The sequence below is a fragment of the Zosterops lateralis genome (genome assembly GCF_965231275.1).
Source record: "Zosterops lateralis genome assembly, chromosome: Z".
NCBI classification, from domain to species: domain Eukaryota; kingdom Metazoa; phylum Chordata; class Aves; order Passeriformes; family Zosteropidae; genus Zosterops; species Zosterops lateralis.
In genome coordinates, this window is record NC_139800.1 from 39,594,828 (window position 1) to 39,655,775 (window position 60,948).

Sequence of the window (60,948 nt, forward strand, 5' to 3'; positions counted from 1 at the left end):
CCCAGCGCAGTGTAGCCGGCTCCGCCTGGCCCAAGCCTGGCACGGGGGAACCCACGCCCGCCACGTTCCACCTCCACCTCACAAACCCCGGCCAACCCCGCATGCAAATCAAAGACCCCGAGGTGCATCTCGGGACTCTTTTAACACCAGAAACCCCTTATAAAAATAAAACTAAGTAAAATTAAAACACACAGGAACCAATGCTAGGCCGTGTAGACCCTAAAGTATCGGGGGAACTGATTTTTCCAGTTTCTGTGACTGGCTGTGACTTAAGAGTGCCAAACCAGAAGTGAGACCCCTGAAGAAAACAAAAGCCATTCAGAACTCTGGAAACACTCCCAGCGAGGGATGGGTTCTCCAGCTCTGCTCAACTCCCTGCAGCACAGCTGAAAAGACCCTCCTCCTCCACGGCACACGGGCTGCCAAAAACCCCTTGAGCAACCATTATAAGACCTGATTAATAAAGGCATTTTAAGGAGATTAATATTATCTCCGCCCATTTATTCATAACACAACCACAGCTGCTACTGCTGTGTCTGATGCAGCCTGGGATGGGGTTTGCCCTCCTGGCTGCCCGGGCACACGCTGCTGACTCACCCTGAACTGCTGCCCACCAGCACCCCCAGACCCTTCTCTGCAGGGCTGCTCTACACACACTCCTCTGCCAGCTCTTACTTGTGCCCAGATTTACTGCATCCCAGGGGCAGAATATGTATTTATTTTTTCTTGTTAAATTTCATGCCACTGATAATTACCCAGTGCTCAATGTACCCACATCCCTCTGCAAGCATCCTGTCTTTGAAGAGAGTCAATAGCGTCTCCTATTTAAGTGTTGTCAGCAAATGGTGCGTTCAAGTCCTGCATCCAGATCATTGGTAAACTTGTTGGCCAGAATTGGTCCTAAAATGAACTCCTGAGGAACACCACTGATAATTGCTCACCAGGCAGATGCAGCCCCACACACTAAAACCCCTGATGTTCTGACATTCAGCCAGTTCTTCATCCGGTACCCTGTGAACCTGATCACAACAGCTTTTCCAGAAGAACACTTTGAAGGACAGCATCAAAAATCTTACTAAAATCTTACTAAATATTACTAAAATCAAGAAAAGCCTTACCCACCACCTTTCTTTCATTCACTAGGCAAGTAACCTTACTCTAGATGGGCATCAAATTAATTAGTCAGGACTTTCACTTTATGAACCCACAATGACTATGCCTGGTGATTGCATGGTCCTTGAAATACCTTTTAATAGCATCTGATTTGATTTCACAGGCATCCAGTCAAAACACTTGTCTTCTGTACTCATTCATCAGTGTAGAATTACTGTCTATGCTTTTCCTGTGTTGCTGCCTCTTACATCCCATATCGGATATTGCAGAGCCATTCACAGGCTCTGGAAAGAAGTACATTTTTTTATCATTGCAGACTTCTCAATGCCCATTGTATACTTTACATTCTGACAGATTTCTTCTTTTCTTCTTGCAAATTTACTTGGCTTTTCCAAAGAAACCAAAGACACAAAACACTCACTGAAAATACATGTGAATAAAAATACACTGTGAACAAGATGGAAATAAAGCTAATAATTTTATTAATAAACAGCAAATAAGCATAATTATTTGTGACCTTCACTATTATTTTAAAATGGTAATTTAATTTTCTTGAAGCCTATGTAAGGCCCACAAAACTTTCACTTCAGACTTTCAGTAACTACATTTCTTTTAGAGGAAAATGTTAATTCCTCTGCTTTCAGCAAATCTATTCCCTTTCTTATACTTGTATTTAATGATCATCATTAACAGCTGCTATGTATAAATGTTTACTCTATTTTGTTAGCATGGTATCCAAGGAAATGATGTCTCTGTGATAGTACATTCTAGGTTTATATCCTTCTTCTCCCCCATTAATTACTTTTGAAATTGCTGGCCAATTTCTGTGAAGGAGTAGAGGTCTTGGAAAATTCCTTAGCAAGGTCATGAAAACAGGCAACTGGAGAGAGGGTAAAGACTAACCAGACTTCAAACTGAGCTCAGCTCAAGGCTCATAGGCAGAGAAAACCATACTGTACTGTTACCACTACACTTTCTTTGTATATTCCTCTCCATATTTTACTGGTGGAATATTAGCTTTGACAACCCATTGTCTCTCCCTCGTTTGGTATCCAAAGTCTATGAAAACAGTGAAAGGAACAGGCTGAGGCTAGACAGACTTGGCTGAAGTATTTGGAAGTCATTTACATATAACTAAATTCAATCAGAATTTTATGGGTGAAACTCCCAAAATCTCATCTCCAAAGGTGATGTACTCCAGTGATTCACTAACAAACTCTTCTCCTTTGTAATAACACCAGAGGTTTGGTACTTTGTCATTGATACAGAAACACCATAAATAATCACTACATAAAATACAAAAAATTACAATAGTAACAACAGTGTAAAGCCATCTAATAGTTATATAAGGCACTCTGAGAATCCCACAGCATCTGACATATTTTAACGGATACTTGCAATTGATTATGGCACTGTGTGGAATAAGTGATAGTATTATGGTGAAATAAGGAAAAAAGCTGGATAAAGAGGGGAGACAGAACCTTGGCAGAGTCACCCAGGAGTTTACTGGGGACAGTTACGCAATATGGGCTTAGGCATCTCAAATATTCTTGAAGAATTTGCTAAAATGAAGGCTAATTACGCAAGATACAGCAAGACCTGTATGATAATTACCTTTGCCTTATACTCTGCTTGTAGTGGTTGTAGAAGTGCTTATAAAAGCCTAGAATATAACCAAACCAAATGAAACAAACCATTAGCATAGGAAACTAAGTGCTTTCACTATGCTCAGAAATAAGGGTGAACATGTCCTTGAAACAAATGGCTTAACATTGTACAATCTAAGGCCCAGTGCAGTGGTGGAAAACATAGAAATGAAGTTTTCAAGGTACAGTTTCTGCTGGTGCACCTGGGCCAGGCTTTTTCTCTGCAAAGATGGAACCTGGCACTGTCCTGAGCTAGACAGACAACAAGTATTACTGCAGACTGCACTGGAAGCTTTGACACTTATATGAAAAAAGTGAGACATACACTCCCAATTCCCACTTAATCTAGCTATTGTTTCATGTGGCTCTCTGCTCTGGATAACACCGACCATGCCAGTCAGACACTTTCACTTGTGTTTCTTTTGCAACAAAAAGCAAAGCAAAATAAAACCCGTGCTTTCAGTGTTTACCTAGTAAACCAACAGGTAAATGTTTCAAAATCAAGTATTTCTGAATTTGATGAAAAGTTTTGGCTTCAATCTTTTAGATTTATCTTTCTAAATTTTTCTCTGCACCTTGAAGAATATGCATATACTAACTTTATGCAAATGTTGAGTTTCTTTCAAGAGAGATTTTGGGAGTTATATCTTTGAGAAACAGTCATAAAATTGACAATGTTGAATTTCTCCTCCGTAATTAAAAATATAAAAGTCCTAGTAAGGAAAAAAGACTGTTTTTCAAACCCATCATTTGAAAGTCTTAAAATTTTAACACCAACACTGTCATGGTATTATGCTGACAACTAAAATAATTTCCCTCCTGGGGATTAAAAAATAATTGTTACAAACAAAGTAACCAAAACAGAAACCAAGACAAAAGGAAACAAATCCTGAAGTTAAAAGATATCTGAGAATGAAAAAAGACAACAGGACAACATAATAATACCAATGTACCATATCACTTTGAAATAATATTAAGTAAACATTTTTAAGGATCTAAAGCTGTCTAGTTTGAATGAAGTTCAAATTTTGAGCAATAAGGGATTTGTATAAAAAGAGAAAAAGTAAGTAGAAAACTATACTTTCTTACCAAGAATATAACTTCTTTATTTTTAACTAATCCAAACTTTAGCTACATTCAAGCAAACATCATTAGAATTTTTAATTTGAAGGAAACCTGAGCTGATCAAGTTTCTTTTGGAGTTTTACTCAAAATCATTCATTACTCATTTTTGTAAGTTCATGGATTTAAATTCAGGGCAAAAATTTAAGGTGAAATCTATGAAGTTAAGCAACTTGCCACTCACCTACCAGAAATTTTTTTCCTGGTTCCATAAGCAGAACCTAGCACTTTGTCATGGTTTGAAAGCAAAACGAGTGAGAGGCTCCAAGTCAGAAATACAATTTAATAAGAAGAAAGGTAAAAAGGTAAAAATAAAATTAAATAAATGCAATAACACAAAGGACCACTGACAGAGTCAGAATACAACCTGAGCAGGATGGTGGAAGCAGTCCAGGTAAGGTGGTCTTCCTCAAGCAGTGATCCTGTAGAAAGGTCTGGTAACTCTGCTCCTCTGGGAATTCAGTACGTGAGGGCTGCTTGCACTGTCCCACATACCAGCTTACATCCAGGTGAGAATGCTTGGCTCCTCCCCCTGGGCGGAGCATCTCACAATGGGATGATGAGTTGTGAAATGGGTCCTTGATGGCCCATTAAACAGAGATAACCCCTGGAGGGAGTTACCTGTGACTCATGGGCAAGGCATTGATGGGCCATTAGCAGAAGACAGCCCTACACTAGAGTACCGCCCCACTTGGTTTCAACAGTTCATGAAGATGGTGATAGAATAAATACTTTGTGTACATCCTTCACTACAACCCAGGACAACTGTTTTTCATCTACAGTTTTAAGTAAACTAGATAAGTAAGTCTAGCAAAATTCACCACTTCCCAGAATGAAGACAGATTGTGAACACTGCTATAATACTATTTAATCAAAGGCAAAAATATTCTAGGGATCAGACACACCCTGAGCTGGATTTCATTTACATAGTTTCACTGACTCTTAGTTCTCAGGTAGTGCTAATTTACATTTCTTCATTATTTCAGTGGAGCAACACTATTTATATACTGATCATTTGTTATACTGATACAATGCTAAGAAAACACTTAATGGGGATTTCTTCATAAAGCAATGTGGAAGATTTACCTTAGTAGCTGAGTGCATTGTATATAATGGACAAGATAAAGTGCTCAGACCAGAGGACAGATTCAGAATTAGACCTTTCTGATTGAAATTTAAAGAGTTATGTTCTGTTTGCACTTTATAGGATTATAGTAAAAGGGTGCATGAGCAGAAAACATTTTTTTCCCCAGAAGGCACAAATGTCCTGTTATACTGTCAATTACACTTTCAAAAGACACCCTTTTTACAGTTTGGTCTAAACCAGCCAGGAATAATGTCATAAGTGAAATTCAAACACCTACTGCAATCAGAACCATGGGAACATTGCAGATGTAATTGCACATCTAACAGAGAAAAAAAAGTCTGTCATTAGAGGAAAGTTTTTATTCTCCTAAGTAATTGGCAAATCCCCCTTTGCTCTTTAGCCAGCACATTCTTTATCCTGCTCCATGCTGTTGTTTTAGCTTCTTCATTCACAACTCCCTGTACACATCACTAAAACCCAACACATTTAGCAATGAGGAAAAAACAAAACAAAATGAAAATTAAACAGTAAGAGGTATTTTTTTCCAAAACTAAAAGCAGGTACTGCCTCAAAAACGCAGTATTTAACAATGTTTTCTAGAAAATCTATCTGAAGAGCCTAACTTCTAGTTTAAGGACCCCATGTCTAAAGTACACATAGTATTAAAAGGAGAACAGGTATCCTTAATAGCAGAGATTAATTGATATCGTTGATCAGTAATATGGGTGTTTCCAGAGCTTGAAAAGCATTATTCCAAGCCCAACTACTGCTCTTAGAAGAATAGATAATATATTCAAGTGGTATTACTTGCCCAATCAAGCCCATCACATCCTATTCTCTTTCTACTACACATTTTTAACTGGGGACAGATTTTTTTTTCCTGCTCTGTTCTACAATTACTTGACAATTTGTGGGAGTTCCTATACATATACTTATTTAGTACTAACAACAGTAGAAGATCTCTTACTGATTGATAGATTTTGGAGTCCAGAAGTTAATAATGAAAAAGCCTAACTACCACCAAAGACATTGGAGGCAGAAGCTAAAAGCAATTCAAAGTTATAGAAAAACTACCTTGGTTGCATCTGTTTCAAAATTATTTTTTCATCTATAAGACAAGTATTTTAAGAGTTTCCATTCCCCATCTTCCTGATAGTGTTTTTGAACTGATTTTATTTAATAACAAGTTTTTTCAGTTGATCAAGCTCACATAGCCAAAATATGGCACATTCAACATTTTGGAAAATATTTTATAAATTATAGTGGCCTGAAAAGCATCATGAATTGCCAAAAATATGCAAAAGCTAGCCTTCTAAGCAGTGAGAGTCTTATGTTTATCCAAAGATTTTCAACAGTTTCTGAATTTCATCATTCTTCAATATGGAATCATAACTGCAAGGAGAAAGAAAACTCATGTTCTTTTTGCATTTTTACTTCTGCCCGTAGCTGGATCAGAAATTCAGGAAAAGATAACTTTATTTTTCTGCTTCCAGAAAGAGCTCTAGGAATTTTTTTTTTGGTGCTAATTAATTATTTTTTCGTTCTTATTGTAGCAATAGATTTTGCAGAAAAATGCATCTGATTTTAAAGTGAAATGAAATGCATTTTTTCAGGTAAAAAATCAGCTTTTCTTTGTGCTTTTGAAGGGTATTACTGATAATAAGCCTAGGTACCAAGAAGTCATACTTACACTATGGATTATGTCAGGATAGTAGTGTAACCTAACTTGTAAAGGCAGTAGTGAAAATTAATGGCACAGTTTAATTTAATACGTGTTATTTCCTGATTTATTTTTTTTTTAGTAGGGTCATTGTGCTCAAGAGGATAGTAGGAGCAGTGTGGGGTTCACAAAGCCTTACAACATGTCAGCCACATCGCTTTGGGTGAAGAGGAGTTTCCCAATAAAGTGTAAAACATGCGAAAAAGGTCCTTCTTTTGCAGTGCTGAAAATCTCACTGACATCTGTGGGACTCAGGATACCTGGACCTCAGCATTACACTGCTAGAAATGGTGAACGAGATCTTAGTAGGAATGCAGACAGGGAGGGGAAAGGAAAATCCAAAAAGATTTAAAGATTATTTGGACCTAACCAGGAGGAATGCTGGTTAGGAGAATACTTTCTCCTCTGTAATTTGGAGGAAAGTGAATATTCATGAAAGACTGAAAAGGATGTGGTTGTAGCAGTGGGGAAAGCAATGCCTAGGGACTGCAAAAACAAAAGAGGTTGATTTTGAGATATATGTAAAGTGGGAAATGACAAAAAGAAAAACGTATTGTATCCAGACCAAGATGGTACAAAGTGGCATATATATATATGCATATAGCATTCAGATATTGCAGATATTTCTGCTCTTTTGACATATAAATGGAATAAATCCTAGGAGCAGAAATATCACTAAACTGCTTACAGAATTTGCTTCCATTGATTGCTATTTTGGGATTTATTACCTTAAGTCATTAAGCAGGAGTACAAATTTGAGATGTAAATTTTGAAAGCCAGAGAAAGACAAACATCTGCAGTTAATTTTCATGTCATTTTAAGAACCACATAAAAGCCATGAAAGCCAAGGTTGAGATCTTCTGCTTATGTTCATGTTAACATGCTGCTTGCAAACAGGAGAGCAATACAAATCTTAATCAGAGTTGAAAAGCATGAAATACTAAATGTTCTTGGAAGGAAAGTAGCCAATCAAAATTATCACCAAGGGGTAACAACACAGAATTAGGAGACAGTTACTGGAGTTTCTGTCCTGAATTGATACAAAAACATTTGGCAAAAATAATTGTGACAAAACCCACAAGTATAGTGCTAAAATTCAAACTGCAGAGTTATCTGTCTTGGAAACTTTAATTCTGAAGCAAATCTCCCTTCATACCAAAACAAAAATGATTTGAAAACTGTTTTAGGGTTTACAGCTGTTTCAGCTGTAGTGCAAGCATGTGTTTCAACTGAGAAAGTGTGTTAAAAATTTTCTCGTCAGCTCCGCTCAAAATATTTCACAGGCAACAGAAACAGGTGGGTTCCCTTAATTAACATTGACATTCCTGTTAAAAATTACTGTCTTCTGATGAATTAAATGATAATACACAGAAAAGCTAGTTGGTCACTCTAATGTAGGACTGACTTTTTTCCAATGAAGTGCATTACAACCCCAGAAGAGATGGGAATGTGTCACATACCTACCTGGAACAGAAATAATATTGCAGTTGACAAGGTCCTGCAGGAAGCAACAAAAGAGTAAATTCATCCTTAAATCAGAGTTTGAGGAAAGCAGCCTGCCTGAGATTCCTGACTTGGAAGAGATGATGACATAAAAACTGAATGAATCCTGAGAAGTGCTAGCAAGACATGCACTTAAAAATTCCAGCTTTTTCGTTGCAAGTGATACAGGGGTAAATAACAATTAGGCAATGGAGAACTTGATCACATCCTTAATCCTGTTGTTAAAAATGGGCAGGAGACAATGTTCTCTTTTTTAAATGCCTTTATTTATCAGCTCTCAAGGGGTAGCTCAAGGGATGGTCTGAGCTGTCACTGCTCTTCCTGGTCCAGCGATGAGGAGGAGGGGCAATTGGGCTTTGCAGCTTCTGTCCCTGCAGAGCCGGGAGCCCGCCCTCGCAGGTGTCCTGGAACTCACCCAGGCCACCCCAACCCAGGGGTATCCTCCTCTTTTTGGGCACCCTTTATGTTACAGCGAGATGCAAAAAAACTGTCTGCCAACACTTTAGGGCAGACTTTTGTGGGTCCAGATCTTGCGTCGGTTTGTCTCGGCTGGGGACTTTTGGTGCCAATTAGGTCTTGACTCACAGCGAGGCTTTATGGGAGTTCCACTGATTTCCATAGCAGACGCCAGCAGGGAATGCAGATGAGCGCACGCAGGCAGCCGTGCCGAGAATGCGGACTTGTCGCGGGGTTAAAGGGCGAAGAGCGAAGTGGCCACACCCTGGCCCCCTCCAGGGAGTGCAGGCGCGGAGAACAAGACCCCTCCCCTCCCCGAGGTGGCGGTCGTGACTCGGGCGGTGCTGCCGCCACTTCCCTCCCGCGGGGAGCAGCCGGCGGTGCCCAAAGAGCGAACGTGCCCTCCGCCTCTGCAGGGAGACCACAGGGGCGGCTCCCCACCGCCACACCACAGGGGCTTACAATTACAAACTATTGGTAACATTGGCACACTTACTACACCACAATCAAGAGGATACAATTATTTGTTCTTAACACTGCAAACTTTTAACATGTAACCAGGAGTCTTTTTAACTTTATTCACTTCAATCCCCCCTCTCTTTATTTGATTGGGTTTTGACCCGCATCAACTTTTTTACTCTTGGTAATATATTTTTTGTAACGTTTGATATTGGTTATAGATTTTTTTCTGCTTTATTGAGTTTTTTTTTTTGCACTAGAGGTTAGTTTTAGTATATTTGCAGGCTTTGGGGGTTGATTTCTGAAACTTGAAGGCTTGCCTGTACCGTGGAGGTTATGGTTCGAATCAGGCAAGGGAGTTATCTGGGGGTTTCTGTTTCACGACTCTCCACTGCAAGATATTTAGAGGGGTTAGGCTGATTTCCTTCCAGGGCCATACATTTGACATTTGGGCACTCCCACAAATCTAGCAATTATTAATGTTTCGCTCATAACTGATTCTTTTTATCAAATTAATAAACAAGTTCTTATTGAGGGGTTCACCTATTTCAGTTTTTCTTGTAGTTAGTGGTTTTTCTTTTATGAAGTCTATGACTTCTTCTAAATTATTTATTTCTTTCACACAAAACCCTTCTCTTATAGGGCACTCCCCAGTCAAGCACTGCTTAAGGCGGCAGTGTTTCTTGTGATCTTATATTGTTTTCTCTCTTCCTGACAGGTTGAGAGTTGGGAGTCAGCAAAGCAAGTGGGGTTCATGTTGGTATGAACTCTGATTAAGGACTGCAAGTTCTCCCCATCATAGATGGGGGAATAGCACTTTGAATAAGCTCCTTCTATAGGACTACTCATCATCAAGACCATCATCAGTCCTCCCAAGAGTCCGCTATGAACATTTTCCATTCTTTGGTCTCACCTGGTCTTGCCTCTTGGGTCTAGATGCTCCTCAGGTTCAGCCTCCAGAGTTCTTTCCTCTGTACAGTCCTACTTGGCTGTTAATTTTAGTTAGCTTTCTTGGGGTGTGCTCTATGAGAGATTTTTAATTTTTGATCTTCTATTAATAAGTATTTGGTGCTAGTAGTTGTTATAACTTTTCTAATAACTTATACTAACTGAAAAAAACCCCAGTATTATAATTTATACTAACCTAAGGCAACAAACTCTTAATAACAACTTCACAACTTCAATGACTGACATGAACTCTCAATAACAATATTACAACTTCAGCGACAAACTCTTAATAACGATGTTACAACTTCAGTGATTAATACAAACAGTAATACAAACAGTAAATGTCCTGTATGGGTATTTTACCCCATTGCACTACAAGACAGCAGGAAGTCAGAGGGTCTGCTAATCCCTGCTACAACTAGGTCAGCTGCATTCTCTATCATTGGGTGCCTTCTGCAGTTGAGCTGAAATCTACCATAATAAGTCCTTCAGTAATAAGTCCTTTGGTAAAAATTTAGAAATGAGCCACACAGGACTTCTTCCCCTTGTTATCATAGTATTTATCAATGAGCACTGTCAGCATACATTAGATCAAATGAATGTGGGTGCCAGATCCCCTACACAAACATAGCTTTGCAGAACAGTTTAAAAGAATCCTGATGGATAAGATAAGCATTTTAACAAGTGAAACTTATCTTTTTACACAAAAGGAGAGGTAACAAGGTTGGATGGGATGCAGCATTTTGTGCATTATTTTTTAAGAATTCCTTGCCTGTTTTGACATTTGCACTCTCATGTCTGAGACTCTCTCAGGATTTTGCAGCACTTAAAGGCATTTTAGAGAGACTACAGCTTAAATTTTACAAGGTCAATTAGAAGGGAGAGGGAAATGTGTGTGATTTTTCCAATGCCATTTCTATGCAGGAGGGGAGTCCAGATGTACATTGATGTTTTCCCCAGCCATTGATTTATTGCTGTTCATATTTTCAATGCAGTTTCATGAGGAAAAGAAGTAGAAACTCTTATTTACTCATTTTTAAAGGCAAGTCCCTCCTTTAAAGGAGCCCAATAAGGTCTCCTCTAACTAGATGTTCACATTGTAAATTTTTGCTACTAAACCTGCTTTCAAGTTTTATGGGCAACCTGAAATCCAGATGAAGTTTGCTGAAAAAATGACAGGCAAAGCTTGGAAATGTCAATAGAATATCAGATTGCAGGCTCTCTGCAAGTGGCAGGAATTCAGGTGCACACACATGGCAAAAAGTGCATATGCCTTTTGGGAAAATATCTCTTGCCAGTTTGTATTCTGATTTTATCATATGGAAGACAGAGAGTATTGCCTTGAATAGGAATCAGACTTGATGAATTATTACCCAGAAATTTTGTCTCATCCATTGGTGCTCATTCACTAAGAAGAGGCCTTGTGCCAACTACTGTGTGAGAGCAAGGATGCACAATGACAGCTTTCAGTCCAGCAGACCCAAACTGGAACCTCTGTCAGAGGAAGAGATAAAGTTGCTCCCTTCCAGTTGTTCCTCTTTACCCCTCAATGCTCTTCGCAAACTGCCAGTCTTGACCACCTTACACTACTCGAGTAATGCAGTTTGAGGAAACAGCAAGCACACTGACTGAAGACCTGAAATGCGGGTTGCATCTTGCTTGCAGTTTTAGAGGACATCTGTCTCCATGACAGAAGAAAGGAGGAAGGACTGCCCATTTTCTTTCCCTCTTCTAAGCTGCAGTTCTGTGTATGAAAGGGACAAAACATCCTTTGAACCTTCAACCTATAAAAGCAACTCTAGTGGCAAATGACCCTGTCATGATCTCAGGCTGGACAAATGGTGAAACTATAAATAAAAGGACATTGTGAGTGTAAATGCAGTGAGTGGGAAAGAACAGAGCAACAGCTGGAGCAGACACCTACAGTGGCCTCCTGATTGAAGAGCTCTATAAACAAAATGAGATGGTCTTTAAAAGTGTAGTGATGTGGTGACCATCTTTCTCGTGGGCAATCAGAAGGGCAGCCAAAACCAGAGCAATATAAAAATGAGGATCAAACAAGCCATTTGGACTTTCTCTGCAACTCCCTGTCTGTACAGAACTGTATGGCTGCAACCAGCACTGTCAGCCAACAAACAAGTACTCCAGATGGTTTTCCTCTGTCTCTTTTAAGAATAAACCAATATATTAAAAAACAATAAAACTCTCATGCTGACAAATGAATTATCCAGGGATCGCTCTTCAGAAAATTATAACCATTTTGCAAAGGAGAGAGCCAAAAAAGTATTTTCCAATGCTTCTTATGTCTCTCCCTCTCTGTGACAAATATTTATGATAGTCTTTGAAGATACAAGCTATTACATCTCTGTTTAAAAGTCTTAAGTGTCCTAGAAGCAAAAAGCCTAGCTTTTCAAACACCAGGACAGGTTATTGGTGTTTGGTGGGGTTTTTGTTGTTGCTATTTGGGTTTTTGTTTCTTTTTGTGTTTTTTTTTTTTTTCTTTTTTTTTTCTTTTTCTTTTTTTTTTTTTTTTTTTTTTTTTTTTTTTTTTTTTAATAATGGAGTAAAAGCTAAAAGAGGAACCATGTTGGTTAATTCAAAGTGCCATAAGATGTATCACTAAGACTTATACATCTAACTCTTTCTGACCTCAGACCACTTGGGAATCTGCTTGTCAGATAGGATAATATGCTGCTTTGAAATTTACCAAAAAGATAATAAACCAGAATGAAACATGAAGTTTCATGTTTAGGATATAAAGAATTCCAGTATCACTCTCCTCCTATTTATATAATTTAGAGAGTTATGATGTTCTGAAAATCAAGGTAGCAAAATTAAATGCCCAAGTGGCACAAGAACTGATCTTCATAGAAAGGTCTTCTTGAAGTACTACAGCAATACTTGAATATAAAGAGAGAAGCACAAAATCTAAGATGGTGTACATATTCAGTGGAAATTTTCAGATAGGAGAGCAAATTGAGGAGTTTACCTTAAGGGATCAGCAAGACATACCTGACATTTTTAACAGCCTTTTAGAATGCAGAAAGGATGTGTGAAATGAGTTGTTTCATGCTAGTCCATGAACTCACTATGTTACCTGCTTATTTCTTGGAGCAGGCAGGATAAGGGGCAGAGGATACAGCAGAGCAGTCTGGAAACGTCATCATCATCAAACACCATCGTCACAGGTCTTTGTGGAAGGGAGGTATATTTTGTCCTGGGCTGTGTGGGTTCCTTTTTTTATTCACTACTTTATTCTATATTAGCAGGTATAATTTCTGTATAGTTTCCTGCATCACCAAATCCAAATTAATTAGCTGTGTGCTCCGCTAATTTAAAGCACTACATCTGTATTTTTATTATATCTAAGGATCACACACCTTATTTTCCATTAAAAAAATATTTGTTTCTAGCAAAACAAAACAAAACAAAACAAAACAAAACAAAACAAAACAAAACAAAACAAAACAACCACCATAAAAACCCTAAAGGACAAATAAACAAAAAAAAAATGAAACAAACAAAAAAACCCCACAAACCAACCCCAAAACAGCCAAACAAAACAAATAAAAAAATATAAACACCTACCAAACACTACAAACCCCAACCACACTTGTGGTGAGGAATTCTATATCTTGCAGAAGTGGCTTTTGTTTGTTTGTTTGTTTAGCTTTAGCAACAAGATAGTACAGGTCCTGAACATATAAAAGGTACTATTTTGCAAACAGGACCTAACTCTGCCTGTACAGCTTCTTGGGAAATATAAGCAGAAGAAAATAAATAGGACTGCAGTTAGTAGCATTCCATCACTTCTAATCCCCTGGTATTGTGGTTTGATCAATGTTTCACAACCACAGTACTAAATGTGTTAAATGAGAACTATACCTGGGGTAGTGATTCTGCCTGCCCTCCGTAACAACTGCCTTGGTATTTTTTAATCTCATTTTAAAAGAGTTTTCCAGTCTGAATGAATGGAAATCTGGTTTTCAATTCCAAGTGTGTCTTTAGAGAAATGTTTTTCTTACTGTGGATTTCTGTTGGTTCCAGCTCTGTGTCCCATTCTCAGGCACACCTGTGGCCCACAGAACTTGGAAAGCCAAACTTTGAGATGTCTGTAATTACCCACAGTTTAGATTCTTTTAATTTATAGCACTCAGTATCCAAACAGATGTGGCAGTATAATTCAGCAAATTACAGAATCAGTTTGAAAACTATGCAAGTCTTTTCAATATAATGTCCAATGGACTGCAAAAAAGTATTTTGTAGATGCTAAAAAAAAAAAAGAAATAAGAGTAATGTGTCCAGAGCTCCCTCCTGTTTTCAGTGCCTCCACATCAAATACTCTATGCTTTTCATTGCTGCATTTTTCTCTCTTTCCTTTTGTTTCTGCCATCTACTTGTTGTTAAGATACTGATTTCCAACCTGACACAATAAATAAAAAATTACTCACTCTGGACTTCAGCCAAAACCTTTTGAAAACAATTGAAAGGCCTCACTGGGATTTGCCACCAATTTCAGCAAGCTGTGGGAAAGGTTATGCCCACATCCAGGTGGGGAACAGTGTCTAAACCTCATCTGTGTAGCCTGACTTCTGGGGTTACCCCACACACCTCTCTACATTTCAGATTACATGGATAACACCGCTGCTGTCAGTGAAGCTTGAAGCTGTCAGTGAACAAGTGAAAAGCCATGGGTGTGTGCAGAAGGTGCAGGAGTATTTGCAGGACAGACAAGTCCTTCATTACATGCTGCTATACAGTGCAGTGCACTATGGTCTCAGTTAGGAAGCTGTCCAGTGGGTGGCCTTGTAATCAGTCATAGTGGGAAGGAATTTACAACTTTCCTCATCAGAAAGTTGTATCCCTTGCTCTCCAAGAGAAAATTTGTCTATCCAGCCCCACAAAAAAAAAAAAAAAAAAAAAAAAAAAAAAAAAAAAAAAAAAAAAAAAAAAGGGATGTTGGATAGAAAATTTCTGGATCCATTCCTTTATTTTGGTAGCTGCAGGTTGAAAATTTGCAGATTTTCCACCCAAGACTGCCACATCCCTGATACATGTGCTGCTCTCTTGGGGTAAGTATCCTGGACCTGATACTCTGTTGGACTCAGCAGCTAAACTTTCTTAAAGGCAAGCCTTTCCAACTTGTGTAGATATAGTCTTGGGTGATACATACTTTAAAACATGTAAATCAAGGAATCTGCGGGATGGAAGCCATGTACAGAAAAAAGACAGTGGAAAGGATGATTTTCATTATAGCAATGTAAAGTTAATGGAGGATAAAGGCTCATTTGACTCCTAAATAAATTCTAACTGTCAATCTTAAAGTATTTATACAAGACACTCACCAGCATTAATGGCTAATTTCCTTTGAAGAAAAGAAAGGCAACATTAATTCTAAAGGCACTCTATTTAACTGTTTCATCAAGAGCCAAATGTAATTTGAAAGCCTTAAAAAACCAACCAACCAACCAACCAACCAACCAAAACCAACCCTGGTACTTTGCTTTTATTTTTAGTCCTCCTCTGCTCTGTTCTGAGAACTACTTTAAAAGTAACCTATTTATCTGTATTTACAGATTTTTAGGGGCAGATAAAGGCAGTAAAGAGCACACATTCACTTCTTTTAGCCCATTACACGCTTTGAAAGAAAGAATACATTTTTAGAGTGAATCATGTCTAGAAGAGGTCAAAGGACACAGTAATATAAAAAAGTTTTTAGTATTGGAGCAATACTTGGAGGTACAGCTGTAGCAATATCCAGCACCCTGCTGTGCTAGATACCAAGGGAAAAGGCTTGCAGATCCCTATAAAGCCAGCCTGAAAAATGGGAGCATAAGTCTGAGACAAATGCTTACTAAATTCAGTTTTGCAAAAGTTCTCCTTATCATTCACTATGGTTAATCCACTTCTTGCCAGGTACAAGAGAGGAATATAAAATGGTAGGAAACAATAAGGTGACAATAATCTTTCCATTTTGTACAGTTTTGCAAAAACAGCAATAATATTTTTTTTAAAATTGTTTTCATTCACCTGTCACTTGCCTAATGGAAAAACAAGAGATATTAAAACCAGTCCAAAAAACCATCAGTCTTCTAGAGACTTTCAAAATATTTCCTTCACTGTATAATCTTGGACTCTTAAAAGAAAAATATACTGGACAACAATCAAATCCCAATAATATGAAAAAAACTAATATTTGAGGTCAACTTTAAATGAATGAAAGTCTTCAGGGCATGAAACTCACATGAAATTTCTCAAAAACATGTTTATATTTTAATTTTTATTTGTGTTTGGAAGCCTAGTCATGTTGCTGATTTTCCAGTCATTTTATAGCTTCGCCTTCCATTGTCATACTTTTTTTTCCTGAGGAAGTACATTAAGCCTACTGAATTGAAGGCCCAACAGCTAGAAAAGATTTGGACTTTATTATTTTTTATCTAATATAAATTAATCAGATGCAGGTTAGATGGATAAATTTTAACTTTTTTTTTATTTTTTAAATTAGATGCAAATTTAAAGGAAAAAGATATAAAGAAATCAAAGAAAAAAGGTGAATTATATACATAAATATTCAAAATAGAGTCACAAAAATGTACATCCAGAGAGATGTTGGCAATAGCTGGAATTCTAGGGCTGCAAACACTATTTAATATAATAATCCATTTATGGTCAGTTTGACATCACAATGTGCAGATCAAGTGTAGAACAAATAGAGAATGGTTTTCTCCTGGTTTTCTGAGGCTTCCCATTCCCATCAGAATTTTAGTCAAAGTTGGGGTGTAGTAGCATCTGTGGACAGCAGGGAGAGGGAACTCTGCAGACCTGAGATATTCTTGAAACATGTGGTTTTATTACAAGGGTCGTGGGTAAAGAGGTGATAGCATAGGGTTAAACTGATTTCTGAAGTAGCAAGGGCCCGAGAACAGGGGATTGGCTCCACTGTAACCAGGATGTTATTCCATGCTATTGTTTTACCTAAACCAAGTATAAACTTTGCTGAGGTGGTGGGGGGAGAAAGGGGGGAACACTGGTAGAACACATAGACCTTAAAGAATAAAGTTAGGTCAGGAGGATCTGTACCGATATAATCATTAGTATGACGCATGGTAGAATTGTCGATTGTGATATTAGTTTGGTAGTTAAATATGATTATTCTCTCAAACCAGAATCTTGAGCAAGAATCACACAGACCATTGTTCCTTGGGATGGAATCAATGGAACAATGGGGTATAATGATTAACACGAATCCTTATGTAAGAAGAAAGGTATAAAATTGTATTCATTTAGCATGTTGGACAAGCTGATTCGGATTGTCTGGACCCCTCGACTTCCACAGCTCTGAAATAAAGCACAGCACACAATTTTGTGATTGTGTGTTCTTTCCCCCGCTAACAGAGGGACTGCTTTCTGCCACCAGCCTTGGCTAAAGGGAGGCCCCAAAAGAGAATGGGGAGAGAGAGAGAGAGTAGAAGAGAACTAAGAGGTAGAAACGGGGTAGGGGGAAGAGAGCAAGCAAGAGAGTAGGGGAAAACATGGCAGAAAAAGCATGGGGGAAAAGCAAGAGCAAGAGTGCGCAAGAGAGGGCAAGAGAAGACAAGAGCCTTGTTACAATACATTGTATCTCTTTTTGTACTGAATATTCTAATTTACAATGACCAACCAGTGCAAAATACAAACCCTACAAACTTTGCATGCAGCGTATAAGAACTACTATATTACCATGTCATTTTATATTCTAAACTCTAAAGATTACTTTCTTATGCACTTGTTCCCTGATGCCTTGGCAGAGTGGAAAGGCTACATTCCTGAGTCCTTTTGTTTTCCTGTCCTTCAACCCATCTCCAGTTAATCACCGTTTTCCTGCCTCTCCCGCCTACATCTCAAAGCTGGCTTTCATTTCTATTTCACTCACAGGTTTTACATCTGCAGTATTTCTTACCAGACAATCATATCTATAAGTCCTTCCTGTCCCATCTTTCCCAACACTGGGGAAAGGATCATGGCCCCAGTTTTTGAAATGAAATGAAGTTATTAACATCTGTCAGCTGAGCTGAGTGTACAAAGAAAGATAAAACTAAAACTAGGAAAACGCTTGTGAGAGAAAGAAGAAAGAGAGCTAAATTAGCCACCACAAAACATAAAGCTCATGTCATCTGAAAGAATCTTTAGATTTGCTTAGAGGAAGAAATTGCTGCCAAAGGCTACCCACTGAAGTTCCATTAATTTCTATACGTGACTTCCTGCAACACTTTCTTCTTAAAAATATTTGAGGAAACAGTTTGCCCTGTTGGGCTGTCATGAAAAACTGCAGAGAATGTTAAGAAATGAGGACCTTTGTGCAAAAATTTTCTCCATCAAGAGTACAAGGGGATGATGCCCTGATAAAGGCATCAGCCACAACTATTTGCATTTTCAGCCTTTCTCAAAATATTCTGTTGTGGAGATCCTCTGACATAATTGATCAGGGCTCCAAAGACACCTGCACAGACTTGGGTGCTTTGGGATTTCAAAAGCCTGCTTTAAATACTCCAGTTCTCATATAGAGAACTATAATTGCCTACATATTGGTAGATTTTCCTTTGTCTGTAAGGAGTTTGACTCAAGGCATTTTCAGTCAGAGATATGGTCTCTGTTTCCAGGGTCACTTGCTCCTTTCTGTCATTTGGGGGTGTTTGGATAGGGACTGTTTTAAGTTTTGCAGATTCAGATCCAAGACCATTACCAGCCATGTAATAACCAAAATAAAGAAGTTCTGCTTCACTGGGTTTCCCAGTATCATATCAGCTTTGTCTCTGTGTTTAATTTGATAGAAAACCCCCTCCTAAAATCTAATTATAAAAGGATTCTTACCGCCAAGGTTGCATTGTATTTCACCCAAAAGCACATATTTAGAGCAATCTTATAAAATATTACCTATGAGGTGAGAAGAACCTCCCTTGCTGCTGTGCACCAAGACTAACCAGAAGTATAAGGCATTTCTCAAAGCAAAGAAGGCCATACGCCTGATTAGAATATTTTGCTTCCTCACCCACACAGAAAACGTACATCTTTTCCAGAGACAGATTTTGTAGGACACTGTAATTACTATGAGATATAAACAGACCCTCAAGCAAACAAAAAAAAAAAATGTGCATAGAATTCCCTGGCCACCTGCAGGAAAGGTTAAATCCGGCCTAATATTTCAAATGACGGTAATTTTAGTGTTGATGTCTTTAGCACAATGGAATTTTCCTAATATACAAAGCCTTTGACTTTGTATATTAGGTGTATATACACTAAAGAATGGTGTTTCCCTTCACAGTAAAGACTAGGTACTGGGTCCCAGTGCTGTGTAGTGGGAAGCTGCATATGTTAGGAAATCCTGACTCCCAGTGGCAAAGGACTAAAATGCTCCTGAGACTGTCTAAATGTAAGATACTTATTACCAACTCCAGCCATAATATATCATGACAACTAAGCATTTAGAAACAGGGCAATGATAAAGAAAAGTCAAGCAGAATCAGCACTCTGGAATCTCAAAAATGCATGATTAAAAAGTTTAAACCAACATTAAACGAGTATTAAGTCCCTCTGCATTTTCTAGCATGTTTTTACAGTTCAATCTGTATTGATTGTTAAACAATAAAGCTTCATGAAAGGCAAGATAGGTTTTAATTTTAAACCATGCATGTGACTGCTACATTTACCTTGACAAATTCATCATATTCTACATGGGTCATTAGATGTAATTAAGTCCAAATCCTTAAAAATGCTTTGTAGAATCTGCAGTTGCTTACAGTAATTTTCTTCTTCCTAGAAAAGACATTCTTTTCTCTTCTCTAAGGCTGAAATGATCTGTGTTTCATCTTTTGTCTTCCTTTAACTGGGATTCAGAACCATTCAGGTTTTGGTCTAGCAAACGAGAACTGAGATGACAGGGCAGGATGAACGTGCACTTTTTCTGCTAGCTCTGCATGCTCTGTGCAATGCAAGGAGAACAGTAGTTTTCCAGGAATAAATCCAAGATCTAGTGCAGAAAATAGAATACTTTGCAACTAGAGCAGGAAAACAGATCCTATTTAGCAGTATTATACTGCCCGTAATACTACAGAGAATTTCAGGAAAAGAAACAAATATTTAAGATTGAAGGAGCTGTTAAATTAGGAAATTATGAGTCTCAAATGAATGAAACCTGTCCCAAAATGGTCTGCTGAAACACTAATTGAACACAAGCGCTGGCCTGACTTATAAAAGGGTGATGAACTATTAACAGTAACAAGAATGGCGACCATGCCAAACACATCCTGCTTGGGCCCTGATATCAACCGAGAAGAGGCCAATAAACATGGTATGTCTGAGGTGCTACATCAGTAACAGATGATAATGCACATCTGTAGTTACTACACCATAAAAGCAGAACAAACAAGACTACATCAGTACCTGAAATGCTAATCCTTGCAATGTGACAGACTAGCAGCAGACTCATAGACTACTTGCTTCTGTCTCTTCTTATAAGTCTGGTGAGTTTAAACCCTCTCAGTCCAAGAACTCATGGACCAAATGTAACAGAAGCCTGGCTTTTCAAGTATGTATACCAAACCAGATCCAAAATTCCAGTACTCTGACATCACAAAGTCAATTAAAAGGTCAGGATCTTCATCCTCAAGAAGGTCAGTTATTCAAAATAACTCATTACTCAAAATACATGTAGAGCCTTCACAGAAGCCTGGATATTCATTCAGAGAGATATGCTCAAGTTCTATGTGTGCTTGGTTCTCAATACAAGCTTCTGAAACTAAAGGTCTGTGTCCTGGCATCAAAAGGAATGTTCTGAGACCCCATGGCTGCCAGGCTCTTCATACAGCCCCAGGCAGTTTTTTGAGCTTAAGAGCTCTTTGCAGAGTCCTGTATCTAGGCATAAACCTTGGAAACAAGATAACGGAACCTGTAGATATTGTAATCTCTCTCTGGGTCTCAGTCTGCTGAGTTTCACCCAATGAACCACCTACTAGGATCTCCACATAAAACTGAACACAGGAAACCACATTCCACTAGCCTTTCAAAACACAAAAGGTGCTCTCCTTAGAATCCTGTAGCATATGCTACCAAGTGTGGAGTCCTTAAATTAGTTGTGACTCATTATCAACCCATACCTGAGCTCAGGACACCAGAAAGAAATTCATCACTTGACATCAGAACTGATACTCTAGAAGACTGTGCCCATCAAGCAAGGATTGCCTTCACATCAGCATATAACACCAGAGGAACCTACACCAGAAGAACATCAGAGAATTTTGTACCCTGACATCAGAGCAGCAAGACAGCAGTGCTGAGCCAGAAACTCTGAGCCAGAAACACAAATATTAAAACAGCAGGATCAGATTTATTTATCCACAAGCCACACACAAGTGTGTGCTTCTACTTCAGCCAGCAAGATGATGTGCCAAGCTATGAGCACATGTGGTGTGGTCTTGGGATCTGTCCCACAGAGCAGTAGCTGAGCTCAGCTTCCATCAAACAGACCACCTGGAGAGGATGGTACATCTCAGCATGGAGAAAGATGACTCTCAGTCATCCCACAAATGCCAAAAATAATGAACAAATGTTCCACAAAATCTATCCAGCTTCAGCCAAGTTTTAAAAAAGGACTGCAGTGGGTTCACTCTTTCTTAGGGTATAATGCAGCCATTCATATTATAGCTAGCCATTTTGAAGGGATTTTGCATAACCCATACAGCACAAATGAAGCAGAACAATGACAGAGGCTCCAATCTAGAAATTCAGGTTCTTGTAGCCTTCACATGAATAAAATATCACCAGGTGCTCACACTGAAAATTAGTTCAGCAAGCTGCATAAACAGAGGATTTCACACAAGACATGATAATAATATTTAGGCATTTTCGATGCCTGCTCTCCCTGTATTGATCCCATCCATTTCCCCTAACCTATGTACTCATCAGACCCTTCTCATTTACTTATTAATACCACAACTCTGAGTAGACAAGACACAGCATTTTTCCTTCTCTCCCATGGAATTTTTTCACAACTATGCCAAATGTTAAACTCTAATACCTGGTATTGGTCTTTGAGCTTTCTACATTCAATGTTCTTTCAAAAGTAGTTATAGTATTGCCATTCCCTGTAATGGAAGTCTTAAGGTATGTAGGTATTTAAACAATGTATAATGAAAAAATTAGTGCGAAAATCCTGTAAATCAATTAAAAAATATTTTTTAAAATTTTCCTGTGAAATGCATTTTACAGTCTATGAGCAGAAGGCAACACATCTAAACTCTTGCATGTTACAGGATGTTCTTTTTCACCCAGTCACCTTAGCCCTGAAAACAGCAAATCATGATTCATTGCTGCTTAGCTTCTAGAAAGGGAGCCAGTTTAGAAAGAAGGCACCAAGGAGAAAATGTACAGCTCAGTCACAGTCAGTAATAGCAAGGCTGGTACAACACAGTACAAGGCCAGCCTGCCCTCAGTGCTGACCACCATGGGTGAATAGGAAGATATTGCTGCAGTAACTCTGCATAGCAGCAGCTACAAGGACAGCACAGAGATCTTCTTCCTCCTGCAGCCTCCTAGAACTCCTGATTCTGAATTAAACCATTACAATTCCTTATACTTTCCATAACTTGTAGTTTATATTAATTTATACAAGTTTCTCACTTATTGGTTATTTCAGATAAACTTTCAAAATGTATTTGCAAGGGTAAGAGCTAGAAAATTACATTTCGTGTATTAATACTGGACCAGCCCATTGCAAATTAGCTGTGAAACTGGGAAAAAAGGGACAATTTAGGAGACTTCCTTCTCTGGACCGACAATAGGCCCTCTTTTGAATCACTCATTTTAGTTCCCTGGTTTGATGAAACCACTGAGGCCTGAATGACTTTCCTCTGTAATGCAGCACTGGTTTCTATTCAGAATCTGATTAATGCTGCTCTGGTTATACAGGAGAGAAAGATTAAGACCATATTTGTCACAGTAGCTTTGAATTCTAGAACAATTTTACTAATTTGAAGACACTGATGGAGGGATAGCAATTGTCATTTTGTTAAGATAAAATGGTAGGTAAGCAATTTAACTGAAGAATGAGCTTTTCCAATCCCATCTCCTGTTTCTGTGACCACTTACCACTGTTCCCAGCGAGCCCTCTGACTTGCTGGGCTCTGTCGTGGTATGGTGAGGTTTTAGGCAGGTCTGGACCCCGGGCAGAAGTGTGCTTATTTCAGAGAAGGAGTGACTTACAATCGGTGGTAAGAAGGTGTTTATTCAGGGCAAAAGCCCAGGTGGTGAAAGCTTGAGTGTATGTCCGAAAGTCAAGACCAGAGAGAGATTTTTGGGTCTGTCTCGCTCTTATGAACAGGGCTGGAACTGAATGCAAATTAAGGGGAGTGACCCAAAAGGAGGGGATGTGACATTACCATTTAGAGGTTGAAGGGGGTGGGATATTACCTGAGGCCTGTCTGGCCATCTGGCCTGCTATAGCCATCAAGATGCTTGGGTGTGTACACAGATAAGATACAATAGATTCTTGACGACTGGAGCCAGGGCTATCAGCATAGAAAAGACGCTGGCCTTGGGTATTGATAACATAAAATAGACTGGGCCTGGGCCATCAAGGGAAGCAGGGACGTGGGGGTAGGAAGGAAACATTTTACAGAACTTAGATACAAAAATTATGCAAAAATTAAAAACCACAATTCCACACCACTACAACCACTGGAGAAAGCAAAAAGGATAGGGATTACATTTGGAGCTCTGGTTTAACTTCTGCTCCTTGAGTTGTTTAATCTTCATCATTGCATTTCTTGAAAAATACAATGTAAATGTCTCCACTGAGGAACAGAATCTTCTAATTTTTTTTCCTTGCGACCTAAGCATCTCTTAGGTCACTCAGCACTTTCTGACTTCAAAGCAAGTCTCTCCCCAGGATAGTCCATGTGGTAAAGGAGGTAGTTACTACTTTCATTTTCAGTGGTGTCAACAAGCAACAAGTGAATTGCCGAAGAACCTGCAGAATTTTCTTCCATATATGTATTTTCACAAGTTCTGTTTTGCAAACTTTCAATTTATATGCTGGTGGCAGAATCGTAGGAGATAAATACTTACTCGTAACTGAAATTGATACAACCATTTCTCACACAAGATTTCTTTCTGTAAGGGAAGATCACATCAAATTTTGCACCATCTATAAAATGGTCTTCCTTCAGTTAACTGTACAGTGTAGTACAGTTTACTTTTGGATTTAGTCTTGCTGTGAAAATAAACAAGTGCTGGCATTTGTAAAGTACAGTGAACTTTAAACACTATGCATATAAACACCAAAGAGGAACTACAGAAAGAAAAATCCTTAACATCTTAGAAATACAGAAGAAATAAAGTAGCAAAGCACCAAAGCAGTTCCAAGGTAAACCTGGCAAGTTTCAGAGCAAATGAAAAATTTGAAAATGTCAATGTCATGAAAAATGTCAATATAAAAAATGTGGATTAAGGACTTCTGTGCTGCCAGAGACACAGAAAGAAAGGTGTTTTTGAATGGTCAAATGTTGCTTACAGAAGAGCAATTACTCTGTCATTTCACAAGGAAATGAGATTCCAGTGAAGAAGCGGTGGATATTTAGTTACCCAACAGATCTGTAGATGAAAAGCAAAGAGTCTGTTGAGAAACAAGCTTCCACATGCCACCTTTAATTTTCATGATTTTCAGAATCTCATGTGCCACATGACACCACAAATTTTCTGAGCTTTACTGGGCCCAAAAGACTTTGTTTATAAAAACACAGCATAAAGGTCCCTTGAAGGAAACAAGTCTTCCAACATTAAGCAGAAAGAAAGATTTTACACAGAAAGTTCCACATGCTGTTCCTCGTCTCATACACAGAAAGGAGGTCCTTGCCTGACTTAAATAAAAATGAGACCTATGCACTGCCTTACAAGTATCTGGTATTCAGGCAGGTCTTATTAATTAATTTATTTATTTATTAATCCACTATGAGATGTGATAATTAAACATATATTTAATAGTTAATCATATATTAAATTGATGTATTTTATATATTTAATAATTTTATATATTTCCTCCCATCAACTCTAAAGCAGAAAAAAGGAAACAAGCATAAATCTAATGTTCAGGTAATTTCTTAACAACAAGCTGCCATCAGCAACATCAACAGCCACGGAACTCAGGAACAGCAGCACATGTTCATTCCTGCCTTATACTGATTGTCTAACAAGCGTAAGGAAAAACATCGATGATAACAGGAAAAAAAAGGTGCCTGTTAAACTTTGTGTTATTTTATGAGAATGCATACTATCTTAAAAAAATACTGCCAACTTGCAGCCTTTGAAGATTTTAGACTAGAGTAAATTTAGTTCATAATGTTATCATTAAGGATCGGTCAGCAATTGGGAAAAGAACGAACTGGAGCAACATCAACAGGAACATGAAACGTTGCTTTGAAAACTGGAGAACATATGTTAGACATAAACTAGCAGTTTCACACATCAGAAAACTGAAGATCTGGGCAATGCTATTAAAATAAAAGCATTTGCAGCAGAGAGAAAACATCAGAAGTAGCAAGAGGGAGAGAATTCATCAGGATGTGAACCGTTACCAGTCTGACTAGTTTTCTGTTCTCCCCTAGTACACAAAACACTCAGGTTCATAAATACAAAGCTTTAGGAGAAAAGAAAAAGGAGCAAAGGAAACTATAAATATCAGAAACTGTGTTTCATTCTGAAGGAACGGGGTAAAGAAATGGAAGGAAAACCATTTCTGATTAGTCATGTAATAATCCACTACCCAATTACAAGTAGAAGGTGAAGCAGTTTCATTTTCCTGCCCATTCTTTCATTGACCGAAAAAAAGCCCAAGGTAAAGTACTCCAGATATATGAAAAAAAGTCTTGCATAAAGCTGATGCATTTTACCAGAGTACAGAAACAGATGAGACCTCCAATAAGACTGAGTAGCTGATGCTGGAACACTTCCATGGCAAGCAAAGGTAGTGAGCTTGTATGAATCAGATGCTTTCTGCATGGAAAATGCCTCTTTCCAGCACACTGTTAGTCTGTGAACCTTGGCAGAGAAGTGAGAGGATTAATCAAGTCACATGATTTCATTTTTCCAGGAAATGTTTAGGATTTAGGTTAGAATAACATCACTACATTACACCCACATTTGTAAACTATTGAGAAAATCCAAACTAAACAATGATTTTTGATGTTGGCCTTAGGGGAAAGGTTTCACTCCTTTTCTGGAAACTACAAAAACCCAAAAAACTAATTTTATTGTCATTGTTTACCATTCTCGTCCGGTCTCTATGAGTAAATGTCTACCATTTACTCATAGAGACCAGAGACGGTCTAAATCAAACCTTTGAAAAAGAATACTCCAAACAGAGATCAACACTACTTCTCACAGTGAAGATATAAATAACCCAGACATTTCCAGAACAAATTCACACTGAAACCAGTAAAAAAGATTTATCATGTTTCATTACTGACACCTTCAGACAGAAATTTGTAACTGTGCAGATGCTTTACAAGTAAAGACAATGTCTGAATCACAAGGAAGGCAACACTGGCTAATTTGTAACAAGAAGATAAAAAATCATTACTGTCTTAGCTTGACAACAACCCAGTTTCTTCACACTAAAGATGTGTTAATTTTCCCCTCAGGGTTTACCTCATAATCCCAGTCAAATAAATAAAAAAGGTTTGAATATTATATTTATGAAAGTATTTATAAACAATCACAAATAACCTAAAGAAGCATTCACTGTTCAAGGAATACTTTTAATGTGAAGAGGTTTCAGTTTCCTGCATGTAAAAATAATGCTGAATACTTCTTTTAAATTAATGCCACCGAAATTTAAAAGAATCCCTTCTATTTGATGATGGAATCAAAACACAATCTTCAACAGCTCTCAGTCTTCTCCTCTGGACTTCCATGTTCCATTTTCATTTTCTTTTCCTGGGGTTGGTACAGAGCCTCAGATAGGTCTACAGAGCTTCATGGGCCCAATATGAGTAAATTAGGCCAAATAATGAGAAGAAAATGAATAAAGTCTTAAGAATGTGAAGAATTCTTCATTGAGCCCAGTCTAAGTTTTTTCTGAGGTAACTTTTTTTTGCCTTTCTGACCTCCACAGGAATCACTGCAAAAACTTTACACAGTGAATGGGTAGAAAGTTCCTAGATGACCACATTTTCTCACTTAATCTCACTTCACTACAACCAGGTCATTGTTAAAAATTCTCCACAAAATTTAGAGCATGAACAGATCAGTGTACAGGACAATATTGTTTTCTGGTCCAGTAGTTATTTTTCTTTGCATATTTCCTTCTAAATATACTCTGACACCTGTAATGGTACAAATGTCATATTTAAAACATTAGTATGAAATCTATACAAAAGTAGCCAGCTATGTCCTAAAAAAATCAGTTTTAAATGCCTATATTATTAACTGAAAGACACAATTATTAACATTCTGGATGAAACAGCCATGCCATTTCCTAAATTCTAACATGATAGAGGTGCCTGGTTGAGTGCATATTTCCAGAATTTCAATCAGCAAATTTCCTGGAGTCAACAGTATCTCAGATATAGAGATACTGTTGACTGAAGCTGAGTTTCTTTGTGGAAGTATGCAAGTACTTGCAAGTACTTCTAGATAGAACCTATTTCTTGTTATTTCTAGATTTATTTTTTAATTATTCTTACTAAAACTGTCATAATGACTATGAATATCAGGTCTGTATTTTGGGTGAGAAATATAAGTCAGAAGCACTTCAAAAACATTCTATGAACAAGAAATTAAATAAAATCACTTCCACTATGGTGCAGAATGAACTAAAGAAACTTCTTTAAGTACACTACAGCAGTTAATAAAGCAAATATTTGTGTTGTTCATGTGCTTGGGACAATTATGTGTCCATCCACAAAAAAAAACCAAAACAAAACAAAACCAAAAAATAAAAAACAAAACACCTGTTAAAAATGTAATCTGTATCTTTTTATTTATAAAAGGTACAGCAAAACATTAATGAATTATATGCATATGTTAGGTGTTCCTTTGTGGGAACTACATCTTATTTAGCAGGTGCCTTTGTGTGTTCATCGGTATTGCAACCAAATGGCACTCATACTAATTCAATAATTAATGAAAATCTTCCAATACCTTGTCTCATGGCAGAGAGTTAAGGTTCAGTAATTGGAATTGTGGAGGTAGAGATGCTCTGAAGAAAGAGGAATCTTATAAAAGAATACACTCAAAAATATTGAAGGCTTTTAAGCATAAAGGGAATCTTTAAAAACAGAAGATCACTGAAAAATATTTGCTGCAACGCTTTCCCTCCAAAGGTCTTCAGCAGATAGAAAATGAAAGTCACATTCTTAACCAGCTGTGAGAAAATGGATAGCTTAGATTTCTCTTCTCACTTTGACTGTACCTTTAAATGCCACTTCTAGTATCTACTCTTCTTGCCATTCGAATCCATGCAGGCAGTCATTCCCTGAAGCTTCTGGTGTGAGTTACCCACATGTTTCTTAGATTGAATTCAGATTGGTTATTGATGTGCTACACACAGACTAATGCCTTTCAGATTTTCTTAGCTGTATTTTAATTCAAGTGGGTATCAAACAAGTCATTAGACCACCCTGGTTCCATGTCAAAGTCTTTCAAAATCTTCTTTTGATTTGATTATTTTCAAAAATCTTGGCTCATGCTACAGGGAATTGAGAGCTTCAACAAGATTAATTTCTCTGCTGTCTTCCAGCACTTCAGTGCTTCTATCACATTTTCAAAGGTTAACATTTTATCCTCAGATTACAGGTAAGCATTATTATTTTCAAAAAAGGAAATACAGATATGGGTGTTATTGTTCCAGGTGATAACTCAGACCATCAGTCTGGGCCTCTTAACCACTGTACCAGCTGAGCCTACTGTCGTAACCTCCAGCCTCATTATGATTACTTGGTTAGAAATTGAAAGCACAAACCAGATAAGCTTTTACTGCATATATAAGACACAATACGACACTAGCCATTTCTCCTTATTTAAACACAAGTCAGTCTTCCACAAATCTGTTTTCCTTCCCCACTATGTTTGTACATAGTGGCACCACTTCTCTGCAGTGAGGTCATTTCAGACAAAACTTGAGAGGAGGGGATGGTGATATAAAAAGAAAAATGTACCTTAACAAATACAGACTTATTGGTACTGGCTCACAGACATACACACAAAAAAAATCTTTAAATATTAAAATATCCCCTGTCATCTCCCTACTGTCCTTGATTTGCTGCAAAGTCATGAGGGTTCATTTATAACAACAGTGACAATTCCTGCAGAACACCATGGTCTGATTGAGGATGAGAAAAATACAGAGACAATGCCTATGCAATGGACACACATGGACATAGCCTGAATTTTTTAGTTCACATTTACACAGGGAACAATCTGGGGGCAAATATCCTCTTTGCCCCATATGTTCTGTATCACTTACCCAAGAGCAAATACATGCATCAAATTAATCTGAACCATTAGGATCTTTCATCTCCTCACTGATATCAAGGATTGTATATGGCATAAGGCAATGGTGAATCAAGCCTCATGACCTTTACAGGCAGTTCTGCCTCAAGAAACAGCAAGCAGTCACTGAAACAAAGCTCAAAGATCTTGTTGAATTAGCACCCAAGTACAGGTAAATGCAGAAATTTGCAACTTGAGATTTGCTTATAGCATTCCTTCCCATAAAATGGCTTGCAGAGTAAAAAAAAGCTAAAATCAAACTAGTTTACATGTAAAAAATGTGTTAAAATATTTCTGAGCCTGTGAATTGTGTGCATATCTGTAACAACTGAGGTAGATTTTTTTATTGGCCCAAGTATGTTCCAGCAGGTACTTATTTAAGGTCTTGGCAATGCTAAACAAACTTGTATCTTCAGTCTCTTTCAAGGCAGGCACTTTGTCTAACTCTTTGACATCTGAAGTGCGTTCTCTTCATCCCCAGGTTGTGCAGGCTTGCTGTTTCCTCTCAATGTTAAGAATGAGTATCTCAGTCCTCCTGCCATACTAAAGAAAAGAGAATGAACAGTGGTGTCAAAGATATCTGATATTACAGATGTCATTTCATAGGTACGTACCTTTCCTTCTGAAGGGCTAAAGAACACCAGCTATCATAAACTAGGAGTGCCTCAGAGCTATGTAATCCATCTGAGAAAGCAGTCCCAAGTAGACAAAGATCAATTACCAGTTGCTCACATAGATTCATACACACAAATAATCATCTCTAAGCACAGAAAGTAACAACTCACAAGTTAGAACTTATATTCAATGGGCACAACTCATTCAGTCAGCGTTCTCACTTCCCACACCACACCTGGCTTTTACTTGGAAGCCTTGCAGTTCAGAACTGCTGCTCATAACAAAAGGAAAAAGAACCAATTCAATTCAACACAGTAAAACTACAGGCATAATTCCACAATTAGGCCTTACCAGAATAAGATTTACTATCTGAAAACAGCCATGAAAAGACATAATTAACTGTAATGAACTTCACATCCTGAGGCAGTGCTTCTTCAGGCCAGTAGTTTCAAAACTGCATCACCCAAATGAAACAAAACATAAAACTGGAGCTCACCAAGAAATTTTCAGCTTTAGTAAATAAAGGCTGTTCAAGTTTCACTTACCAAATATTTAGCCCTACAAAGTTTAACATGGAGAATATGTAATCTCCACCAATCAACATTCCAATGTAAGCAATGGATATATTCTGCAAGGAAACAGAAGTCATGTATTAATTTAAGTCAAATTTCATCTCCAACAATACAAGCAATATCAACTAACACACTTTTCTAAGGAAATATCTACACTGTGTTGCTGACTCTAAAACCAGCCTTTAAATTCATCTCATGGGATGTCAGCCTTATGGATAATGTAGCAATGAAAAGAATAATAAAATCAGTATGTTTTCTAAATGTATACAATGCACAATGACTTTTAGGGGAAAAAAAGGCTATTTGATATTGGACAAAATGGAGCTAGGGCCACCTTTTGAAATGTATTTCTCATCATCTTTGGAATTCAAATTCCATTTCTTAGAAGTGGGTTCTGGGTTCTCCAGCATAAAAAGTATGTGTTAAAGTAAAACTTTAACTTCATTAAGAGGGTTATCTGCTTACTTTTCCAACTAAATGTGCACTGAAATCACTAGGTACAGGTTCATGATAGGCACAGTTTAAAGTTAAAGATTCTACCTCTCACCCACCTGCATCAAGTTTTGGAAAAATAGTCCCCCAAAGATGTAGATATGTGTGTTCGTTTTACCAACATTTTGCTGCTTTCAATTGTTTTATCAGCTAGCCTGGACAATGACATCTGTCTCTATCAATCTCTAACAGAGACTGCTGCATCATAACCTGCTTCTCAAGTTTAATGCTGCTCAAAGTGTGTCAAAGACTATTCCAGCTTGGAAAATATAAATAGTCTTGCCCTGACTTAATGGTTTGATGCAGACATACAAAGTTTAAAAGAACGCTTTCAGGGCCACAGAATGAAAACTACTAGATTAATCTTGCAGCTTTCAAAAAAGAAAAAGGATGTGGAAAGAAAACCACCCCCCTTCTTTTGCAGAGTTTGTTATGGTGAATATATTATTTTCCTTAGTCATGGAAGGAAGCACTTTCAGTACTGTTATTCCTGTGCCTAAGCTAGTTTGAATTCTGAAAATGTTTTGCCCACAGCTGCGTAAGTTTTATCTTTACTAAAGCTCTTTCAGCTTTACAGTTCTGTGCTTCTCTCCAAACTGGACTACAAAAAAATGCATGGGCAGTCAGGGATGTTCCTAGACATGCTGTCCTCATCAATACAGAGCAAGATGCACAGTTTTAAATTAAAGTGGGTTAAAGAAAACACACAGTCAGGACACTGGGCTCAGTTTTTAAGACATGCATGTTTTGGTGTTGATCAAATTGACCAGAATTTGTACAAACCAAAATTAAATAGTCTGTTCAGGTAAAACACAAGTTCTCACATGGAGGCTGAGGCACTTAACCATAAAGCACACTCCATACTTCAGCTTAGTCATTATTCTGTATCTATGAAAGCCCTATGTATCAGCTGCAAAGGAAATTAGTTTAGCCCAAGGTAAAAGCAAGTTAGCCCAAATCAGTTCACCTGGATTTCCACCTTGACTAACACCCAATAAGCTAATAAACAACAGAGGCTGGGGATAGTGCCTGATGAAATATGGCTAAATGTACATCTTTTAATTAAAATTGTTCCAGTTTCTCTCATAGGAGAAATAAAAATAGATCAATACTAACAATGCTTTCTGGAACATACTTGACTTTCAATGCAAGAGAACAGGGTCACTTTGTGGTGCGACCTTGTTTGGCACAAGCAGTGTCTCAATATTAGCCCTCATTTTGAATTTATATCTTAAAGTAGAATCAAGGTCACTGCTGAGCCAATGCTCTTTCCTATCTTTTTGAGCATTTATATCTCCCTCTTCTGGTCCATAACTCACCTTGATGGCACCAACTACTGTTGTTGTGAGCGCAGAATTGTAATGACTGCACAGTACAGTAGAATACATCAAGAGAAACCTAAACAAAGGAGAAAATTTTATAAACTCCTCCCAGGGAGCTAAGAAATTTAGCAATACTTCAAGATGTTCAATATTTTCTAGATCAGTATTATTCTGGGACCTATATTCCCACCTGTTTCAAACCTTTATAAAAGAATTTCTGTGAATCTGTATTTTAAGTTAATGATGTGCACATACAGAATATTCAAAACATATGTTAAAATATACTACTTGAGCTCTAGCAGAGTCTTCCCTTTTTTCTGTGCTGTTTATATGTCAGTATTTGAAGTTAGTTTGACTCCTTGATTATGATGTGGAAGAGAAGAACAGGATGCAACTTGCAAGTAATTCTTCCTTTGACTCTCCAGTTTCAACAGGACCAAAGCATTGTTTCATTACTTTTAAGTCTCTCACACTTTTCCAGCTGCTTTAAAGAACAAACACACTGAAACAGTGCCAAGGACTTACATGCTATTAACTCAAAAAAAAATTAGATGATTAGAAGAGACAGTACAGAAAATATAAAGCTAAATGTCATGTTGTTCAGCACCATACTGTGAGGTCAAAAATCCAGATAGCACTGAACAGTTATTTACACCATTAGGAATAACTAAAAGTCAGGACATAACCCTTGGGGAAAAACCATTTGCTTTGAACTTTAACATAACTTATTACTGAGTCTTACATTTGAGATTTGAAATTTGAAACAGTGTAATGAAAACAACCTGCTTGATTCCTTACCCCAACAAGCAGGAAAGAATAAATTGAAAGACAAATAAAAAATTTGCCCAGTGCTGGAAATGTGTTGCCTATTAAAAAGAGAGAGAGAGAGAGAGAATTATGTGCTATATAATCAACTTTAAACAAATATAGAATGTACTTAATAGGAAAATATGTAGATTCACAAAATAATTTTAATTCATACCAAAATTATGAGCCATTTATATTACTTCTGGAAACAGTTTAATGCATCTAACTTGAGAGACAACAGGATGACAGCACCCACAATACCTAGGCACATACTTGTAACATGCAGAGCAGTGCAGATACATAAGTGCACACTGTAAGCAATTAACAAAAACACAATACAGAAAACTGTGTTTTGGTATTTACTGACATATACTAACACTGTGAATAATAACACATAATAAATAATGTTGATGTGAGACAGACAGAAATAGCAAATACATAAATAATTTCCTCTAAATCTCTTCCACACCACAGATTCATTCATGAGCAGCTTTCAAGGCCCAGGCCTTGAAAGGTCTTACTAAGGTCTCTCGCCAACAAAGATCAATGAAAAGGCTCAATCACTTTGAAGTGTTCTCCCTAGTGAAGTGCAGCAAACAAACACACAGTGCCACACAGTCACTGAGAAATTTGTCACATTCTTTTCCATCTCTAGTAACTCCTGGATATGCCTCATTTTCATCTGATTTGTTTACACTTGCTGTGTAAGCACCAAATTCAGCTAAGGCTGAACACTTCCCTGAGAAACAGAATAAAGGCTGTTAGTCCATGCTAAGCTGCAGCCAGCTGAGCCTCTGTCATAAGACATAGTAGGTAAAAAGGATCTTGATCAGCTCTGCCCTGCTAGAATTGTGCTGGTTGCAACAACAAGCTGCTGAGTGAGTATAACAGAGAGACATTCTGGGGCTTCCTTCCTCTTACATTGCATCATGCTTTCCTGCCCTCACAGTGAGCCAGCTGGTGAGGAGAAATGAATAACCCAGACGTTCACTCACAAACTGCAATCTCTAAAAGTTTACAGATCTAGCTAGGAGAGTAGAAGCATAGACCTAACAGAGACATAGTACTGTTGTTTGGACTTCACAGGAAAAGACATAGGTTGTGATGGGTCAAGGCAAGGAGCTCTGCCAGTGTAAAAACTGGTCTGAAAATCTGCTAACTACCAGGGTTATCTACAATCATTTGCTGTCTTGTCATCAGTAATTTTTCCATTTTCTCTGTTTTCTCTGTGATTTGACTTCAGTGTCTGACACTGTAACTATCTGCATAATTTAATAGGACTAACACGTGTTAGTTCATAGACAAAGACTCAAATAAGGACTATCACACAAATTCAGCTTCTCCATAAGTGAATAATCACAAGTTCTTACCCATAAAGGACAAGTCCAACTCACACTTTTCAAACACTAATCACGAACACAGAGGTAGAATTACATCTTCAGAAACAAACAGAAAGCCCCTTCCACTCCCTAAATGAAATATGAACAAAATAACATTATCAGTCTGAGATATGGAATATTGCTACTTACCTGCTGAAAGTCTCCAGTAGAAAAGCTAATAATAACTGCTGGAATCACCATGAAACAAGCATTATAAAAGAGGACACCGTATTTTCCCAGCTCCTGTGAAAAATGAAACATGGTGTTTCACATTAAAAGCCATTTGGGAGCAAAATACTACATATTACTCTGGTAATTCTTCTGACATTATTGTGAGTGAGTAAACACAATAGAATATATCTCAATTTAAAATACAGAAGACAGAAACCAAACCTCTATCCAAGACTGCTCTTTGCTATGACTTGGTATGTTTCATGGCACTGCATTTGAAGAGCAGCCTGCCCAACACTTCCATAAGTAATTTGTATCAACATATCACCTAATTCCTTGTCACATCTGCCTTTGCTGCAGTGTGGCTTTGAGATAACCAAAAAAGACTATAGTTACAGTGGTTATGACTCAGTCTGGACAGTTCTCTGTTTATTTTACATAAACCTCATATAAAATGTGTTTCTAGTCAAAAAGTCATTGTCCAAATATAAATATATACCAAATATATACCAAATGTTTGCTTATGGTTTGCTTTTTTTTTTTTTCCCCAGTAACTACGAACTCTGCCTGAAAGGCTTGGAAGAAAAGAAAATAATACTGTTTGCTTACCAAAGCCTGGCCAGAGATACAAATAACAATTTTTTCCAGGCTGTTCTGTATTAAGAATGTATATTATCAACTGAAATATGAAAGTAGATGAAGTTATTTATGAGTTCATAATGGTAAGTACATAAAATTCATAAAATAAGTAGATGTCCTGTGGTGACTTTATGATGCTGAATTGTATCCCCATTCATCTGTTTAGCCCAGAAATAAGTTTTGTGCCTTTAAAACTAGATCTCAGAGTGAAGGGAGGGAAAAGGAGAAGCGGTGGAATGTCTGAAGTGGCTGTACTCAAAAACATAAAGATAGGAGCTTCAGCGCTCTCTCTCAGCGTGTGTTGTCTGCAGCATGGACAGCAGGAGAGAGCTCTCCCTTGCTTTTAGTTAGATTTTATCTAGCTGAGGCAGAAAAGTTCCCCAAATTGTGGCTTTTTCTTTTTCTTGGAACTGATCAGCCCTGCTCTGGACTGAAAACTCAGAAAAAACTGGGAGCTCACACCTGTGACCCACTGGGGCCTGGGATGTGGCATTTTCCCTCACAGGAGGGATTGATAAGAGACTGAGTGAGCCAAGCTACACCCCACAAAAGGACTTTCTGAATTTGCCATCTCTTCAGAACAGTGAGAGGTTGTATTGTTTAATATTATTCATTTTTTATGCTTGTGAATACTTTGCTTGTTAAATAAACAGTTTTTTCCACTTTTCTCAAAGGAAGTTTATCTCCCAAACACATAGGGGAAAGGGCCACTTGAATTTGCTTTCTAGAAGGACCCCTTTGGAGGTTTCCTCCCCAAATTTGCCCTAAACCAGGACAGTAGCCCACTGTTATCATATTGTCATAATGCTAAATTCAATCTAATTATCCCACAGTTACCTTTGGATCAATTTTCTGCTTTGTATAAACTCCATTGGCTGCTGTGAAGATATCGTTTAGCAACACAAAGATGTAGCCCTCCAGATTGAAAGACAGATCAGACCTGGGAAAGAAAGAAATACGATATTGTAAAAAAGCAAAATTGCATTACCTTGCTCACCAAGATGAATATTGTGAATGGGGATATGCAAATCCCATTAACTCGCCAGTCACACACTTTGCTTCAAGCCTTCTTCGTAAGTCAAAGTATATGATGTTTCTCCAGTCATAGGACCATCACAAATGAGACATCAGAGAATTCCTAATACTCAGTATGAAAGTGGCAGGAAATGTTCAGAGAAATGTTCTTTCAGAGAAAATTCCACCCATCTCAATCCTGACAGCTAGTCTAAATAGAACTGAGTATACTTACCCATTTCTTTTACTATAAGAAGTGACTAGAGAATAAAATCAGACTGTTTTTTACAGTCAGAGCAGACATATCGTCATCCTTTCTGTTTTGACTAGTTACCTCATCAATACAGGGTAATTCATCTGATAGGACATCACTCTATCTGGGTCACATCACATGGAAATCATTTACCCTTGTTCATGGCAAAGCCAGGAAACAAACAAGCAAAACATTACCTTTCCATTTAGGTAAAAGAATGTTCATACAGAAAACAGAGACAACAGCATATACGTGCTTTGTGAACATTATCTTACAATGGAACTTATTTTAAAAAGTGGGCTTTTTATGATTAAAAATTATACGATTCTTAACTCCATATTTGACAACCAAAATATCAGTCTTTCTATCCAGAACAAAAATATATTTTTCCAAGATTATTAAAATACACTGATACCATGAAATAAAAATAACATTCCTCACAGAGTTTTAACTTGCTTCACTTATGATCCTGCAAACATGGAAAACCTAGATGTGGAAAAACACACACAAAGACTGTCAGCAGCAATTAGGTTTTTTCTTTTGTATAACTGCACCTCCCAGTGATGTTACTAGAGAGATCTTCCAAATCAACTTTATCCAGAGTAACTGATCTCAACTTAGGTTTATTTGGAACTAAACAAGTAAAAAAGTCCTCCTGCTGTCCCTCCCCTCATAATATGGCTTCATATGAGATATTAAAACCTTACCCAGCGGCTATGAAAGCCCCAAGAATGATGGCAAATACGCTGACTATAATATTCAGTGGGTACCGTTTCCTGTAGGCAAAAATTGAAACAGTTCACATTTTCATTATTTGAAGCAGAGATTAAATGGCTGTCTGCCTGAAAAGTTTCAAAGCAATTAATAATCACAGAACATTTAACAGAAGGGCGAAGTCTTGACAACCTTACAGAAACAACGTGACTGACCATGTGCCACGCTGTCAGACCTTGGCCCTGAGAAGAGAGATTAAAAAAGCACTGTGAGCACTCTATTACTAGACAATTATAACAGTAAAGATTAAAGGTTCAAAGTAACAGCACTGAACCAAACAAATTTAATGAGTATTGATATTCATAGTAGACATATCTCAGTGTCTTCCAGCAGTCCAGTAAGAGAAAATCACTGTACATCCATCATGTAGTTTTTCACATCACCTTTGCTGAGGAAGATGCTATACAGCATGCTGTCTGGATTATTTTTAAATAGATACTTATTTTGAACTCAAAGGGAAACTTTGTACTTGAAAGGGAAAACATAGAGCTTATGACATTCTTCACTACTGCGTCAGTGCTGTCACAGAGTAGTAAAAAGCATACTGTAAACCCATAAAAATGCTTTTATATCTACATTACTTTATTTGGAAACATCTTAAGTACTCATTTTTTGCACCATACTGCAATATGCCTTACAGATATTCCCCTAATCCTTATTCTGTCAAAATAGACTGAAATAGATGATCCATCAAAATCAAATGTACAATGGTCTTGAAGAAATGCTCTTGGAGAAGTCCTATGTGTAAAGGAACACATCTGTGGACCAGTGATAAATGGTCCCAACAACAAAGCACTGAGCAGATTCTAGGTAAATTACACCTTGATCATAATGACTCTCAAGAGTGACAACCCAGATCTTGATTGTTTCAAAAATCCTGACATAAGCCTGCACAGACTCTCTCAAGTCCTTTCATTTTCAGCCCTAAGGAAACACAGTGTGTCAGTCTGCACCAATACAGCATTCTCCTCCCAAGCTTTCCTTTGGTTAGGATGCTACTTGCACTCATAGACCACCTTGCTGTTCTCCAGCTGAGCACTTATGATAATCTCAATGACTCACTTTTTCTTTCACTTGCTTGTGGGAGTCTTCAGGTCAACAGAACATAGCAAATTTTGCTTTCCCTGGAAGGAGTTAAAACTATAAAAGAATTCTAGAGTATCTCCAAATACGAGTCACACTGATCAATTAACTGCTGCTTCAGCAAAAAGATGACAGTTTACTTCAGGGATTTTTGCTTTTTTAGCTTTCCCCTGACCATCACTCTCATGTTGCCTGGGTTCAGCTTCAGCAAGCTGGTTTTCTTCTTGTGAGTTCACCTTGTGAGTCCAGCACCAGCCATGTGGATGGAACCGTGAAGTTCTAAACCAAGTATGATGTATTTATACTCCTGTTCCTCCAACTCAGTACTACTGAAATTAGAGATCCTAACAGCTAGCATATCCTTCCTAATTTCTCATGAAAAATAATATAGATGTCTGTAAGTAAGGAATTCTCTGATCTAACAACTGGTAGAACCCATTTTGCTTCGTAAATGTTTTCAGACTTGACCCAGACAGTTACTCTACAAAAGCAGACTGCCATGCTATCAGCATTCTTTGGAGATGTAAGAATCTGTCTGTTTGAAGCAATTCATAGTTTAGGAGCCTCCAAGACAAGACACAAACATAACCACCGAAAGTGTCTGAGTGATGACTTGAAGCCTGTGTAACAGTATGAAGAATGAGAGACGAAAATGAAGGCAGCTGATTTTTTCCCTCTCTTCACTAAAATGTATACACCTATGTCTTCGAAAAAGCTACATAAATCTCTTTCTTTGCTTTTCTCTATTTGTACATAAAAATCACTCATTCAGTATTCTGATGAGATGACACAAGTAATCAGTTTGATATGATCTAAAATTAAAGGTATCTTAAATGAAAAACAAAACAAAGCAGAACAAAAACACAACCCCAAAACCAAACAAACAAAAAGGATCACCCAAGTATGATGATTTCCAGCAGTAAAGTAAGTGGAATGGTAAACTTCCTGAGCACTGTAAACATCGGCAAACTGTCAAAAAAAAAAAATAAAAATCCAAGTATAGTATCAGATGAACAGCATTCTTACATTCTAACTTTTATTTTACTAACTCAGGGGATGGAATAATTAGTCCAGCAATAAGAAACAAAAATAAATACCAAATAATTTAGTACATATATAAAAATGTCAGTCTGACATTAGATGCACATTAGAAAACCAAATCATTGAAGGATGGAAGCTTTGCCAACTTGTAAATCAGTGCAACAGGCTATGTTTCTGAAGGACACTCCGCATTACTGAAATGGAATACAGTAGGTATTGTCTACCTAGTATAACCTTTATGAAATAATTCTTTCTGAAAAATTCATAGGCAGAGTTAAATAAAAAATATTTCTATTGTAAACTTAAGAGGAGAGAGAATAAACCTGTCTCTGAAAACATGTAACAGAAATAAAATATAACAAAAACATGCTTAATAAACAAGTTGCAACAAAATAAAATAAAATAAAATAAAATAAAATAAAATAAAATAAAATAAATCCATGACCAAAAAATTAGAGGAAATACAAGAAACATGAAAGGTGGGATCAGCTCCAACTACCAAACAAGCTGCTGCTTTTAGCAACATATTGTTGAACTTCATGAAGTAATGCAGTTGGAAACCTTTTGGGTGAAAAAACACATGCATCTGACACTTTGTAAATGTGACAGCATGGCCATACAGACCAATTAATCCCCTGCTTAAGATAATTATTAACAACTGCATTAATAAATGATATCATTCCTAACACAATGTTTAATAACTTTACAACAGATATTTTGAATTTATGCATAGGATCATCTTCACCTTTCAGACAACCCAAACAAGGTGGAGAATTTAATGATGAAAACAAGTGTCATATATTGTAACAAAATGCAAGGTAATGAAATGTTAATTGTAAAAACACTCCAGGCATTTTAAAGTTTCTGTTATAAAAATTAGTTACAACTAGTAACTTTAAAAGATGTATACCAGCCGCAGGAGACAGAGAAGGTGCATTTATACACCCTACTAAACATTTAAATTTACAGTCAGAGAAAAGGGAAAGAAAAAGCCAACTTTTGCAGTTTTGAAATTACTTTCATATTCACAATGGCTGAAGTGCTACTAGGCACAGTACTGCCTAAGTCTCAATGTCTGTTTCAGTGGAACAGCTTATGAACACATTCAACGAGGAGTTGCAGAATCAGGTGTCTAGTGTTCATAGCTAGAGAACATTAACTCTAAATATAAAAAGAAATATAAACAAATTAAAAGTAATACATTGGGGAATCTCATGACTCTCTACAACTCCCTGAAAGGAGGGTGTAATGAGGTGAGGGTAAGTCTCTTCTACTGTGTCTGCAGTGTGAAATCAGAACAAATCAGCTGAGACAGGGGAGATTCAGACTAGCTGTTAGAAAAAAAAACAACCTGTCACTATTAGGGTGATCAGGAATTAGAGCGGGTTGTCCAGGGAGGTGGTGGAGTCACCATCCCTGAAGGTGTTTGGATCTGGCACTGGGTGATAAGGTTAGTGGTCCAGTGTTTCAGTGGTAGTGCTGGGTTGACAGTTGGATTGGATGATCTTAAAGATCTTTTCCAGTCCTGACGATTTTACGATTCTGTGGCTCTATTTTATTTCCTAGCATCTGTCGCATAGTTACAAAATGCACACAAACCTGCAAATTTTGTTTTGATTTAGCTTAGTACTAAACCCTCAGGAACCTGCAATGACATAAAAAACCGCCACAATGGTAGTGCTGTATCCTCCAGTCCTGGCACAGTCATCATGCTTCCGTGCTCATCTTCCACAGAAAATATTGTCATTCATTCTGTTACAGCACATGTCTACATTACTTACACCTTTTTAGCACTAACATGGAAGCAACTCTCACGGGTCTATGCTTACAGGCACATGGGAGTCAAGGCACCCTTCAGCAGCGCTCCCTGACAACCTGCTTTTGGCACTCAGCAGGGCTAGGCCGTCACCACCATCTCACTATGCAGCAGGTTTTTTATCTCTTGGTGATTCCTAATTAAGTGCCATGAGAGCATGGTACAAATATCCTCCTTATGCTTCTTTCTTCAGAAACACCTTCTAGTTTTCTGGTTAAGACACCCAGAAAAAGCTGGATGCTTGGGTGTGAGGTAAAAATGTAAGCACTTTCATGGTCACATAGGTGTATTGTGATTTTATGTCAGTACAAGCCTGGCTAAGATCCACTTAAAGGAAGCAGACAACTTGTAAACTGACCAAATGTTTGGGTAAAAATTTCAAAACAGTACAGGGGTTTAGACAGATGAGCAGGCAGACACCAATGGATTTAAGACTCTAGATAATGCTCTTCTTTAGTGTTTCTTTTTTACCCCACAAGAGAAAAGGGTAAAATCCAAACAGTCTACTTATAACTTCTACTTACTGTACCTGAGTTTGCTGGTACTTGATAATCCACTTAAGTGGTTTCCAACATAAATCAGAGGCAGAGGAAACAACTGTGATAAAATTAAAAGCACATCTCAGATTATTTTGTTTAGAAGTACTGTTGAGAAACTTTACTTGATAAAATTTGGTAACTGTAATATCAGATGCTCTTTTATCAAGAAAGAGGGGTTTTTAACAGGAAAAAAAATGCAACTAGGCTGCAAACTCATCTGCAGCTCCCATTTATGTGACTGGTCATGACCACTTCACTGATGTCATTAAAAGAGTTGCAATCTACCACTAATGAGACTTACAATCCATTTGGAGTAAACGTCAATCACTTTTATTCTAGTTACTATAATCTTCAGATTAATACCTATTTTAACATTTTATTTTAGATATAGAAGTCATATTAACAACAGTAGCTAAATAAGCAAGTGAAGAGGTGGAATAAAAAAGTTAATAAACTATAAGTATGCCGTGGTTCTCTATGTACTCCACATATATTAGTATAGCTGGAAGTTGTAACATTTTGGATCTACCCAGAAAATTATGCTATATGAGATACTAGAAAGGGAAAGTAAGTAATTATGAGTTAATAAAATTAGCCAAGAGACTCACTTGCACAGAAACATATGGTCCATAACACAATATACAGAAACAATAATGGAACTTCAGAGCCTTAAGAAAATATAGAAGAAGACATGGCTCCTTACAATAATCAGCTGCAATTCAAAGCCATTAATTTTCCTGTTACAGAAAAAAATTAAGTATCACAGAATGGGTAAGGTTGGAATTTGCAGAAGATTTAAACCAACCAAAGTAATCAATGGGGACAAAGGCAGTGTGTACGTTTGGTCTCATTCACTATTAATCAAGAGGGGCTGAAATGGCAGAAAGACATAACAGATCCTCTATCTTAATGTGTAAGAGTTGCTCTTGGATCTACACAGTGTTTCTACACTTTAAAGAACACTAAAGTCAAATGCTACGCATTTTTAAAACTTTGCTGAAAAAGCATACAGAGGAGTGGGGTATATTTTATCTATGTTAAAAATTCTGTGTTTCTTTCACAGCAAGAGAGAAAAAAATGTGAACTAAAAGTTAATTGATAGTCAACTGAAGTTAACTTTTGAGTGAAAGTCATAGTAAAATAAACAAGATGATAAAGCAAGCAGGAGTGTGAGTAACAATAAATATTCAGCATGTCAACATATGTTTGCAAAAATTTTGCCATGCACTATCTCATCTGCAAATTTTTATTTCGAGCATTTTGGCTCATTTAATTTATAGGCTGAAAACAGAGCAGACATTATATTGTCTTTCCTCCAAAATTCATTCCATTGTAAAGACAAAATTACAACATCCAGCACAACAGCATAGATCAGTGAATCATTTACTTTAAAAGGGTCAGCAACTTCAAAGCTTCATCACTAAAATAAGCATTTCACTGCTTTAAAACTCAGCTGAATGCACTGAAGACATAAACCAGCTGAGGAGTGAAAAGTAATGATTATCTTAGTGTCAATGCAAAAGTTGACAAAAGGATAAGGAGTTGGCCTAAGAGTTCCTTAAAAATTAGAGAAATCAACTGAGCAATCCAGCTGACTCACTACCATTAGTCAAATCCAGCACTACAAACAATATGTGAGTCCTAAAATGCTGACTGCTCCCAGCCTATCCAGCAAAGTTTTCCTAACAACAGATATTGATAAGGACTGTTCATTTTATGAATGAAACCACAGATTTTCCTCAAAGACTTGTACATGTAGCAGTGCAAATTATTTCAATATGCATTAAGAATAAACGTATCTGTGAGACATCCATTGTAAACCACAGATAGTAAGACAAGATTCTGCAGTAAAGATGTGGGCCTGAAAAGCTATATCTGAGCCCTGCAGAAGGGCTGGGAACACTCCCTGTGTCCTGGAGCAAACACAACGGATACCCTGCAACAAGACATAAACTCATCAGGCTAATGTATCAAAAAAAACATTCCAGCAACATTGCAGAGATGCAGAAATCTTCAAGGATCATTGCTGTAGTCATTCCACATCCTAGTTCCCAAAATCAGGTAAGAGGAGATCCTCTCACATTTGTTCTGTGCCTCTTTAGACTATACACATTTAAGGTCTGTATGATGCAGCTAGTTGCCATGTATACCATCTTCAGTGGGCATTATTTTAGGCCCTCATATGGAACATAATCTTATACTGGGAGTCAGCTGTTGTTCCAGTTTCTCATCCATCACATTATTTTTCTATTATTTTATCACATGCTCCATTCATATTTCCAAGCAGTCTTTCTCTCTTCATGCTGTGTTCAAAAGTCTTTCAAAACACATATCTCCCATTGATCCCATGGAGAGATATAGCCAGAAAAACCTTTCAGGAATATGAAAGAGTTCATCCAGCTGCATAAAGGTAAAGCACCCTTTCCATGTGCTGCATAACAAAATGGCACCAGATTTCCCTCCAAACAGAGTTTATCTCTATAGCCCAAACTAGAATACTGCAGAGAAATGAAAATTATCAAATCCATTTTTAAATGCTGTGATATGAATAATCCCATTTGAAAAAGAAATGCAAATGTTCTTCTTGTCTCTGTAAGAAAGAATGCTACTATAAGAAGCAACTCTTTCCTACAAATACCAGGACATATCTGATCCTTACCTTCACAGGTATACTTTTGTCAAAATCAGGGAAGTGAACAATCTTATTTAGTTTTGACACATACAAGATAAGTATAGTGGCTGCCATCTAAACAAAAAGAAAAAATGAGAAGTCATGTAAGAGCAAAATTGTAATGTATGAATGAAAAAACTGCTTCAAGGACAAAATCTTCATACAAATGCTAGGTTTTATGTATTTGTCTAAAAGAACAGCGCAGAATGCAACTAACAAAATGAAATAATTTTGCTCTTATCAGTTTTTCCAGCTATGTATTTAAAAGTAAAATACACACATATACTTTGCTATCCTGAAGAAAATTAGCGGCATCCTGTGAAACAATACATGCTGAGAAAATAAAATAGGACACAATCCCAGATAAACCAAGAATGTTTTACTCAGAGGATTGTTTAGTCTGCAGAACCACTCCCAAAATTTTTTTTGGTAATGCAAGATGGAGGTTGGGCATTGATCAGTCTGTTGACAGCCTGAGGAAGAAATAGTAAAGATGCAGGCAGAATGAAAAAGAATATCTGAGCATCATACATCATAAATGTAAATGCTGTCCTCAGGAAGTCAAAACAAAGGGTCAAATTTTCCTAATACAAAAATACAGTAATCAACTATCTAGAGGATGTGGTGGACTCATGTTCTGGAAGGATCAATCAACAAAAAAATGGAAATGCCATTAAATCTTAGACTCTGCAAAGAAAAAACCTGCATCAAGACATGAATTATTGCCAAGTTTTCTAGCCTTTCACTGAAACATGATCTGTGGTTCTTTGAGCAGTCTAGATGTGTAAAACTCCCTCTCTCTATCACATCACAAAATCTTTACAAGACATTTTACTCTCTCTAGCACCCAACAGCAGAGATGTCAGGCTTGCGGTACCCTGTTCTCAATTCTTCCTCAATACCCCCTGCTGTGCAGCCTTGGCAGAAGGCAAATTCTCTATAAAATGTATTTGCCTAAACACTACTTGCTTCAAGTAGTAGCTTCAATCTTTATCATTCCTCTGCAGTGATACATTCTTCTTTATGGACCCAGTCCACAAGCATTTGAACTTTGGTTTTACTACAATGCCTCCTAAGAACAAAAATAACAAAAAACATTTCTGCTGCAATACTGCAACATACCCATGGGCAAATAAAGCAAGAAAGAATCAAAATTTTGCATTAGTCCTACTGGAAAACTGGGAAGTGGGGAGAAATTTATGAAGAAATACATGGTTTGGGTACAAAAAGGGCAATATCTCTGCATGCAGTCCATAAAGGCTCAAGGCCACTCACAGAATGTACATACTTGCTAGAATAAAGCTGGATGGTTTTTAAGGCCAGATTCCCTAATTACTGAACTTTACAAGGAGAAATAAATAGCATTCCAGTCTTTTATATGACTCTCTCCAGGCAATAATTTTGACGCAAGCTCAAAGTTGCCTGTTTTCAATGAAACAAAGTACAGTTTCTTATCGTGTATCTAATCCAGAAGAAAAGCAGTTCACTATAACTGTGATTTTGCCCCCTAAAATCTATCTCTATTATGATTAGTTTAACTTACAAAATAATAAATGCTTTTAATATGCTTAACTTGTGAACATACCTGTCCAATTCCAAGAAACACTGGTGATGGGAAGCTGAAAAGCATGAACAGGTATTTAGTACAGAGGAATGGAAAGAAATAATTAGGAAAACCAAAAAAGTTAAAGTTTAATACCAAAGTCAACAAACATGAGGATAACGGGCCTGTGTTTAAGAAGAGCTCAGGACTATACTTGTTGTAGCAGTATAGTATAATATATTTTATTTCTGCAGCCCAAGTAATACAGCCTATGCACAGATAATCAATTCTGAACTGCTAGTTGTTTGGGGAATACTCATAAAGTGAAGGTAACACACTTAGAGAACACTTAATGTGTCATTTCTTGAGTAGCTTCTCATATATATTTTGAATCCTGAGATTGGATAGTAACTTGAACCTCCTGCACTTGCCCTAACATGGAAACTTATCTCTACAGTCCAAACATACCAGCAACATGTTTTTGTCAAAATCAAGTTCTTAGGTGAATATTGTAGAAACATCTGTTGTCTACTAAACCAGCTACATCCATACTATAACCCTTTGGTTTGCTTTCACTGAAAGCATGGATAGAATCACAGAATGCTTTAGGTCAGAAGAGACCTTAAAGATCATCTAGTTCTAAACCCTCTGCCATGGGCAGGGACACCTTCCACCACTCCAGATTGCTCAGAGACCCATCCAGACTCTAGGGATGGGGAGTCCACAACCTGTCTGGACAACTTATTCTGGTGCCTCACCACTCTCAGAGTAAAGAATTTCTTCCTAGTATCAATCTAGACCTACCCTCTATCAGCTTTAAGGCCATTTCCCTTTGTCCTATCACTACAAGGCCTTCTGAAACTTCTTGAGCTCTTCCCTTTGGGCACTGGAAAGCCACAACAAGGTCTTCCTGGAATCTTCTCCAGGCTGAAAAACCCTGTCTCAGCCTGTCTTCACAGGAGAGTTGCTGCTGTCCTGTGATCACTGCTACTGTGATTAGTGGCCTCCTCTGGACTAGTTCCAACAGGTCCATGTCTTCCTTGTGTTCAGGGGCCCAACATCCGGATACATATTACAGGTGGGATCTCACCTGTAATAATGGGAGGGGCACAGGATCCCTTCCCTTGACCTACTGGCCACACCTCCTCTGATGCAGCCCAGGTAGCTGGGTTTCTGAGCTGCAAGCACACAGTGCTGGTGTTCAGCTTTTTGTCCACAAACATCCCCAAGTCTTTCTCCCCAGGGCTAGTCTCAACTCAGCCTCTGAGCTGAATATATTTGTGCCTGGGATTCCCTCAATCCACATGCAGGACCTCATACTTGGCCTTGCTGAACTTCACGACCTGTGCAGAAACTGCTGTGCTCCTACTTGGTGTGGTGAGAAATGTACATCTCAAATTAACACAACTGGGATGGGAGAGAAAAAAAGCATCAACAAAAGAAAGAAATACGCTGAATCACAGCAGGAAGGCCATAAGAGCATTACAGTCCTAACACAGAGTTGGGAGCAACTGGTAGCAAAAGTGAATCAGGGAAACAGAAGTATAACGGGCAGGAAAAACATAAGAAACAACAGGACCTCAATTTATAATCATGTGACACCTAAACTGCCTTTTGTTTAGTATTTACAGCTACTCCTTATAAAGATGGAGAGTTCACCTATCTGTACTACACAGATTTCTCCAGACATTTGTGATTTGCAAAGGCCTAAATATTTCCAGCAATGCTGTAAGGTCTTAATAAAAAACTTAGGCTTACTGGTGGACATACTGTATTTGATTATCTCACGCAGGTGTGCTAGATGTATTGCAGGGAGCTGCAGTCTGTAGGATAAAAACCACTATAAAAATTCTCAACTTGCACCATGTACGATTTATAAGCAATTAAATAGAGCAGTTATATGTTCAAATAGCACTGAATGTTAGAAAATGACTGCAAGTTTGGCTTTTAAACTTTCTTTTCATTTGTTTTTTCTTATTTTGATTCAAGTTGAGCTAAACCACAGAAAAAAACAGAGCAAAGATTTAAAGTAAAACATGTTAATGGTGAGAAAAATGGCAGTCACAGGATAATCACAGAATCATAGAATATCCTGAGTCAGAAGGGACCCACAAGGATGATCGAAGTCCAACAAGTACAAATCTAGATGGGAAAAATATTACTTGGAGAAGAGTGCTCAAGCTCCTCTATTCCTCACAGCTGCAAACTAAGAGTAAAACGCAAAGTGTAAGACACATTTAATTTTTACTGCAGTTTAACTGTAGCTAATTCTGTTGCTTTACACAATGGCAGAAGATGCTAATTATCACCGTGATTCCATATGGGAATCAGCACCATCAAGTCAAGGATGGAATCTTTCAGTGTTATTATCCTTGAGCCATTTTACGAGGTTCGCTTTTCATTTCTGGCTACTTCAGGAAAGAAAGGTGCTGGCAGGAAGGTCTCGTTGGGCAGGCATGGTCAGGGGATGCGCCGTTTCCCTCAGGGGTGTCTGCGGCGGGGCCATCCCCGGTAACAGCCAACAGACCCCGCGGAACAGAGGGCGCTGTCGGAACTGTGCCCGCCGTCGGGCGGTGCTGCAGAACTGCACACACCGGGCACCAGCGGGGTCTGAACCTGCAGAGACCCGCCCGGCTCCCGCAGGAGCTGCCCGCGGTCCGTGACCCGTGGGTCAGGCCAAGGAAGGCGACCTGGAGCGGGAAGGGCAGGGCCAGCCTGGCATCGCCCGGCACCGCCTGCCACCAGCACCGCAGGGGAGGATGGCCCGCTCTGCCCCGGCGCTCACCTGTAGGCGCTGAGGAGCGCCTTGTTGACCAGCACGGTGAGGAAGGAGCACGTCCCGTAGAAGAGCGCCGAGAGCACCCTGGGAAGTGCCGGGGACGCGCCGGTGTCCGCCTCCTCCCCCGCGGCCTGCCCGGGGCTCATGGCGGCGGCGAGCTGCGGCGAGCAGGGCCGCACCGCGGGCGGCTCCAGGGCGGCCGCGGGGCCGCCGCTCCTCCTCCGCCTCCTCCTCCTTTTCCCCGGCCCGTCCCCGGGCAGCGGCGGGACCCGGGCGCGGCGGCCCCGCGGGCGGGTCTGGGGCGGCGCCTCTCCTCACCTCGCCTGCGGGGGGCGCTGCGGCCCGCGGGGCTCGGCGGGGACCGGCACCGCGCGGGGCCTGAGGCGGCCCGGGTCCCCGCCCGCAGCTCCCCCGCGGCCTCCGGCCCCGCCGGGAACCACCGCGCCGGGCTGGGAACCACCGCGCCGGGCTGGGAACCACCGTGCCCTGCTGGGAACCACCGTGCCCTGCTGGTCAGCCGCGGGGGCAAAGCGGGGCCTCTGGAGCTCGCCCGCGGCAGGGAGAGGGACTCGCCCCGCGGGGACAGACCCTTTATCCAGCCGTCAGCAGCTGAACTCGGCCTGGGCTGCCCACGGAAGGCCGGGCTCTCCAAAGTTTCTCAAACTCTAACAAACAAGGGAGTTTGCCTCGGGCGGTTTAACTTGTGTCAAATTTCAAGGGACAGGGAAAATAAACACCTTCAACCTTCTCTGCAACAAGTCCGGCTGTCAGCAACAAGGAAGAGGCCAGGTAATTAATAATTACCAAACAGTACACATTAAACCTGAAAATTAAATCAAGTTTTTATTCAAAGCATCTATTAGAATGACAGAATGACAGCACATCAACTCTTCTGCTTTTAACTCATGCCAAACTACAACTTAAATCTTTCAAAGCACTGAACAATTTCTTGTATGATCACTTAACAAAACAAAAAGCAGTCTTCCACGTCCCATCTTTATGTTTTTTACTTGGTATTTTACCCAAAACTTGTCATGATCTAAAACTGCTTCAGCTGTCCGAATTTTGTCTATGGCAAAGTACAATCCAGTGCACTTGTCATACTTCAAAGACCTGAGGCAATATTCTGGCTGACTGAAAAAAAATCCTAAAAACCCTCAAACCCAACAACAAAAAAACTCCCACAACCAATCCTCATGAAGTAAGATTCCAGTCTGCAAGTGGCTGGTAATTACAGTCTTCTGCCCCATGAATTACTACTCAGGAGCAATTCTGAGTTATGATTCAAATTACAACAGATGTATGTTCAGGGCTCATTTTGGGATCAGACTATTCACATGAAGCCAGATGAACAGTCAGAAGCAGGTAATATTTTTCAGAAACCCAAAACCTACATACATGAATGAATTACTAGTTTTACGTAGGTAAAGAAGCCTTGTATGACTAGTGTTTCTCATGTTTTTCAGAAGCTGAAGCATTAGTTAAACCGTATCACTGGTGCAAAATTATTTACATTCAATGAAAGATTTTTTTTGCTTAAATTATTCAATTACTTTTTAGTTAAGTGCATCAACACAGGATTTAAACAAACTGGGTTAATGAGATTTTCAACCACAACATATTATCAGAGAACATACTTCAACAGCTGTGGTTTCTGACGTAAAACCACTCTACTCTTCTAGAACAGCTGTATGCATCTGATCAGCCTATATCAAGTGATTGATAAAATGTTTTCTTCCTTTTCAGTTCAAGTGAGAGGGACAGATGCTTCCCTTCTCATCTGAATTTCCTGACTTCCAACAAGAGGAAGAACTTAAAGCAAGCAGGTCAGTAAATACACATTATTAATATCCCCTTAAGCAGTAGCTTAACGACAACAACCAACAACAAAACCACACACAAAAAGTTTAATCTGAAAACAAAGTTTTGTTAGCGTATTAGGAATCTCTGTCTGCCTTCAAAGGAAAATATGGTAAAAGATCTCCATGAGACAATGCCACCAAAAGTCTACAACATTCACAAAGTGACAACATACCCTGTTAAACATTTTATATCAGCATCTGAGTACTAGGCAGCATTCTGCAACTTCATTTCATTGGGAAATATATGAAATCACACTGTTAACACACTTGTAACTACCTTTGGAAGCCTATTTTCTAATTGTATAGTGAATACTTGTCTGCAGTGTTTACTTTATAGCTGTGCTATGGTTAGTGAACAAAAACTGGCATGTTATGCTGGAGTAAAGCAGTAAGGTGGCTTTATGCACAGTAAGTATGAAGGCTTCTATTTGCTAATCATTATAAAAGCAGTTTTAAAACTTAGTGTTTGCTAATAGAAGACCTAGAATAGTTTACTACAAATTCATACCACCCTGTAAATAACCCCTTTATTAACAAAATCAAGTGCCAAATCACTACAGGGCCCAAAAACACCTGAAAAAATATTACCAATTGTTTACCTTTTTCTAGACTTTGCAAGACTAATCATTTTCAGATAAAACAATGTGCAAAACTTCCCAACTACACATGTTAGGAATAACAAGTGCTACCAAGAGATTCTGCTGAAATCAAATCAAAAAAATGTGAAGCAGCAAAGTCAAGCCTCATACCTTGGGCAGTCACAGTGAAGATATTCCCTGCATGAAACATTTTCTTTCCCTGTACAAGCTGAGATAATTAACCTTTGCCCTTCACCTTAGAGATGCTAGGTAAAGATATACTGACATTAGAAAACACATGGTTTCATTGCTGTTTAACAATATCCCCAGACCCATCGCTTTGCTAGATAGTCAGATAAATACTTTTTTGTCAGCCTTCTTTGGCCACATGTACCATCCTGCTGATCACAAACACTTTGTTCAGAAAGTGTTCGTGTTCCCTGTGAATTCTGCTTCAGATAAATGAGTTAACCTTGCAAAATCTAGCTTCCCATGACACATAAATTTGTCAACCCTGCCTTATGCAGTCCCATATTTACAAAATACTTAGAAATTTTACATCTGTCTTCTACCTTATCAAAAGTGCAATTCTCTCACCCCATGTTATGGGGCAACAACATTCTTCATAAATTCTACAGAATAGCAGCCTATTATAAGCAAATAAGGTGCTTAGCTTATGCTTGGGATCTAACTGGTTAAGTAACACCAGAAAGTACATTTTCTTATGGGCAGAGAGCTTCTCCTAACTACTGTCACAGGGGTGCCACAGCTAAGTTTGCCAGCTCGATGAGCGCCAGCGCGCCATGCATGCGTTCACGCTGCTCCTGGAGGCGGCGGTGGCGGGCAGCTGAATGAGCGCTGTTTTTCTCTTCATCATCCTCTTCATCAGACTGAAGATACTCCATTGGGTCCTGCTGTTCCTGATCCGTTTTCTGGATTGCTTTGGTCTTTAAAGCAGGAGCACGCTGCTCTCTAGTCTCCCAGTATCTATAACATCAAATGTGAGGAATGCTTGTGAAATACATACAACTGACTCACACACCAACAATTCAAAACTGGCAAAAACCTCTCAAGTACTAGCTTGCATCCAGCTGAGCACTGCACTTGGCTTTACCTTTCAGCCCTTATATGGTAGTATTTAAGCTGTCAGAAACCTTCTTTATTCAGTATTTTAAGTGTAAAATGCCCAAGTAAACATCTGTGACAGATTTCTTGTCTCCATGGTGTTCTCAGTAGACTTTTCTCCCTAGGCATACAGAGCCCCTCACACAAACGCAAAATTGTAGCACTAACTAATGGAGTGTTAACAGGTATTGATCAAACAAAAAGAAATATTTAAGCAGAGAACAAACACAAAACAAAGCAAAACAAAACTGTAAGAAAAAGGTTTCATGAGGAACTTCGTCTTGACAAGGAGTTCATACTTCCTCAAGGTGTGGCTGATGTACTGGAAGAACATCTAGTTTCGGTTTCTTGGGGTTTTACTGTCCCAAATAATAAATGCTGTGTCAGACCACCCTTTTAAGTACTTTGAGAAAGATGACACCGTGAGGGAACTTACTTTGCTAACCACTCAGCCACAGCTTTATTGTCAGCTGTCTGCTTCTTACTCAGCCTGTCCGTGAGCTCTTCCCTCTTCAGTCGGGCATATGGATGTTTGGGACAGTGACGGTTTGCATGTGTGAATCTGCTTAAACAGCCTTAAAAAAAACACAAAGTGACAATGAAGAATTTGTTACAGAAAGCAGCCAACCAAAGAAAGTGTAACATCTGTGCGATGGAAATGACTCCACCCTTCCCCATTCACAAAAAAACCCTAGGTTTGGTTGAACACCCAAGGCTCTAGTTTCAAGGTTCCTAACATGCCCCATTATTTTATACATCCACTGACAGAGAATGTATGCAATCCTTAGATACACACCTGCAGAACTAGGCAGATTCTGCACAGGTCTTCCCTTCCCTAACAGTTCCACCAATTTCCAATATTAGTCTGACAGAAAGCTGCAAATTATTCTCTGATGACTCACCATTCTCTGAGCAGACAAAAGGCTTCTCTCCTGTGTGAAGACGCTGGTGAGTTTTGAGCTGCCCACTCTGCACAAAGGCTTTCCCACAATCTGGGTAGTCACATAAATAAGGCCTTTCACCTTAAAAGCAGTAACACAAGAGATTTATTAAAGACGACTAGAAATGTCGTAGTAACCAGCGATGTCCCTGGCTTGAGACTTGCACAAGCAAACTCTCCTTTTACCCTCACCTTTAGATATAGAAACTTATATCTACTTAAAAAAATGAAGTGCAGGCTTCACGCTACAGGACAATATACTTATTTCCAAAGAGAAAAAAAATAGCACTACATAAGTTTTGTGTAGATAGCACTACATAAGTTTTGTGAAACTGTGCACATGTAGAGCAAGAAATATATAAAGTAAATGGACAAGTAACGTAATTCAGGTTATAACCAGAAATATTTTATCCTTATAGCCTGAACTAGGGTAAAATATCTGAGGTCAACATTACTACAAGGCTGTAGAAATATCTCATGTTTAAGAAAAGTTATAATGATGAAGGCTGCATGAGAAACTTATTCCAGAATTAAGCTTTCTTGGAACAGTCATCAAGGCAGATTTCTCCATGTAAAGTTCAACCAGAACAACAAAGGTAGCAGGTGTCTCCTTCCTCAAGCGGATCTGGCTGCACACACTACACAAAGGCATGCCATGCCACTGCCCTCAGGAAGGCAATAAACTGAGGGTGAGTCTGGCTCACTAAGTTAGAGAAATGACAGGATAAGCTCTACTCAGTTAAGTAGTTCTTAAAAGTTCAACACATTATAGGACCAAGTGAAATAACATCTTTTTACCAAAAAACATGAGGAATGCTGCTATTTAATATCATTATCTAGACTAGTCACAGTGACTTGACTCAAAAGGAGTTGGTGAGAGCCAAGGCTTTCACAGGATTTTGTTTGGTTGGTTTGTGGGGAGTGCTGGTGGCTGTGTGTGTATTGTGAACTACATATGTTCATATTTCATGGTAAACATGGAGTTCTGTTGAAGAAATAAAATCTATTTTCTTGGTTAAAAAAAACGCAAAATGCATCTTCAGTTCAAGCTCAGTTGAGTAGTGAGTGAGTTCATCATACATTTTAACTTAACTGCAAATTACCTTCTAACCACAGTTCAGTAAATGAGCATGATCTCCTCTACCTGAGAAAATGAATTTTAAGGGGTGGAAAAAAAACAACTGGGTGCTGACTCTTCTCTCCATATTTAAGCACACTTCCCTAGGATGTTACAATCCTGAAGTTGCTAGCCACTTTTTAAGTTATTGTAACCTCTTACAGCAAAACTCCAATTGTGATGTGAAAAATACATCAGCAAGGAGAAAACAAATCACAGAGAAGAGGCAATCAAGATGCAAAGGGCTACCATGCCCAAGACTAATTCTGTCTATTACAAAGTGAGTCTGTGACATCGACAGATAAAATGTTTACAGTTTGCCTATATGATTATAGCACAAATTGCTGCTACACTTCCCCACAACAAACATGGTTACAAAGACTGATTGACTAACAAGCACTGGGAGCAAAGTATGATGAACTTAGCAGTTACAATAAAATCATAACAGGTCAGGTTCTCTGCAGTTCCTTTATATGTGTTTGGGGGGCTTTAATCCTTTGCTCATGCTTGTTAAGTGGCTCTATCCAGCTATTTACACCTTCCTTTTACTCACCAGTGTGAGTTCTTTTATGGGCTTGCAGTGACTTCTCTCGTGGAAAGACCCTGTTGCAAATATTGCAGCGTATCCTGCTGGAAGAGTGCTCTCCTTCATTGATCAGGTCTCGGACGGTGTCTGCTCTTGGACGGCCACGTCTTATTCCATCCTGGGTGTAAATAACGAGGCAACTAAACTCAGGCACTTCCTCCCCCGTGCAGTTTGGCCAACGGGCAGAGCCATCCCCTGGAGCAACCGCATGACTAGGGATGGTGCTGTGATAGCATCAGGCTGTGCCCAGCCCATTCCTTACTTACTCCTAATGGCTGCCCTGTGGCTGGTGCAGGAGGGGAGATGACAGACCCCACCATATACTCAGGAATATGGGGAGAAACTGACAACAGGATCACAGAAAGGGACAGGATGAAAGGAACCACAGTGGTCATCTGCTCCAACCTCTCTGCTCAGAGTCATCCTAAAGCTCATGGCACAGGATTGTGTCCAGGCCATTCCTGAGTATCTCCAGTGAGGGAGATTCCAAAACTTCTCTGGGCAACCTGTGTCAGTGCTCAGTCACCAAGAGGATAAAGAAATTCCTCCTCATACTGAGGGAGAACTTTCTGTGTATCAGTTTCTGCCTATTGCCTTTTTTTCTATAGCTTGTCACAAGCAAGCAGATCCCAGCTCCATCCTCTTGGCACCCTTGTTAGATGTTCATATCCACGAATAAGGTCCTCTCTCAGTCGTCTCTTCTAGAGGCTGAACAGCTCCCTCAGCCTTTTCTCATTAAGAGAAATGCTCATCCCTAAATCATCCTTGTTGTCCTATACTGGCCCACTGCAGGAGCTCGTCTCTCTCGTACGAGGAGCCCAGAACGGGACAAAGCACTCCAGGTGCGAGGAGAGAGAGGACAAAGGGCTTTTTTCGATGGCGAGAGTGCTTTTTTTGCGGAGGGAGGGAGGGCGGCCACCCGCTCCGCTCCGCCCCCGGCTCTTTCCCGCGGCGCGCGCGCCGTTGCCGGAAGTGACTTCACTTTAAATGTCCGGGCGGAAGCGCGGGAGGGGCGCGCGCCGAGGAATCGCCCTTTAGGCGCGCGGCCCGCCCGCCCCGCCCGCCTGTACTCACCTTCAGGTGCCGGTGCCGGCCGCCGCTCCCCGGGCTCCCCGCCTTCGCCTCGTCCCCGCCGGGGACTCTGCCCGCTCCCCCGCGGGGCGCCGGCAGGGCTGACGGGCCGGCGGTACTGTCGCCGCCACCGGGGCTGAGGGTCACGTTGTGCGCGTTCTCGCCCCAACGCCAGGGGTAGACCATGAAGTCGCTGAAACCGGGGCTGGTGGGGACGGGCGGGATGGGCATCGGCTCCTCGCCCCCGCTCCCCCCCGAGGAGGGTTTGATCGGGGTGGTTTTGATAACGGAGACCAGGACGCGCTTCGGGGAGTCCTTGCAAAAAATCACCGGGGGAGGGCCCGGCGGGAGCCGCTCCGCCATCGCCGAACTCTGGCGGGCAGCGGTGACGGGAACGCGGACAGAGAGAGAGAGAGGAGGGCGCTCCGCGGCGGCACGGCCCCGCTATTCGCGCCCGTGTCCCGGGATGGGCCGTGCAGCTGCACGGAGGTCCCGCGGCCGTCGCCACCTGTCGCCGCCCGGGCCCGCCTCAGCCGCTCATCACTTGGGACGGCGGCTCCCTCTGTCTCGCTGGCTCGCCCTCCGCACCCCTCCGCCTCCGCGGCCACCCCCGAGCGGATCCGCCAAGTCAGCGGCGGCCCCTGGCCATGGCAGCGGCCGGAGCGAAGCAGTCACAACGTCCCCGCACCTTTCCGAAGCGAAGCCGGCCCCTCCGGCAGCCGCGGTCCCGCCGATGCCCGAGGAGGAGCTGCCGCCGCCGTAGCGATACCTCCGCGCTCGCCGCCCGGGCCGAGCCCAAGGTTTTCCCGCGTTACGTTTCGCGCCCGAGCGCAGCCAATCACTGGGCCCGGCGCGAATGTCACGGGGAGTCTGTTCCCGCCGGCCAACCGCTGGGCGGGAAAGTCGGCGGCCGCGCCTCTGGGGCGGGGCCCGGGGGCGAGGCCGTGCGGCTGCTGCCGTTCTATTGGGCAGAAGCTGGGCGCACGGCCCCAGACGAGTCGCTGATTGGTCCGGCGCGGCAGGGATGGGGGGCGGCCAGGGTGGCGCGCCCGGGCAGGTTTGGCGCGCTGTGGCTGTGGGCGGGCTGCGCGGGCCAATCCCGTGGCAGCGCCGCGGAGTTGGCGCGCCCGGCGGCTTAAAGGGGTCGCCTGGCAGGGGGGCAGCGGGTCCCTTGTCTCGGGCTGGGGGAGCTCTTTCCTCGGCGGCGGACAGACCTGGGAGCGAACGTACGGGCTAGGAGGTACCCCCGTGAGGTGCCACCGCCTCCGCGGGGATGGTAGGGCAGGGTCTGGACGGCGCGGCCGTTATGGCGCTGGCGGGAGACGCCCCATCTAGAGCGGTGCCCGGGCAGTAGAGCACGCATAGCTGTATGGCTACATGCGCCCGTCCCGGGGCTGCGAGAAGGAGAACACCGCTTTCTGGTGTTGCTTAACCAGTTAGATCCCAAACATAAGCTAAGCACCTTATTTGCTTTGTGGGTGGGGGACGTTATCACGGCCCTCGAGTCGGGAATTTTAGCAGGTTCTTCAGGCAGGTAGTATTTTAAGAGGATGGTGCCAGACTTTATTCAGTGGTACCCAGCGATAGGACTAGGAGCAGTGGCCCTAAACTAAAACATAAGAAGATTCACCTCAACATGAGGCTGCTCCAGCCTGAGAACATACATTTAGTACACTAGTAGCTAAATTTTCAGGCCAGTACCAGAAACACAGAGAAACCACAGAGCTGTAAAAATTGTAAGTATTTTTCCCCAGATCTGTTTTGTTCGCAGTTCATATGCTGCAGACTGCTGCCTTGTAAGAGTGTTAGCAAACATCACGGCTGACGGGAACAGGAAAGCGCAGGGAAGAGCAGCATATGCCTAACTAATGCCCTTTCGGATAACACAAAAAGCCCACCAGTTCTTCCAGCGCAGAGGCTGTAATACAAGGCTGCGGCACTCCTTATCCATCCTGAGATCAGCAGCCCTTTCATTTTGAATTATAATTGAGTTTGCCTCGACTGCTCTTTTAAAGTAACTAAAAATCTTCCAATGTTTGTTTAGGCAAATTCCTGTTCATTGTAATGCTACCCCAGCTTCTCAAAGTCAGTGTTACATGTTGAAGTCCTACCATTACTGTACCAGGTCAAGCCTTGCTTGCCAGGCCAGAAAGAAAATGCTGCAGCTTGTAACATTTGTTTCCAAAATGAGCAAATAGGTTTCCAGGTGCTTGAATCTGACCCCTTAAAAACCTTTGGCCCTACAAATAGCCCATGGTAAATAGTTCTGGTGCTATAATGATGTTGTAGAGGAGTAGTAATACAGAAAAAATATGTTAAAATCTACTTAAAAATAATTAAAAAAAAAAAAAAATGACTCATGTTAAAATAATTGCATTGTAAAACCAAACTGCAAATACTCATCATAACTTTCCAAAACAGCATGCCTAATGCTTCAGATAGTATTTGTAGCTGCTAAAGCACTCCAGTGACGGGTGGAATTGACATTGTGAGCTGGTATACAGAACTGTAGAGACTGGGAATGGTAAAATGCTTTGTGAGCAACTGAATAGCTCCATATTTAACTCCATGCTGCCCCAAAGTACACATTATGTTTTGTGATGACTTTCAAGGGCCTGGCAGCAGATTAACTTCTTTACATGGATCTTGTAAATTTTTCTAATGCTAACTAGTAGAATTTTGTTAATACAGGCAACACAAGAGAAGGGAGAAGTTAGTTGATGCCACATCTGATATTTTTACTGTTCTGTGTTTCATGTTGTAATAGCCATAACCAAAGAGAACTTTTTCTCCAGATCCTGACACTGGAAGAGAAAATATGCGTATAGAATGTACTTGACCTAAAGGGCTTAAAATGCATTGCTTTTCAGTATACAGTCATAGGTATTGTGATATATTATTGTAATAGTTCATGTAACATTTAAAACCAATTCTAAAGTAATCATCTGAACCGTAGTGTCTTAGCAATATTAAATATGTTTGCTTTTCATAGTATTTTGATGCTATGCTACTAGCTTAATAAGTGTCATGGTTGACCCTGGCTAGATTCCAGGCACCCACCAAAGCCTCTATCACTTCCCTCTGCAGCTGGACAGAGGAAAGAAATTTTAACAAAAGGTTTGTGAGTTGAGATAAGGAGTGGGGGAGATCACTCACCGAATACTGTTGTGGGAAATCAGGCTCAACTTAGAGAGACAAAGTGAATTTATTACTGACAAAATCAGAGCAGGATAATGAGAAGTAAAATAATCCCTTAAAAACAGCTTCCTGCCACCCCCTCTCCTTCCAGCTCTGCCTCCTACCCCAGCAGTACAGGGAGACAGGGAATGGGGGTTATGGTCACTTCATCACCCAAGGTTTCTCCCACTGCTCAGGAGGGGGGTGTTTCCCTGCTGCACTGTGGGGTCCCTCCCACAGGAGACAGTTCTCCATGAACTTCTCCAGTGTGAGTCCCTCTCACTGCAGCAGCTCTCAGTGACCTGCTGCAGTGTGTGTCCATCCCACAGGCAGCAGTCCTCCCAAAACTGCTGCAGCCTGGATCACTCTTTACAGGGTGCAGTCCTCCAAGGACAGGCTGCTGCAGCATGGGGCCTCCCTTGGGTTCACAGGCTCCTTTGTGCTTCCACCTGCTTTGGTGTGGGTCTCCTCCACCAGCTGCAGCTCTCCTCCACCATCTCTGCATCCCCATGGGCTGCAGGGGCATAGCTGTCTCACCAAGGTTTGCACCATGGGCTGCAGGGGAATCTCACCTCCTTCCCTTTCCATCTCCAGTGCCCATGGTGTCTGCAGAGTTGTTCCTCTCACATATTCTCACCCTACTCTTCTCTGGCCACAATTACATCTGTGGTTTTTCTTTCTTCTTAAGTCTGTTATCACAGGAGTGTTACCACTGTTTCTGACCTGCCTGGCTTTGGCCAATGGCACATCCATCTTGGAGCCACCAGGGACTGGCTCTGCCAGACGTGGAGAAGCTTCCAGCAGCTTCTCACAGATTCCATTCCTGTAGCCCTCCCCGCTCCAAAGCTTGCCATTGCAAACCAAATTCAATGCATTAAAGCAATAATATTTTAGTGTAGAAGCAAGAAAAAGTTCAGTCTGAGAGTCAAACGACCAAAATAATGAAACATGATGCAGCCTACATTCAGATTAAATCTACTTATTACAACAAAGCAAATCTTTTATCACACATGACATAAGACTGAAATTGTAAAAGGATAGGGAGCAAGGATTCAAGACAAAGCACCTGTATTCTATCTTGCTAATTAGACTCAAGATGGAAATGACAATTACGGAGTTTGAGGATAGTAAACTCTTTCAGAAATAAAATCAATTAGCTCTGAAACAGAACAAAACATGACAAAGATGAAAAGAGGTATTCTACCTCTTTAAAACATGCACTTTTAAATTATGGCCTTTAGGTACTTAATAACAATCACACTGCATGTAACTTTATTGTTATTATGTTTTAAAAAGGACTTATATAAAACCTTAGCAATGATAATGTCTTTCATCTAAGTGTTTATTACTACATTTTTCATGTTTCTAGGTTTCCTGTCTGAACATTCAGATTCCACTCTAGGGGTC

General features: G+C 39.7%; 2 protein-coding genes and 1 long non-coding RNA gene across 3 annotated transcripts; 1 reads left to right on the forward strand and 2 right to left on the reverse strand.

The window, feature by feature from the left end:
* Nucleotides 1-28,078: 28,078 nt before the first annotated feature.
* On the reverse strand, nucleotides 28,079-49,231 carry SLC35D2 (solute carrier family 35 member D2; the record flags this gene model as incomplete). Its single annotated transcript, XM_083882806.1, has 12 exons — nucleotides 28,079-30,118; nucleotides 30,736-30,818; nucleotides 32,574-32,652; nucleotides 33,375-33,442; nucleotides 34,913-35,005; nucleotides 36,410-36,512; nucleotides 37,547-37,615; nucleotides 39,594-39,665; nucleotides 42,083-42,150; nucleotides 44,752-44,838; nucleotides 46,349-46,382; nucleotides 49,092-49,231. The coding sequence occupies 12 exons, from the start codon at nucleotides 49,229-49,231 to the stop codon at nucleotides 30,016-30,018; spliced, it is 999 nt and encodes a 332-aa protein (XP_083738932.1). The 3' UTR covers nucleotides 28,079-30,015.
* Nucleotides 49,232-49,691: 460 nt separating this feature from the next.
* Nucleotides 49,692-52,827, forward strand: LOC310922441. Its single transcript, XR_014592431.1, has 3 exons — nucleotides 49,692-49,874; nucleotides 50,832-50,911; nucleotides 52,415-52,827. It is a non-coding gene; the product is annotated as an uncharacterized lncRNA (long non-coding RNA).
* Nucleotides 49,968-56,727, reverse strand: ZNF367 (zinc finger protein 367; the record flags this gene model as incomplete). Its single annotated transcript, XM_083883013.1, has 5 exons — nucleotides 49,968-52,512; nucleotides 53,087-53,225; nucleotides 53,553-53,672; nucleotides 55,261-55,411; nucleotides 56,368-56,727. 5 exons carry the CDS (start codon nucleotides 56,725-56,727, stop codon nucleotides 52,278-52,280), a joined length of 1,005 nt encoding a protein of 334 aa, XP_083739139.1. The 3' UTR covers nucleotides 49,968-52,277.
* Nucleotides 56,728-60,948: the final 4,221 nt, after the last annotated feature.